Source organism: Sorghum bicolor, chromosome 5 (genome assembly GCF_000003195.3).
Source record: "Sorghum bicolor cultivar BTx623 chromosome 5, Sorghum_bicolor_NCBIv3, whole genome shotgun sequence".
Classification (NCBI taxonomy): Eukaryota; Viridiplantae; Streptophyta; class Magnoliopsida; order Poales; family Poaceae; genus Sorghum; species Sorghum bicolor.
In genome coordinates, this window is record NC_012874.2 from 69,785,606 (window position 1) to 69,857,190 (window position 71,585).

The 71,585-nt window shown below is 43.2% G+C and overlaps 5 protein-coding genes and 3 long non-coding RNA genes across 9 annotated transcripts; 3 read left to right on the forward strand and 5 right to left on the reverse strand.

Annotated features, from left to right (window-relative positions):
* Positions 8,800-9,402, forward strand: LOC8082090 (DNA-directed RNA polymerases II, IV and V subunit 9B). The gene is made up of 3 exons (XM_002449928.2): positions 8,800-8,828; positions 8,987-9,224; positions 9,322-9,402. Exons 1-3 carry the CDS (start codon positions 8,800-8,802, stop codon positions 9,400-9,402), a joined length of 348 nt encoding a protein of 115 aa, XP_002449973.2.
* On the reverse strand, positions 19,788-20,453 carry LOC110435354. Its single transcript, XR_002453002.1, has 2 exons — positions 20,041-20,453; positions 19,788-19,955 (listed from the first exon to the last, which is right to left on the reverse strand). It is a non-coding gene; the product is annotated as an uncharacterized LOC110435354 (long non-coding RNA).
* Positions 21,734-22,399, reverse strand: LOC110435353. The gene is made up of 2 exons (XR_002453001.1): positions 21,987-22,399; positions 21,734-21,901 (listed from the first exon to the last, which is right to left on the reverse strand). It is a non-coding gene; the product is annotated as an uncharacterized LOC110435353 (long non-coding RNA).
* LOC110435258 lies at positions 24,609-25,297 on the reverse strand. The gene is made up of 2 exons (XR_002452872.1): positions 24,865-25,297; positions 24,609-24,785 (listed from the first exon to the last, which is right to left on the reverse strand). It is a non-coding gene; the product is annotated as an uncharacterized LOC110435258 (long non-coding RNA).
* LOC8070218 (putative disease resistance protein RGA1) lies at positions 26,645-37,302 on the reverse strand. 2 transcript variants are annotated; one of them, XR_002453243.1, is made up of 7 exons: positions 37,183-37,302; positions 35,129-35,268; positions 31,719-31,932; positions 27,854-31,616; positions 27,631-27,719; positions 27,375-27,506; positions 26,645-27,140 (listed from the first exon to the last, which is right to left on the reverse strand). XR_002453243.1 is itself a non-coding variant. In XM_021461147.1 (6 exons), the coding sequence occupies exons 4-5, from the start codon at positions 31,536-31,538 to the stop codon at positions 27,637-27,639; spliced, it is 3,768 nt and encodes a 1,255-aa protein (XP_021316822.1). In that variant the 5' UTR covers positions 31,539-31,616; positions 31,719-31,932; positions 35,129-35,268; positions 37,183-37,302; the 3' UTR covers positions 27,294-27,506; positions 27,631-27,636. The 2 variants fall into 2 exon arrangements, 1 of the variants encoding a protein (XP_021316822.1); XM_021461147.1 differs by lacking the exon at positions 26,645-27,140 and having other exon boundaries at positions 27,294-27,506.
* On the forward strand, positions 32,371-33,398 carry LOC8082091. The gene is made up of 2 exons (XM_021462176.1): positions 32,371-32,381; positions 32,510-33,398. The coding sequence occupies exons 1-2, from the start codon at positions 32,371-32,373 to the stop codon at positions 33,141-33,143; spliced, it is 645 nt and encodes a 214-aa protein (XP_021317851.1). The 3' UTR covers positions 33,144-33,398.
* Positions 61,609-62,751, forward strand: LOC8082093 (BTB/POZ and MATH domain-containing protein 1). Its single transcript, XM_002449930.1, has one exon. The coding sequence runs from the start codon at positions 61,609-61,611 to the stop codon at positions 62,749-62,751; it is 1,143 nt and encodes a 380-aa protein (XP_002449975.1).
* Positions 65,548-69,609, reverse strand: LOC8070220. Its single transcript, XM_021462177.1, has 2 exons — positions 68,051-69,609; positions 65,548-67,717 (listed from the first exon to the last, which is right to left on the reverse strand). The coding sequence occupies exons 1-2, from the start codon at positions 69,607-69,609 to the stop codon at positions 65,548-65,550; spliced, it is 3,729 nt and encodes a 1,242-aa protein (XP_021317852.1).

Genomic DNA, 71,585 nt, shown 5'->3' on the forward strand with positions numbered 1-71,585 from the left:
AAGATAAATAGATAGGTCCAAGAATTGTATTATAATTTTTTTAAATTATGGACTAAGATGTTTAATGATATATCTCTAAAACAGTTAATAGCGGAGCTATATCAAACTATAGCGTAATAAAGTAGCTAATTTGTATATGAATACAGATAGCAGCATCCTATCTCACCGCTATAGCGGGAGATTTTAAAACAATCATTGTAATATATAGGATATATAAGATAAATAACCGAATACTTTTACAGTAGTAAAAGAACCGAAACTTCCAGCTTCTAGTGGTTAGAAAGGACGCGACAGGCTAGAGAGCTCGACTGAGTGCAATGTGACCAGAAGTCCAGAACGTCTCTCTCCAGCGACATCTCTTCTACGAGGTTCCTCAGGAGTTCGGACCTCAGAGTCTCAGACCCGGCACGACAGGGTCAGGTGAGTTTTTTTTTTGATGAAACTGGAAGGGCCGTGGCCCCTACAGGTGATTAAATTAATAGAAAAAAGTTCACACTTTACAGAAGCAGGAAGAAAGCCAAAACAAAGGCCTAAGTTTAACTAGGGAACAAAGAAGGAAACAAAGAATAAAAGAAAGGAAAGCCAAATCAGATGAATGTCTGAATCCATGCTTCGAGCTGCAGAGATAGCCCTTGCTTAACTCTATGCTTTAGCAGAAGCAATTCTTTTGTGAAGATGATCTTTGCTTGCGGGATAGAAGGCTGAATTCCTTCAAAGATGAGCCTGTTTCTCGAAGTCCAAATTGTCCAACTAATTAAGATTATGGCCGGCATAAAGAACCTTGATTGAATCTGCGCTTTTAGAGCTTCCACCACTTGAGGGAAGTCCACATTATCTGGGGTTTGAACCTGAAGAAATTGCCAACACTGCCTCGCGAAGGGGCATTGCAGGAATAAATGGCTGCAGGTTTCCTCATGATTATCTACACAAAAGACACAACTGTACGACTGCAATTCCATATTCCTCCTCCTTAAGATGTTTCTCGTGCTGAGCCTGTCTGAGATTAATAACCAGAAAAACACTCTGTGCTTTGGTTGACAGCAGTTGGTCCAGGTCCATTTGTATGCAATATGCACCTCATGGTGTCCAATAAGTAATCTATACATTTTGTTGGAGCTAAACTTTTCCCCCCACTGATATGTCCATGTATCAAGTTGATTAATTCCCAAGAAATCCTGCAGACTCTGCATTATTTGTTGTAACTGCAAATGCGCTTGATCTGAAAGTGGCAGATGGAAGAGTCCTGAGTTGTCCTGTGTTTCTCGAAATTGTTGAACTGAAATCTTTTTATTTTTTGCAAAGGAAAACAGTTCTGGAGCTATCATCTGCAAACATTGTCCCGATCTATTCCATTTGTCCTGCCAAAATAAGATACTCATGCCATCTTTTAACAGAGGAGTTGCATTGTCCTTAAAGTACTGAATGTTTTTAAGGATACTTCTCCACCAAAAAGAGCCCCTTGTGGATGAACCAGGTAGCCTCCCCCTACTATAATACTTTTCCCAAACCATTTGCACCCAAGGTATATCCCTTCTGTTATAAAACTTGTCTAGACTTTTCAGAAGCAATGCTCTATTCTGTGTTTCAATATCTATGATGCCTAGGCCTCCCTCTTTTTTGGGTTTAGAAACCATCTTCCAAGCAGCCTTAGGTGGCCTTCTTGCATTTGCCTCATTTCCATTCCAGAGACAGTGCTTCCTGAAACTATCAATCCTTTTAATTACCCCCTTAGGCAATTGAAGTGTGCACATATAAAAGGTTGGCAATGCAGTCATGACTGCATTGGTGATCTCTAGCTTTCCAGCTTGAGTAAGCAGACTAGAGATGGAGCCTAGTCTCCTCTGACACTTATTAATCAAGGGTAAGAAATCATCCACTCTAGGTTTGGTAATGGACAGAGGAAGTCCTAGGTAAGTGAAAGGAAAAGCTCCTTTAGAGCATCCAAAAGTCTTTGATAAAAAATCTAGCTTCTCATCAGTGATATTTATTGGTAGCATCATTGATTTTCCAAAATTAACCTTGAGGCCAGTAGCTTCAGAGAAGGTGTTAATAACCGATTTAAGAAAGAGTAACTGCCTGGTATCCCCTTCAACCACAATTAGGGTGTCGTCTGCATACTGAATAATAGGATAATCTTTGTTTGTCTCCAGTGGGATTGGTAAATTCAACAAGCCCATCTCCTTTCCCCTGTTGATGAGAGACTGCAAGAAATCAGCTGCCAGGACAAAAAGGAGTGGTGATAGGGGGTCCCCTTGCCTCACACCTCTTTTACAGTGAATAGTTTTTCCAGGACAACCATTAAGAAGTACTGCTGAAGTTGCTGAAGAAAAAATTAACTGCATCCATTTTAGCCATTTCTGCCCAAAGCCCTTGTCCCTTAGGATGGTAAGAATTGCTTGATGCTCCATCTTGTCAAAGACTTTTTCAAAATCCAGTTTTAGAACTATGATCTGCTTTTTAGAGTGATGACACAAATGCAGGTACTCATAGGCCCAGGCCATGCAATCCTGTATAGTCCTATTCTTGATAAATCCATATTGATTCTTATGAACTAGCTTGGTGATTACAGGTTGCAGCCTATTTGCCAGAATCTTTGTGATTAACTTGACAGAGGTGTTAAGAAGAGAGATTGGCCTGTAATCATTGACTGTTATTGGTTGTTGAACTTTGGGGATCAAGGTAATATAGGAATTGTTGATACTATTCAGGCACACCTCAGTGTTGTAAAAGGATTGACACAAGTTGTACATATCCTCTCTAATCACTTCCCATGAGGCCTTTAAAAACTCATTAGTGAACCCATCAGGACCAGGTGATTTGTCATTGGGTAGGGATCTAATTATTTGATCAATCTCTTCATTGATGAAAGGAGTTTCTAGAACATTCAGATCTTCACATCTCTCTAGAAAGTCTGATGGTGTAACCCCAAATCTTATATGATCAGATTGCCCCAACCTTTGTTTGAATTCCTCCCAAAGCAGCTGCTCTTTATCTTTGTGACTTATGATAAGTGTCCCATCTGATTTTTGAAGCTGCTTTATGGAATTGGCTCTTAATCTGATTGTAGCATGAGCATGGAAAAACTTAGTAGTTGCATCTCCCAACTGAACCCATTTTATGCTTCCTCTCTGACGCCAGTAAATCCTTTGAAACTCCAGCAAAGAGGATAACTTCTTTCTTAAAACCAACCTAAAGTTCCATTCTTCTAGAGAGAGATCTCTGCATTCCTCTAGAATATCCAGAAACTGAATCAATGGTTTGATTCCAGAGATCACTGACTTAAGACTGGCTCTTGAAGCTTGTTTTTGTTTGAAAGCTTTCCTCAGTCGTTTGAACTTGTTGGTGATTGCCTTTGCTTGATCTGCCTGATGACTTGGTGGCCCCCAAGTTTGCTGAAGAATATTAGTGAAATCTGGCAGCTTAATCCAATAATTTTCCATTCTGAAAGCTTTTGGTTTAGGAATATTGGTCGAGATGGTTACTAATAGTGGGCAGTGGTCTGAAGGTGTCCTATCCAAAATAGTGGCAGAAGTATCTGGGTATTTTAAAGTCCAAGCATTAGAAGTGAAAACCCAATCAATTTTCTGAAGTAAAGGACTCGGCTGCATATTGGACCAAGTATACTTTCTGCCTTGTAGAACAATCTCATTCAAGGCTAGAGCGCTAATCGCGTCATTAAACATGAACATTTCATTCAGATCTCCTCCTTCCTTGTTTCTGTCTTGTGACTTTCTCATTAAATTAAAATCTCCTACTATGATCCATTCTAAATCATCAGGCATCTGAATATGCTTGAGCCAGTCAGTGAAGTTCTTTTTCCCTTCTATTGTGCATGGACCATATAGATTGGTGACTATACAGTTATCATCGCTAACTGTTGATGTCAAATTAATGGACAATCCATATTGGTTAGAGAAACTTAGTTCCCCAATGAAGCTTCTACTCTTCCATGCAGTTACCAGCCCCCCCGAAGCACCAATCGAAGGAATAAATTCAAAGCAATCAAAATCGGGCATGCATATGTTTCTGAGGAAGGCCAGATCACAAGTTTCTTTTTTTGTTTCTTGTAAGCAAAAGACATCACATCCAGAATCTGTTATTTTCTCTTTTATAGCATCCCATTTTTCACTCCCATTTATTCCCCTGACATTCCAACTAAGCAACTTCCAGCTTCTATTGATAACTTGATTCATGGGCGAAGATGATAGCGACAGTATCCATGCTGTTCCTCCAGGGAGCAGCTTCCCTTATGGGGTCTGACCACAAGATCAGTTTACCATGAAGAGTTAGGAATAACTCAGATAAGTGATAACACATCACATTAACCATCATCTGAAAGCAAAAAGATGTCCAAGAAGGAACAAGCATGCTAAAGCATGTAGCTAGAAGTTTATAGGTGACGAAGCATGAAGGTAACAAACAGTTCACCACAAATCCTTGTAGAACAAACCGACTACTAGAAAATTTAACTGTTCTAGATTCAAACACCAAATTCTTAAGACAAAAGATGGAGCCCAACAGCCCCCGAGCTCTCTACTGCCCCTCCGAACTGACTTAATTCTCCTTTTCATCATGTTTCTTCTGATTCTTGGCATCATCTCGATCAGACTTGAGAGCACCACCACCAGACTCATCAGTACTGTCGTCACTCTTCTTCCTCTTTGGGCCCGGAGCTGCCCTCTTTTGGTCCCTTCTTGTTGCCAATTCTACCTCCAGCTCTTCCTCCTCCATCCTACAGATCCTGGCGCCCAACCTCTTAATCTCCATCTGCGAGAGGGTAGGAGGGTCAGGTGTGCACTGTAGGCATCTTTTGTCAGAACAAACACTCCTTTTGAAACCTCCTGTTACCTGTTTAAGTCTGTCACTCCTTCTCAGAGAGGTTTCGACCAGGGGACATGTCCTTTTCTCCTTGCCCTTCTTTGAAGGTGTCTCCAAATCTTGAGGGTCCAGCAAGATCATTTTGTCCTTGCCCTTCTTGGAAAGGGACTCCAGCTGTTGGAGGTTCGACATGGGCTCCTTTCCCATCCCCAGAAGACCTTTATTTTCAGAGGAACAGAATAATCGCTTAGGACAGTCATCAGGAATATGGAAATCAACTACCCCATCAGATTGGTTAAGACAGGATAGAGCATCAGAAGTAACAAAATTTTTTGCCCACTCAAACATTTCTGGGTTCATCAGCATGGAAGTAAAGAAGGTTGACCAACCCGAAGGAATAGCTACAGCTCTGGATTGGCTATTACCTTTTTCAAAGTGCGCAGCCCAGAGCCTGGTAGCTTCAGCATCTCTGTGTCTTTGTATCCAGACAGGGTCGTGTTCAGGGGCCTGAATGAAAGCCATGCCCACTTGCAAGCGTTGAGGTTGTTGCTGCTGATTGTTTTGCTCCTGGGCTTGATCTGCATGTGTTCCATTGTCTACTGCCATGACGCCTTGGGGGATCAGATGTCGGCCCACAACATCATCAGATTCTTGAGGAATTAGTTGGGCCTGGATATGCATGGCTGCCTCCCTAGACGACCGATGATCCTGAATAATGACAGGTTCAACAGTTGGGCCTTGCTGAGCTTCAGGGACCTGCAGCCCATCCAATTGAACTTGATCCTCATGCTGAACTTGCTTCTCCATCAAGAGCAAATGTTCATCAACTACATCCTCTGCCTGAGCTATCTCTAATTCTGGCTGAGCTCCCTCTAGCACCACTTCCTGAATGACATTAACATTTTCCTCTGCCTGAGCTATCCCCACCTCTGGCTGATCTCCCTCTAGCCCTACTCCTAGAACTATAAAGACATTCTCTGCAGGTAATTCCATCAATGCCCCTGCCTCATTAAGTTGTGCCCCTTCCTGGTTGGCTATTTCCTCAGGTTCCATCAAGTACTCTTCTTCCACTTGTAAAACAGGAAACACTTGGGGCATTTGGATCTGAACATTATCCTGTTGTTGCTCTATTTGTTGCACATGAACTGGTTGGGGCTGTTGGGCCTGTTGGATCTGGAGCACTATCTCCTCATTAACCCCTACTGGAGGATCAATGATCATTTCTAGAGGGTCATCATCCGGCAGTTGATTCAGATCTTGTTGCACTGCCACATGCTGCTGGTTAAGATCAACTTGGGGCTGCCACACATCCCAACCTTGGTTATCCTGACCCTGAGCCTGATCATTCTGATTTTGTACCCAGTCTCCCCACCCTGGCATCTGCTGCTCTTGGTGCTGCAGATTCTCTTCCTGCTGATGCCACTGACCAAAAGCCTGATGGTGATCATTCTGAATGTTCTGTTGTCCCTGCTCTTGTCCTTGATTAATGTTCTGTTGTCCCTGCTCGTGTCCTTGATAAAGGTCAGCATGTTCTGCAACAGGCGCGAGAACGTGTTGCCCCAGACCAAAGAAGTCAAAGAGAGGAGGTCCCCCATCATTTGGAGGTTGAGGAACCGCCTCTTCCTGAGGGGCTTCTTGTCCTAGGATCTCATTTTGCAGAATCTCGATTTGCACTGACCAAGAGTGTCCATTATAACCAGGACTCTGGGCAAAGACAGAGAAGTGTGGGATATCTTCCAGATCCACTACCCTAACTTTAACTAGAAGCCTTGTCAGAACCTTTTCATCTTCAATGGTTGTTTCTTTGTACCAATTAATCACCCTAGCATACGGTCCCAAGACTGCATCAATACAATCGTCCTCCCAGTAGTCCTCAGGCAAACCCAATAGCATCAGCAGACATTCATGGTTAAAAACCATACTTCTCCAGTTTCGGCCCTGATCATGCCTGACAAAAGTAAACTGAGACCCCCCATACTCATGAGGACTCTGAAGCACCATCCTGTCCCTATCAAACTCGCTTTCAAACCTAACAAAAGCTTGCCCCAGAGGACATCGTTGAACCTCTCTGACTCTAACTCTTTTACTAGCACAACATTCTCTGATGACCTCCTCAACCGTGGGGAAGTGCAGGACATTACCCGGAATTGGAGAGATGGTGACGATTGCGAGGTCCTCATTCCTTGCACGCGGTTTTCTTGGCGCCATGGTTCTCACCATCATCGGTCTGTTCGGAATGTCAAGGATGTTAAACCCCGGTGGCTTGAAAGGTTGTGGATCGGCCCTTTGGTACGCCATCTCTTTGCGGCGCGAATGGCACTGATGAGAGCTATCGGTAGTGGAAGACAATGTCCGTTGAATAGACAAGTGAGTGATTACTGGGGTTTTCTCCTTGGGGTTTCTGAAGGAAGGAACTGGAGTATTGGCTTCGGAAGCTGAAGCGTCATGAGTAAATGCAGTCTGGTTGTTTAGCGCAGTAAAGGAAAAATCACGGTGTTGATCCCTCGGCCATGACGGATGCCTTGCGGTCACTGTTTGCTGGGCCTGCGAGCCACCGGTCCCAATTGTCAGCCAGGCTTGTTCCTCCACCCGTTCTGCGATTGGCTCAGGTTGCGGCAAAGGTTGATCGGCTGCCTTTGCTGCTGTGATCCGAGCCCCAAAGACCATGATGCTCCGTGGGCTGGTCGGCCCAATATCCCTTAAGTCTTGGCCGGCGGCCTGCACGAAGCTTGTGGTCACTCGCTTCTCCCTCCTAATCTCATTAGCCCTTCTACCTTTTTCCCTCCAAAACCGGAAGCTTCTGCACCTCTTGGCCAGATGCCCCTCTCGCTTACATGCATAGCATCTCACCAGAGATTTGCACGCCTCACGAGTGTGTCCCTTAGTCAAACATCTAGGACAAATCCCAGGAGACAGGGCGTAGGGAAGATTTTGCGCAGGTTCAGTTGGATTTGATGGTCCTGCCCCCAGAAGATTCAAATTCAAATTAGTACTATTGCTGCCAGAGCCAAGAACTTGGCCAATGAACGACCCTTTTCCTTTCTCACGACCAAGAACTGTATTTCTAAAATGCTTCCCACTGATGCAATTAAGCGGAACGGCATTGGCCCCGGTTAGTGGCACCGAGCGCACTACATCAGCATAAGACTGGGCAGGAACAACAGTAGCCTGACGTCTTATCAAGATCCAAGAATTATCCTCCTCCTGGCAGAAACTGGTCCATTCTTGACGCCAATTTGGACCTCCATTTCCCCAAAGATGGAAGAAAACCTTATACTCCAGACATTCAAAAGCCCTGAGTTTAACTATATGAAAGCCCACCAATTTGGAAGCAACCGAAAACCGGAAAACACGATCATCGAGCTGCAGAACATCAAAGTCCAGAGCCAAACCACCAATCGTGGCTTGAAGAATCGCAGCAACCATTGCACAAGAAAGCTTGAACTTGCAGCGACCAAAGGAAGCAACAAGGAAGAAAGGGAAATGCTTGGAAACAGGCGAAACAGTAGTACCAAACTTATGTCTGATAACCTGTTGCACACCCAAGCCAGGACGGAGGTTGAGGCAGGAAAGCTCCATGCCGGCGAGGGTGGCTGAGAAGGCGGGGAAGGAGGGATGATGGGCGTTCTTACCAAGGCTCCTGGAATCACCACGCAGAGCAGCAAATCCGGGTCTTCATCACGAGCAAGTAGGTGGAAAGGGCGTCCGCGGCGTGCGCTTCACCATGGCCAGGGTCAGGTGAGTTAGAGTAAGATTCTGCGAATTATTAATTTTGTATATTAGTAAATGCCTAATTGCCTACTGCAAATACTTGCTCCTTCATTAGACATCTCTATATCTCTGCTTATATCAGAGACTGAATAAAAGCATCAGTGCTTCACATTGCCTCTGCCTCTTGGAATCAGTTACAGGTCACTGAAGCAGTGAGAGCAGCAGGGGAGCTCACAGGCAGCAGGAGCAGCAGCAGCAGCAGCAGCAGCCATGAGCACCATGAGGTTCTGCCGTGAATGGTGAGCTCAGCTCATGATCGATTGATTAGCATATGCTCATCCGGTTACTCCCTTTCTTGAGTAGGAGTAGTACTTTACATACTTTGCCCAAGAGGAGGCGATTGATTGATGAACAGAAGAGGCTTTCTGTTCCTTTGATGCAATGCAATGCAATGCAGCAACAACATACTGTATCCAAAGGAGGACAGGGCGAACAAGGTGCTTCTCTACGCCTGCAGGAACTGCGAGCATCAGGAGGTGGCGGACAGCAACTGCGTGTACCGGAACGTGGTGGACCACGACGCCGGCGAGCTCACGCAGGTGCTGTCCGAGGACGTGGCCTCCGACCCCACGCTGCCACGCACCAAGTCCGTCCGTTGCGCCGCCTGCGGCCATGGCGAGGCCGTCTTCTTCCAGGTTAGAGGATCATCATGGGCTCATGCATGAATCTTCAGTGATCGGTTCAGTGACCTCGAAGAACATGAGTGCTGATGCATGGGCGGGGGCGGTGCAGGCGACGACGAGAGGCGAGGACGGCATGGCGCTCTTCTTCGTTTGCTGCAACCCCAGCTGCGGCCACCGATGGAGGGACTGACCTCATCTGCATGCTCGTGTGCGGCGCGCCGGCGCCGTTTCTCGTCTCTAGTTGTCCAATGATGTAATGTAAAAATTGTTTATGCAACAGTGTGTCTGGGACTTTGTCAAGCTGCATTGCTAATGGACAGGGGAGCCATTTTGGCTCTTTGGATCGAACTCTAATATAATAAAGTAAAGGACCATGTTTATATTGGATTAATTGGGTTTGGTCCATATTTAGTCTAGTGATTAATCAAAGAATTACAAAGGCACTTAATTAGTACTAAGTGGGAGTGAGATTGGTGTCTAAGGAAAAATCCACCAGAAAAAGTGCTTAACTTAAATAGGAAGCTAGTGTATGTTTCTATAGGCGAGTTGAGATGGAGAGTTTTGGGAGCCACAAGCACTTGTGCCGCCTTGCCACGCCCTTGGCCTTCGCCATCGCCATGGCTATGGTGAGATGAGCTAGATGTGATCAATAGACAAATGGTCAAGACAATTGTTGTAAGGACGCAAGAGGTAAATTCATGGGCCTAAAAGGTCAAATAAGCAAAATGTGGGCTTAATACCGGTGGGCGGTGGAAGTACATGTGGCAGTTTACCTTTCTATCTCTAATCCGTCTAGGTTTATTCCACATGTTTGCAGACAATAGAGCTACTTAAGAGCTATGTCTATTCTTACTACTACAGAACTATCAACCACTCTACCAGCCACAATCGTCGGTTTCTAATGAATCCACAATGATACTCTTCACGGTCATGTCTTTAGCTGATTTTTTTTTTTTAAAATGATAGGGTCGGCAACTTAGAAATTTGTTTCTATCGAGCCGACAACGATAATCCTTTACTGTTAGGTTATTAGCTGAAAAATCAAAAAATGATGGATTGTATTCTAGAAATTTTAGAACAAATCATCGAAGAAACCAAATAACTCATATAACCTCACTTAACTATGAGAAGATCTCGTGTTTACTACATTTTAAGGGTTGACACTTATGGTAGTTATATGTATGATGGTTGGTATTTTAAAGAAACTAGTTGAATTCCCCGCGCGTTGCTGTAGGATTTTCTTAAAAATAAATCATTATACATAGTATTACTATATGATATACAGTATATTATGTATGTATACATGTATATGAATTTGAACTTGCATATATTTTATTGTATTAGATTTAGTAAAAAATTGCTAAATTAATAGAAGAAAAACTAATATTTGGTTGCATTGTAGAGGAATTGGTGATGAAACAAATAGTATATGTACATGACTTGTATGTTAATAGATTAAAGATTTAAAGTATTTCACATGAGATAGATGACATGGTCATTTTTTGTAATTAATATGGGATGACATGGACTTAGTGGGGAATGATGTGGACACATTGCATGAAGAGATAGAACATTTAATGGATTACTTAGTGGGGAATGATGTAGATATCTTGCATGAAGAGAGAATTCATCCAGTGTGGTGTAGTTTTATAAGAGTATATGATTACTACTCCGTACTCATAAAAAAAGTCATTTTGTATAAGGTTTGAGTCAAACATTAAGAATATAAATCACGAATAAGAATAAATTTTAAACTGTTAAGTTTAGAAATGTTTAGAAATGTAAAAACCATATAAATATATTTGTCTTGAAAAACACGTTTATAAAAAGTATACATATTAAATATTTTTATAAAAACAAGGAGTCAAAGTTAGCCTTTAAAAAACGTGTCGCTATCCTAAACGACTTGCTTTGAGTACGGAGAGAGTACCTCATCTAAAATATTTTATATTTTAAAATAAAACTTAATAAATATTTAAATATCTCATATATTTTAGGTCGGAATCCTCGTTATCAGAAAGACAGAAATGAAAACAAGGCCCACCACTGACGTACTTGTCCAGATAGTCCGACTAGTCAAACGCCTGCAGCAGCACACGCACACCTGCAAACAGCGAACCCAAACCCCTTGGCTTCGGCCTTGTTTAGTTCCCAGAAAATTTTGTAAAATTTTTCACATTCTCTGTCACATCGAATCTTTAGACTCATACATGAAATATTAAATATAGACGAAAATAAAAACTAATTGCACGGTTTGGTCGGAATTGATGAGACGAATCTTTTGAGCCTAGTTAGTCTATAGTTGGACAATATTTGTCAAATACAAACGAAAGTGCTACAGTGTCGATTTTTTATTTTTGGGAACTAAACAAGGCCTTCGCCAGTGGGGTTTTCTCCGCCACCGCCAGTGGGGTTTCCCCGCCGCCTCCGCCGACCAGGGAAGCGGCGACGATTCGAGACCGCGCAGGGGAAACCGACCGCGTGTCCGCGTCGGCGATGGCCGCCGCCGAGACCGCGACGGTCTTCCTGGAGACGAGCCTCGGCACCCGCCTCGTCGTCTCCTTCCCCGCCCGCACCACCACCGTCGCCGACCTCAAGCGTGCGTGCCTCTTCATCTTCCTCCCCCTTTCTCCTCACTCTCCCCATTTAGAAGAAAAAAAATCCGCCTTTTCCTCCTCGCTTCTTGTTTTACGACGATTCCGTTGCAAATCGATCTCTTTACCTCTGCATTCCTCCTGATTTATGCGGCATCGCTGGGAAAAAAAAAGCTGAACAAATACCCTGAACCCCAAATTGAACATGCAGGCCAAGTGAGCACGGACCACGCCGCAGGTTTCCCCCGCACCGGGCCGATTGTCGTCACTTCCTTGCAGGTATGGTGTCGGAATGGCAATGCACGTGTCAAAGGATTAATCTGTAGCCGCCAATTTCGCTTGGGTTGCCTTGTTGATGAAATTTGGGCGAATGAACCCCGTTGTGGAAAGTTTCGTTTCTGATGGCTTCAATCCATTGGCACTGTTTCATTTCGCAGATTGAGCTCGATGGTTCCTGGTTTCAGCTCACTGATTCGGTGGTCGTGGAAGCTGCTTTCGAGTGGATCAAGGGGCCAAGGCGCCTCCTGGTTGAGGCTCACGAGCTTCGTCCTCACCCACCTGCTTGCAAGGATGCCAAGTGTGGAACTGCTGATGCTGAACCAAATGCCGGCCATCCAGTCACCTCTGAGGACTCCTCGCAGTACATGTTACCTCCTGCAGAGGCACCAGGAGGTGGTAATCATGCCTCAGGCAATGGTGTCAGTGACACCCCACAGCTGAAGAACCAGCAGGATGAAGTTGTTGAGCTTGCTTCATGTCAGCGCGAAGGTGGAATTACTTTGCCTCAAGAAAGTTCAGATGTTGATTTAGCCATAGGCGACAGCGGCACTGGCACCCCTCTGGCAAACCAGGAGGACAAACCTCAGGAATGTCTTGAGCATGTCTCTCGTCAGCTCGAAGATGGAAGTGCCATGTCTCAAAATTCTGATTTAGCTACAGGTGACAGTGACACCTCACTGACAAACCAAGAGAACAAACTTCAGGGATGTGTTGAGCATGCCTCTGTTCAGCTCAAAGATGGAATCACCATGCCTCAAGAAAGTTCACATTTCGATTTAGCCACAGGCACCAATAACACCCCACTGCCAAACCCAGAGGGCAAACTTCAGGGATGTGCTGAGCATGCTTCTGTTCAGCTCGAAGATGGAATCACCATGCCTCAAGAAAGTTCACATTTTGATTCAGCAACAGGCACCAATAACAGCCCACTGCCAAACCAGGAGGACAGACTTCAGGGATGTGCTGAGCATGCCTCTGTTCAGCTCGAAGATGGAATCACCATGCCTCAAGAAAGTTCGCATTTGGATTCAGCAACAGGCACCAATAACAGCCGACTGCCAAACCAGGAGGACAAACTTCGGGAATGTGCTGAGCATGCTTCTGGTCACCTCGAAGATGGAACTACCATGCCTCAGGAAAGTTCAGATTTTGATTTAGCAGCAGGAGGCAGTGACACTCTACCAATGGGCCAACAGGACAAATTTCATGATGGCGCCGAGCATGCCTCAGGATACAGTGAAGGTAGAACTACCATTCCTCAAGAAAGTTCAGATCTTGGTGTAGCAGAAGACAAAGAGAATGGTTGTGCTGGGGAACAACAAAAATACATTATCATGGAGCCAAGAGGCAAGAAACGGTTTAGGGAGGAAGATGAAGCTGACAGAAGCATCAATGTGAACTGTGATGGCAATCTTCCCCCTTTTGTTAGCCCCACACCTAAGTTTGTGTCTGAGAAAAAGAGCAGTATGATTGAACAAGAAAATTTGGGCAGTGCCCCCTTGCTGTATAATTTGGAAGATTCCTCACATGGTTTATTGGAAAAGCCCTCTGGTGGCCAGAAGGAACAATGGACATCTGGTGTGTGCAGTCAGGGAAGCATAAAAAATGGATCAGCTATTGCACCTTGTGCTGAGTCCATGGCAAAAGATAAGTCTTCAGACAAAGGAGTGACGACACAGAGAGGTGACAAGGAGGAACCTCAGACAGCTGGGTGGACAGGTAAAAACAGCTGCAACATAACAGATGTTCCACATTATGTTGAGTCCATGAATGAAGGCAATAAGAGGCCAGCTTCCAATGGCCATTTTCTCAACAAATGGGAAAATGAAGGGTCCACATCATCTGTGACCAAAGAACATGAGCCTTCTTTCAGAAGGAGGCACCACCGGGTTGCTGTGCGTAAAGTGGCTATGAGCAGGGCAATGAAGCTATATCCTATCAGGTAAATATGCTCTTTCTCGAGATACCATGTGCTTATGGCTATACACCAATTGTTTACCACTGTAGATAGGTAGAATCTCTTTTGCTTCTGCCCTGTAAATGATCTTAAAAGGTAGCAAAATATTTTTCAAATTCTTGTACCTGAGCGTTCAGCATGCAGCAAGACTAAATTTGGTTTAGGCGTCTTACTCCCATCTGGGAGTCCTAGAATGCTTGAAATTATCATGCGCTGGATTATAATTTAATGTTTGGTATAGGTGTCCTGATCATGTTTTGATAGCTGTATCCAAACTCAATGGCTAGAAGCTTAGTTCCAGGTGGAGTAACTAATTTAATAAAGGGAAGGGACAGGGCATGCTATATGTGATAAAATTACCTTTTGAACTTTGAAGTAAAACTATGCAAGATTTCTTTGTTAAACTTGCACAAAAAGCTGGAATGAGGCAACAAGGATGGTATATTGGTGTGGTGAAGAATTCATTGAATTCTTAGCTAATGTGTTGTGGTTGTGGAAAGCGAGATGTTAGTTTAGTGATGTTATCTAAATGGTTAGTGTTAGGAAAAGTTAGTCCTAGACTTCTAGTCTGTTGCCTATTTCCTACTTTCTTAATTTACCTAGATGATATAAATGTAGCCGAGCTAGTCTTTGTTTAGGGATCAAGAAAAATTAGATCAAAGTTCTCTAAAGGATCAGCATGGTCTGAGCCTCCTGCCACAGGGACAAACCTGTTAGTGACAAAGGTGACTGTCAGAATTATCTTCGACCAAACCACCAATACTGATCTGGTATGTAATAAAATTGTGTGCAATATTGCAATAAGAACCTTAATCAGTTTTTTTGCTGCTAAATTTGGGTATAGGGTATGGCTAGTTTGGGAATAAACCTCTTGAAAATATTTGGAAATTTAGAGAAGTGGAAATGCCATGTAAACTTCTTCTGTGTTAGGAAGCAAGGTTTACATGTATATTAGCATTATCGTTTTGCAAATTAAAGGATCCTTTTTGTCCCAAAACATTAGTAGTAATACTAACAAATTCTGATTATTTGGCTGTTAGTTCGAATTATGCTTATCAGACTGGGCCACCAAATGCAAAAAAATAGAGGGTCCAGAAATTATACAGGCAAGAGATGACAGTCAAGTTTAGCTTGTGCGTTGCTAACAAAGGGGATCCTATTGGATAAAAAGCAGTCATAGATTGAACAGAACCTTAAAGTAGCAGTAAAATCTGTTTTGCTTCTGTGAATCCTTCTACTATTTGTAACTGCTAGTATATTTTTTTAGAAAATACTGCTTCACCTATAATGTGAGCATCCCCCAAGAGGGAGGTGGTGTTGGGCAAATATCTGTTATGAAAAGCTGATGAAATAGGTCAAGCTGCCAGAGCAGGAGCAGCCTAACAAAAAAATTTCAAGATTGAGAGGCTGTTTGCAGTATTAAACATTGGTGAACTAGCTAGGGGTTTGTCACGTTGGTGAGGAAGTGACTGGATTGGGCAGCTACAGGTGGTCTCTGGCCAGTGGCCACTCCTTGGCTAGTTTCCTGTCTGTGGTGTGTGGAAGTGTACATAAAGCTGGAAATGGTACGGCGAGGCATTCATTGAAGTCTTCGCTAATGTGTGTGTAGTAGGGTAATGAAACCTTAACAGAATTATTGTTGCCAAATTTCAGTGTGGCTAGTTTGGGCACAGAAACCTCTAGATAAGCAAGCAAAGCTGCATTGGAAATAAACATAGATAATTGTGTCAGGAAGGTTTACATGTACAGTAGCATTATCCTTTTCCAACTAAAAAAAATCAAAGGGTTTTGATGAGGATTGTATTTTGTTTTCTTTTTTTAAGATCAAGTGCTTGAGGTGGTTCTGAATTTTGTGAAGGTGTCATATTGGAAACGGGAGTCGTTCCTCTTGCATTGTCAATTGTCATTTCAAAATCTCTAATCATGTTTCAGTGCCCCAGTGATCAAAGTGGATGACTACTTTGAGGAATCAGGATCGAGAACTAGTTTCAGTAGCTCTTTTGAGGTTCAGGAAGTGGAGGAACCGGATCAGCTTCTTGACATTATTTATTTGCTGGATCTTTGTTTTGTTTCCAAGTTTCGGAAATATTTAATGAGTTTTCTTATTTGTACAGGTTTTAATTTGATCGCACATGGACGATGTGCATAAGAACATGTTGCTGAGGAAGCTGTAGAACAGACAGAATGGAAAATGCTTTTGAGTACAACTTCAGTAGAACCATTTATCTAAACCCTCCATCGAATTTCTGAGCTTTTCATCCAAGTGACTTTTGACTTTTGGATCCGGATCTATACTGAAGTTGGGTGTACATGAAAAACAAAGGTCTGACCTGAGTAACTACATACTAGTATCTAGCTCTCCAGTAGTTTGTCTGCAGACTCACATGTCACCGATTATTTGGTTTTGTTCGAAAAAAAATTTCAAGTAAATATGCATGTCGTATGGTCACATCAATCAATTTGTATTTTGTCGCAGTACAACACCGGCCCATTAGTTGTTAGATAAGGCCCAACTGCTTAAGCCAGTCACTATGTGGAGTGAAGCCCAGAGAACAGAGGTAAACCTATACTAGTACTAGCGTGCTAAAGTTCGTATACACCAAAGCCCACCAAGGCTCGTTTTTTACTTGTGTCAAAGAAAAAAAAAGAGATTTCCTTTACGAGCATTTTCCTTTCTCGGATTTCCCCTCCTAATTTCACTAAAAAAATTTTTCCCCTCCTTGCGATGATTTCCATCCCTAATCCTAATCTAATGTTAAGTTGTAGCATACATATTTTTTCATTAAAAATTAAATAAAAATACAAATAAGACGAACCAAATTGAGAGAAAATGTCCACTAAAGCATTATTAGAAGGAAAAAAAGCAGGATATATACAAAATTAAAAGGAAAAGGAAACAAAACGTCGTGTCACAACTAGGCCAGATTGCATGCCAGTAGGCTAGCCCTTCAGGTAACATGCGTCCGGTCCGAATCTAACCCGTTTTGAATCTTTTAGATACTAAGGCCGCATTTAGTTCACCCTTAAAATTTAAATTTTTTTAAAATTTTTCGTCACATCGAATCTTATGACACATGCATGAAGCATTAAATATAGATAAAATAAATAACTAATTGTAATTTGCTAGACAAATATTTTAAGCCTAATTAGTACATGATAGGATAAATAATTACCACATAAACAAGGCCTAACTTGAAATTTTAGCCAACCATGCGTCCACCCCTCCAGTCCCGGTATAGCTCTAGCCGCTCATAGGCCATGCAGGCTACTGCCCCTAGCTGCCGACCGCTTGTGCGCATACTCCGCCCCGACCAAGCCCCTCTCGCCGCAGGCCATGTTCGATTCACTCCCCGATGGCCATGCTAAAGCCGCTCAATGCCGGTCGCCCATAGAGATAGAGCCCGCTAGTCGGTGCTTTTTTTTTCATCAGGTGGGAAGGACTATTGGAGAAGACAGATAGGCCCATGGAAGAGAGAATGAGGACTGAATGATTGGCTAAATTTTTATCTGGCACAAAAACTAGGAGAAATCTATATGCATGTATGGTGTTGGTAATGCAGAACATGATGATATAATATATGTATAGATTTATTAGCATAATTATAGAGATTGTATCCATAATGGATGATATGTCTTGCCGACGTGGATATCATAATTCTTGTGTTAGTGAACTTTAATTGTAAATCATAGTGAACTGCTGAGGTGGACACCTTATATGTCAAGAGAAATTGCTAGTGACAGTATAGTGGACTGCTGAGGTGGATGTCTTGTATGTCAAGAGAAATAGCTAGTAGGATTTTATTTTGTAAGAGTTATAGATGTTGTATTGGGTGTGATGCATATATAGTTTCTTTATGTAGTGTCTTTATGATATAAAAACTAGGTTTCTGCATTAGACTGCCACGCAACGACATCACATGTCCACATGGATCAATACCGGTATATTATTGTTCAATGAAAGATCAGATACATTTAGGAGTATGTATGTATCTCCTCTCTAGTTTCTTATCACGGTCACGCATGCCCTCCATGAGCAATAGCATGAGTCTGCTTACACCCGTGAGACCTGCTATCATTAGGGAAAACATGGTTTAATACCTTATTATCGCACATGCATACTACAAACAGTAGTACAATATATATACGTGCAATAAAAACTATATGTAATTTTTTCACCAGATCAAATAATGCCGGGGTAGGACCAAGCGGTGGGCACTTTCTTTGAAGGTCTCGGATCTTGGATGGGTCATATTTCTGCTTGTCTTTGTCTGTAAGAAGACTGACGATGCAGTCCAACCATTTTTTATCGGTTGCTGCCTGCTTCTCTAACGCCATCCGACAGCAGGCCTCAAGGATCCAACCAGGAGGTGCCCCCTTCTCGATGACTATGGCACAGACATGAAGGAGTCGGTCCTTCTCTTGCCGGGTACAAACACTACCACTCACAGAACCTACTAGACAAACTGCCGCAGCCACGACCAGGAGGAGCAATGCTGCTTTCCCAGCTGTCATCTTGGTGCTTTCTCTGTAGTTGAACGAACGAGCAAAGCCAAAGCAAGAAAAGCTTGATGTTATATGAACTTGAGAGTAGGTGTGTCATGTATATATATAATATAGGAATGAGACTTCAATGTAATGCATGCTATGGATGATATTAGTGTTTCAAATCTTCTAATCTCAAATAACGAGATAGGATGCTCTAATCTATGGGTACGATATGCTATCATTTATTATACTGGTGTTGAGTGTCTATTTGTATTCAGAGAACTTTGAAGCAGGATATGCTCCAATTAATACCTTGATGTTCTATGCATGAACTTCAGTATATGTGTAATTCTCGATCTCTATGTAGGAATGAATGGAAAGCAAGGATTTACTAGTATAGTGTATATGAGACATTAATGGTAGGGATGATGTTTCAAATCTTTAATCTGAAATAATGAGATATGGATGCTCTAATACATGTAGGATATGATATCATTTATTATAAAGAATTGATTCCTAGTGGTGTTGATTGTCTATTTATGTTAAAGATATCCTTTCGTTTAAAAGAATACATCAAAACATATCTGAATTAATATGTAGGAACAACCATTGTAGCACCAAACAAGAGCATGAAGATTCACACAAAAATATGGATGGATAGAGGATGATATCATTTATGTAAGTGTACAATTTGAACTTAAAACAAAAAATTCTTGCGAAGAGAGACAAGAAAGATAAATTAGCACTACTTGAATAGCTCTGACCTGCGGGTGCATGTCTGATGCACTACCCGCTACTATTCAAGTGTTTATTGCTCTTTCTTTTCTCTGCTTGAACAAGTCCTTTACTTTGATCAATCTCAAATTAGGCGCGAATTGAATCAGTGGTGATAGATTTTCACTGCTGGTGTTTTATAAGACTAGTAGTGTAGATACCAAGATAAAACTAATTGTGTAGTAATCTCTATCTGTACCTAATATTAAAGAGCGGAGAGTTTCTTTAATTTCAACCAAATTTCTATTTCCAAAATGCCCATGCGCTCTCCATGTTCCGTATGTGACCTAGACTCATAACCATATTCGTGCAAGTTAGAATTGTAAGATATATTAGGTTTCGTTACAGCTCACTCATAACCATATTTGTGCGAGTTAGAATTTTAAGATGTATTAGGTTTCGTTACAACGCACTCGCATGTTTGCTAGCGAGTGAAAAAGAAAGGCATGTAGACAACCTAAGAAAGACACAACGACACTTGGATCAAGCCCGAACAACATATTATATTATTCCATGAAATCAATACATATGTCGCAACATATCACAACCAGATTGATTTTACTCGAGTAGATAACTACCAGATGTATATATCTCCTCTCCAATTTTTTGTCATGCCCTTCAGGAGCAATAGCATGCGTCACTTTACACCGCGACCTATCAGGGAAAGCATATGAGTCACTTCTTATCATGCATATTACAAGTAAAACATACATGCAACTATAGTAAATCTAATTTTTACCAGATTAAGTGCGGCCTAAGGAGCAAGTGAGCAATGTTTTCTAAGGTTTCGGATCTTATACTCGTTGTATTGTTTCTTGTCTTTGTCTGTAAGAAGACCGAAGATGCAGCCCATGTCTATGACTCTCACATACTTACAGCACGGGCTATTTTTGGATGGGTAACCAATTTTTCCTTTCTTGATGCTTCCATTACATGATACAAGGAGGCTGTCCTTCTGAGTGTTGGTACAAGCCGCCGCTGTACCACTCACAGAACCTAGACAAACTACCACAGCAAAGGCCAGGAGGAGCAATGTTCCTTTCCCTGGTGCCATCTTGGCGCTAGCTTGGGATAGATATATGATGACCAGCTAACTAGTTGATTGAACGATCAAAGCCAAAGCAAGTTTGATGTTCTATGAACTTGAGTGTTTGTGTCATATGTGATTCTCTATATCGTATATATGTACACTTATGAACGAAAGGAAAGCTAGGGTACGATCAACTACTAGTATTATAGTATATCAGACTTAAATGCTAGGGGTGACAACCTAGTTGAATGGACGATCAAAGACCAAGCTTGATGTTATGAACATGAGTATATAGAAGGAAAGCTAGGGTCAGCTACTAGTATAGTATATAAGACTTTAATGGCAAGGGTGTTTTAGTCTTTAGTACAAAATAATGAGATCTTATGGATGCTCCAATATATGGGCAGGATATTATCATTTATTATAAAGAATTGACTAATGATGTCGATTCATATCTGTATTTGTATTCGTATCTGTATATATCTATATCTATATCTATATCTATATCTATATCTATATCTATATCTATATCTATATCTATATCTATATCTATATCTATATCTATATCTATATCTATATCTATATCTATATCTATATCTATATCTATATCTATATCTATATCTATATCTATATCTATATCTATTATAAAGATAACCCACTAGCAATTTGTCTTGCCATGCAAAGTATGCACATCAACAAGGAGCTTGACGTTCTATGAACTTGAGAGTATGTGTGTCATGTGTGCTTCTCTCTCTCTCTCTATATATATATATATATATCAAATAATGAGATATGGATGCTCCAATCTTTGGGTACGATATGCTATCATTTATTATACTGGTGTTGAGTGTCTATTTATATTTAAAAAACTTTGAAGCAGGATATGCTCCAATTAATACCTTGATGCTCTATGCATGAACTTGAGTATATGTGTTCTCTATGTAGTAAGAATCGAAAGCAAGGATCAACTACTAGTATAGTGTATATGAGACATTAATGCTAGGGGTGATGTTTCAAATGTTTAATCTGAAATAATGAGATATGGATGCTCCAATACATGAGTAGGATATGATATCATTTATTATAAAGAATTGATTCCTAGTGGTGTTGATTTTCTATTTATGTTAAAGATATCCTTTCGTTCAAAAGAATATATCAAAACATATCTGAATTAATATGTAGGAACAACCATGGTAGCAGCAAACAAGATCATGAAGATTCACACAAAAATATGGATGGACAGAGGATGATACCATTTATGTAAGTGTAAAATTTGAACTTCAACAAAAAAAATACTTGCAAAGAGAGACAAGAAAGATAAATTAGCACTACTTGAATAGCTGTGACCTGTAGGTGCATGTTTGATGCAACCCGCTACTAAGACACAACGACACTTGGATCAAGCCCGAACAACATATTATATTATTCCATGAAATCAATACATATGTCGCAACATATCACAACCAGATTGATTTTACTCGAGTAGATAACTACCAGATGTATATATCTCCTCTCCAATTTTTTGTCATGCCCTTCAGGAGCAATAGCATGCGTCACTTTACACCGCGACCTATCAGGGAAAGCATATGAGTCACTTCTTATCATGCATATTACAAGTAAAACATACATGCAACTATAGTAAATCTAATTTTTACCAGATTAAGTGCGGCCTAAGGAGCAAGTGAGCAATGTTTTCTAAGGTTTCGGATCTTATACTCGTTGTATTGTTTCTTGTCTTTGTCTGTAAGAAGACCGAAGATGCAGCCCATGTCTATGACTCTCACATACTTACAGCACGGGCTATTTTTGGATGGGTAACCAATTTTTCCTTTCTTGATGCTTCCATTACATGATACAAGGAGGCTGTCCTTCTGAGTGTTGGTACAAGCCGCCGCTGTACCACTCACAGAACCTAGACAAACTACCACAGCAAAGGCCAGGAGGAGCAATGTTCCTTTCCCTGGTGCCATCTTGGCGCTAGCTTGGGATAGATATATGATGACCAGCTAACTAGTTGATTGAACGATCAAAGCCAAAGCAAGTTTGATGTTCTATGAACTTGAGTGTTTGTGTCATATGTGATTCTCTATATCGTATATATGTACACTTATGAACGAAAGGAAAGCTAGGGTACGATCAACTACTAGTATTATAGTATATCAGACTTAAATGCTAGGGGTGACAACCTAGTTGAATGGACGATCAAAGACCAAGCTTGATGTTATGAACATGAGTATATAGAAGGAAAGCTAGGGTCAGCTACTAGTATAGTATATAAGACTTTAATGGCAAGGGTGTTTTAGTCTTTAGTACAAAATAATGAGATCTTATGGATGCTCCAATATATGGGCAGGATATTATCATTTATTATAAAGAATTGACTAATGATGTCGATTCATATCTGTATTTGTATTCGTATCTGTATATATCTATATCTATATCTATATCTATATCTATATCTATATCTATATCTATATCTATATCTATATCTATATCTATATCTATATCTATATCTATATCTATATCTATATCTATATCTATATCTATATCTATATCTATATCTATATCTATATCTATATCTATATCTATATCTATTATAAAGATAACCCACTAGCAATTTGTCTTGCCATGCAAAGTATGCACATCAACAAGGAGCTTGACGTTCTATGAACTTGAGAGTATGTGTGTCATGTGTGCTTCTCTCTCTCTCTCTATATATATATATATATATCAAATAATGAGATATGGATGCTCCAATCTTTGGGTACGATATGCTATCATTTATTATACTGGTGTTGAGTGTCTATTTATATTTAAAAAACTTTGAAGCAGGATATGCTCCAATTAATACCTTGATGCTCTATGCATGAACTTGAGTATATGTGTTCTCTATGTAGTAAGAATCGAAAGCAAGGATCAACTACTAGTATAGTGTATATGAGACATTAATGCTAGGGGTGATGTTTCAAATGTTTAATCTGAAATAATGAGATATGGATGCTCCAATACATGAGTAGGATATGATATCATTTATTATAAAGAATTGATTCCTAGTGGTGTTGATTTTCTATTTATGTTAAAGATATCCTTTCGTTCAAAAGAATATATCAAAACATATCTGAATTAATATGTAGGAACAACCATGGTAGCAGCAAACAAGATCATGAAGATTCACACAAAAATATGGATGGACAGAGGATGATACCATTTATGTAAGTGTAAAATTTGAACTTCAACAAAAAAAATACTTGCAAAGAGAGACAAGAAAGATAAATTAGCACTACTTGAATAGCTGTGACCTGTAGGTGCATGTTTGATGCAACCCGCTACTATATATTCAAGTGTTTATTGCTCTTTCTTTTCTCTGCTTGCACAATAGTTCTTTACTTTGATCAATCTCAAATTAGGCGGGAGTTGGGCCAACAGCCAAGCGCGCAAGAGCCCAATCCACATGTTCCGACGGATGGCTAGACCCAAATATCAATTTTTATTGACGGGTCGTCCAACGGTAAAACAAAATAAGAACACCAACAACGAGAAAACAAGAAAAAAATGATCCACACCATCCGCTAGAAATCTTTGTCGTCCTACCTTCCAACAATATTTTGTATTTTTAGTGACCTACATCTAAAGATCTGCATTTGAGATCACCTGTGCCTATTGGTTAAAGTTGCAGTTCAATCGTTTCTTTTACTCTTGATTACAACCATGCTCAAACACCTCCATTGCACCAGGAGAGAGGAAGGGTGGGCCAAGATGAGGGAGAGAGGGAGAAAGATTGTGGAGGCCCTATATTGAGAGCGAGGATGAGAGAGGTAGGGTTTCTAGTTTTGTACCCAAGTTTGTTAGTTTTCACCATCGGTCAAGTTTGTTAGTTTTCACCATCGGTTCAAGCGACAAACCAGTGGTGAAAATGTCTTTCACCGCCATTCTATTTTGAATTAGTAGTGATAATTTTCACTGCTGGTTTTAATAAGACTAGTAGTGTAAATACCAAGACGAAACTAATTGTGTAGTAATATCTATCTCTACCTAATATTAATGAGCGGAGAGTTTCTCTAATTTCAACCAAACTTCTATTTCCAAAATGTCCATGCGCTCTCCATGTTCCGTATGTGACCTAGACTCAACCATATTCATATGAGTAGAACAACCTGTGTCTAGCGATGGTATGGAATGCGATTTTAAGATGTATTAGGTTTCATTACAGCACACTCGCATGTTTGCTAGCGAGTGAAAAGAAAGACATGTAGACAACCTAAGAAAGACACAACGACTTTTGGATCAAGCTGGACAACACATTATATTATTCCATGAAATCAATACATATGTCACAACATATCACAACTAGATTGATTTTACTGGAGTAGATAACTACCAGATGTATATATCTCCTCTCCAACTTTTTATTATGCCCTTCAGGAGCAATAGCATGCGTCGCTTTACACCGTGACCTGTTAGGGAAAGCATGAGTCATTCATATTACAAGTAAGTACAAACATACATGCAACTATAGTAAATACTAATTTTTACCAGATCAAGTGCCGCCGAAGGAGCAAGTGAGCAGTCTTTCCTAAGGTTTCGAATCTTATATTCGTTGTATTGTTTCTTCTCTTTGTCTGTAAGAAGACTGACGATGCAGATCGTGTCTATGTTTCTCACATACTTACAACACATGCTTTTTTTGGATAGGGGATCAGATTTTCCCTTCTTGATGCTTCCATTACATAATACTAGGACGCTGTCCTTTTGAGCCTTGGTACATGACGCCGCTGTACCACTCACACAACCTACACAAATTACCATAGCCAAGACCAGGAGGAGCAATGTTCCTTTCCCTGGTGCCATCATGGTGCTAGTTTGGGATAGATATGATAACCAGCTGACTAGTTGATTGAACGAGCAAAGCCAAGCACCTTTGATGTTCTATGAACTTGAGTGTGTGTGTGTCATGTGTGCTTCTCTATATATCGTATATATATATATACACTTATGAACGAAAGGAAAGCTTGCTAAGGTCAATTACTAGTATAGTATATCAGACTTTAATGCTAGGGGTGACCAGCTAGTTGAATGGACGAGCAAAGACCAAGCTTGATGTTATATGAACATGAGTACATATGTAGCTAGGGTCAGCTACTAGTATAGTATATAAGACTTTAATGGCAGGGATGTTTTAATCTTTAGTCCAAAGTAATATAAGATCTTATGGATGCTCCAACATATAGGCAGGATATTATCATTTATTATAAAGAATTGATTTCTAGTGACGATGAGGGTATATCTATATCTATATCTATATCTATATCTATATCTATATCTATATCTATATCTATATCTATATCTATATCTATATCTATATCTATATCTATATCTATATCTATATCTATATCTATATCTATATCTATATCTATATCTATATCTATATCTATATCTATATCTATGGTAATGAAAAGAGTACTTCCACTAAGTCTAGCACGAGTAAGGAACACAAACTGGCATAAGGTGGAAGAGAACGTTTTGAGAAGAAATTGAGTAGCTGGAGAGGCAAACACTTATCGACCGGGGGAAGACTAACCTTGATTAATTTGGTTCTAAGTAGTCTACCCATGTATATAATGTCATTCTTTGCAATCCCAAAAGGAGTGCTAAAGAAGTTAGATTATTTTAGATCTAAGTTTTTTTAGCAAAGTGACAACCAAGAAGGAAGTATCGCCTTGCCAAGTGGAGTATACTTTATCAACCTAAGGATCAGAGGGTTAGGAATTCATGATTTGGAGCTGAAGAACACTGCACTCCTAAGCAAATGGTTGTTTAAGTTATTAACAACTGATGGGATTTGGCAAGAAATAATCTGAAACAAGTACTTGGGCTCCAAGCTGCTATCCCAAGTCTATTGGGACAATGGAGATTCACATTTTTTGGCCAGTCTCATGAAGGTCAAGCAAGATTTCCTTGGCTCCTTTATAATTAAAGATGGCTCGTTCTGGGTGGACAAGAGGCCTAGAAATTCACCTTCGAGTGAACAGTATCATTGTCTATATAACATCGTTAGACACAAACAACAAACACTAGCAGAGGTTTTTAGTTCTACGCCGATAAATTTCTCATGGAGACGTGACGATTGGCCCTAAATTAACAATTTGGAATGATCTATTGTCTCGCATTGCTAATCTCAGGCTCACTCAAAAACAAGATGTGTTTCACTAGAATTTGAACCCGAAAAGCCAACTCTTGCTAAAGTCACATTATTTGGCTTTGATCCATCAAGATGTCCCAAACTTTTTTTGCGAGCAAAGATGTCCCAAACTTTAATAAATTGATTTCAATAACAAAGGCCCCATTGAAGATAAAGATTTTTATGTGGTACTTTTGAAGGGGAGTTATCTTAACAAAAGATAACTTAGCAAAACATAAATGGCAAGGCAGTAAGAATTGTTGCTTTTGTCATAAAAATAAGACAATTAAGCACCTTTTCTTTGAATGCCGATTTACACGGGTCATTTGGGGTTGCATACAAGTTGCGCTGAATCTCTCCCAGCCTCGTAGTATTCCTCATCTCTTTGGGAGTTGGCTTCCTATGCGTCGCCAGCTCTTCCCATGCAGCTTACATGATTTATCTGTAGGATGGACTGATTGCAGTCAAATATAGAAATAAATCTGCTAAATATATAACTTGAACCATGGCCCCCCAGGCGTCCCTGCAAGGCTCACGTTAGAATCCGGATCATACTTCAACACTAGTCATCACCATCCTCTACATCAACCACCACCTCAGCAGCCTGTGCAGCACCCCCCCGGCTGAGCATCTGGTTCAGAAACAGAACACCAAGCAGGCAGCCAACACAAAAAAATGTCAGTTCATCAGAAAAGGCAGTCAGGTATTATGGCTGCTTGATTTCATAGTTGTCACAAATCAAACATTCAGTTTATGCCATGGTTGCTCACCAATCCTTCTTATTCTTACAATGGCATCAACTTTCTACACACACCCTGACAAATTATGCGGACAAAAAACATGTCTTCGGAGATGAGGAACAGACCTGCATCTGCGATGGAAAGAAGGTCCAGCCAGCCGACACACTTCCATCAGATGTTATGCAGACTTTCAGTCCTTCATCCTCTGACACTAGTGACCTATAGTTTTTTCCCTTGCTGGATGAGGTGGCCTGAAACTACATAATAGCAGAAATGATCAAAGGTAAACTTTCCAACCATAATGAACAGTACTTGTCAAACCCCGAGGTCTTGTAGCTGCCTCTCCAAAACTCAGATTTCAAAATCACAATGGCTGCATACCTGTTTTCAGTTAATGTGTCGCCAGATTGCCCAATCTCGACACCAAGGTACAGCATAATGCCATGTTTTTGGTTCCCTTAGTTTAGGCCCTGGAAATGGAAAATAATGTGTCTAAGATAAAACAATAGATACATCTTTATCTGAATAGGGCTAAAAACAATATATAGCTGAATAAACCACATTTGAGAAGGCAATGAAGAAAAGAAAAATAAAACCTACATACCTTCAAATGGGTTTCTTGAATGAGCATGGGATACATCTTTATCTTCGAGGCCGTCAAGCCTCTGTTGGTGGCATGAGTAAAGCTGCTTCATATCTATGGCCGGGCAATATTTGATCCTAAGTTCACGAAGTGAAAGGTAACTCCCATGATTACCAGGTAAGACTGCAAGGCGGTTACAACTCTCAATTCTCAGTATCTGTAATAATGGCAGGTCTCCTATTGACTCAAGAGACTGCAACTTGTTGCAGTGATCAATTTGTAATTCCTCGAGTGCATCTAGGCTCCCTGACACATAACAGAGCTCCCCACAAATTTGGATCCTTAATTCCTTTAGGGTTGGTGGTAAATCTGGAAGTTCTACCAGGTTGCCACAATCAATTATGATTAGATTCTCAAGTGCATCCAAGTGCCCTGACACAGAACGAAGCGCCACACAGATGCCGACCTGTAAATCCTTGAGGGATGGTGGCAGGTTTGGAAGTGTCACAAGGTTGGCGCAGCGAGCAATACATATAGCTTCTAGGCATGTATGAGATCGTGATGTAGATGTCTCAGAATTCTTGTCGTCTCTCCAAATGTGCTCAAGTCTGGGGCAGTCACATACATCAATACATCGAGACAGGGGAAGCATGAAAAGCTCTTTCAGACTGTCACAATTGAATATGTTTATCATGTCTAGATACGGCAGGACTTGATTTGTTGTTGTTTGTATAGGTTCAGCATTTTTCTCCAGTGTGGCCCCTATTAGGTTGCTACAGTTAGAGATCCCCAAATTCTTCAAAGAAGCCATGCTTTGGAAGATTTCCTCTGGCCAGTAGACCAGAAAGTCACATCCGGTAATTTCCAAACAAACAACCATTCTAAAGCATTTCCATGCATCAGAGGAGAAGAAAAATTGACAGCCCTGCAAAATAAGTTCTGCCAGAGACGATTCATGATCCTGATTGACCTGTGGTGGTGTCTCTTCTGTGTCACGGACGCACAATTGTAGCTTGGACAGTGAGGACATGTGCCTTGATACTACTGCTGAGGACAGAAGCACCTTGTCTTCATCCAGCCTCATAACCTTGAGCTTTGGTGCTTCAGGCAGACTAGTCAACTTAGGACAGTTTTCAATATCAAGCTCCTCAAGTACAGGAAATGCCAGTTCATCTTCTTTGCCTTCTGTTGCCACCCATCTCTCCAAACTCTCCAAATCGTGTAACTGGAGTTCCTTTAGTGCTGGAAATGGCATGGATGACATATCACTGCACAGGCTTTGCAATTTGTTCAGCTTTTCTAAATGAAGAACTTCAAGAGCTTTGAAATGGCTGAACCAAGGAAATTCCTCACACAACATACAACCAAGCAGACGGAGCTCAGTCAAGTGCTGCAACTGACTGTGATCTGTTATCCACAATGGTAACCTGTTGCCTTTGTAGTTAACTATCCTTAGCATCTGCAGACCACCATGAGGTTTAAGAGCATGCAACACCTTCTGATGGCAATCTTGCACTGGTTTCTCTTGACCTTCACTATTCCATTCAAGTGATAGATGTGTGAGTTTCTCTTTATTTTGAAGACTGGCTGATTTTGCAAGTGCTTCCGTTGCATTTTCCAGACAATTTAGCTCTAACTCGCCACCAAGGTTTAAGTTTTGTAGTTCTCTGATAGTACTGCAGCCCGGGCAAGCACCAACAACAAAATATGTTATAGTCTGTAGAGAAGTGATCTGTCCCAGTCCTGGAGGCATGCACGTCAATGACTTGCATCCATTAGTATAGAGGTGTCGGAGGCTTGCCATATACTTCATATCCTTTGGGAGCTGGCGAAGTTGTTCGCAATGAGAAAGGTTCAACGTTTGTAGATTATACAGTATGCTTAAATCTTCAGGAAATTCCTTCAGTTGCAGATTTCCTGATAGATTAAGATACCTTAGGTGCTGCAATTGCCTCATTTCAACTCTACATAGCTCCATGTGAGGAAGGTGCAGTGCTCGCAGTGAGGTGTACTTTGATATATGTCTAAAGGAGCCATAGTCTGTACAGAATAATGTCCGGAGAGAAGGAGATTCTTTCTTCAAAAAATCATTGGATTCATGTGACCAGAACAAGTGCCGAGTAATAGGATTTTGCAACAATTTCTTCATGCTTGGCTCATCAACTATAGTGGCACATTCTTTCCCCGCAACAGAAAGAGCAATGTCATGCATGAGATCATGTATTTTGCATATGGTTCCGGTACGAAGCTGCAACCTTTCTCCGTAATCAAACGGACTTTTTTGCTTCAATTCTCCAAAAAATGACCTCCAAGTAAGCTCCTTGAAAACTTCTTCTCCTGCAGTCTCAGGATGTTCATCTTCCCGGACAGGTATCAAGTCATGTGCCATCCAAAGCTCTATCAACAGTTCCACAGCAATTTCGTAGTTTTTGGGAAATATAGCACATAATGCAAAGCATTGCTTCATATGTGATGGCAGGTCTTCAAAACTGAGCTTCAGCATCGGTAAGATCCCAGTTCTTTCGTTACAAATGTTACTTTTGGTAGATATGTCCTTCCATTCTTTCAAACTTTTTCTGGTACTCAACATAGAGCCAAAGACTTTGGCAACCAAAGGAGAACCAGCACATCGGTCGACAATCGTATCAAGAATGCCAACCAGCTCATCACTATAGGGATTTTCTAAACTGAATGCTCTACTTTGTACTATTTCTTTCAAATGCTTGTTACTCAGTTTTTCAAGATTGTAGGATTCAGATGCTCCAATGGCCATAATTCGAGCTACTTCCTTATCACGTGTTGTTGCCAATACTGTACTGCCCTTATCACCTTGCTTGAGGCAAGTCAACAATTTTTCCCACTTTGCCTCATCCCGATTCCATACATCATCTAGCACAATTAGGTACCTCTTTCCATTTGTTAGTTTCTGGAGATTCTTCAATGCATTTTCACTACCTTGATCATTTTCATTGGTCTGGCAAATTCTACTTGCAATATTAGCAATGTCAAAACTATCTGACACAGAACACCATCTCTGGAGCTGAAAGTGCTTCTGAATTGCTGGGTCATTATAGACAAGTTGGATAAATGTTGTCTTGCCCAGCCCACCCATCCCAACAATTGGTAATACCAATAGGTCCATTTTGCTAGCTTCATGAAGCAGTATCCCCACAATTTTGTTCTTCTCTTTGTCCCTAGATCTGCTGACAATATCCTTGTCAGAGTCAACCAAAATAGAATCTGAAATCCGCCATGGCTTTGATGCTGGAGCTTGCTGCAGGTGACTAAAGCCAAATGCATTCATTTCGGTCACCAGGACCTCGATGGTCTGCACAATCTTGCGTAGCTTCTTGCCCATCCTGTAGCGAAATACAATAGGATTGCGATCCACAACCTCCATGCTGAGCTTGCTGTGGTGCCCCTTCTTCTTGGCTTGTCGCCGAAGTGCCTCGTAATTGAACTCATCAAAGACGTCATTGGCCTCATAGGCTACTGTCCTAAGATCTTTCAGCCAAGCTGCTACTCCGGGTCTGAAACCTCCTTTCTCCTCTGCATCCTGAATTATGTCCAAGATTGCCGGCAGCTTGCGCTCCAGGATCTTACGCTGCTTCTCCATACCTTGCATCACCTTGAACTGGTCCATCAGGTAGTTGCATGCCTTATTCTTCACCATGGAGAGCAGTGGCCCGACCACTAGCTCGGCCATTGTTGGTCGCACACGACGGATGATAAGTCCTAATAGTATCTTCTTATGTCCGTACGCCAAAGACAAGCCCACACTCTCCTGCACATGACCAACAGAACTACTTATAGTTAGTCTCACTGCAAGTAACGAGCAATTACTTGTAAAAAAATAGTGGCCAGTGAAAGAAGCGGATGGACTTACCAAAATCTGGCTTCAAGTAACTTTGCAGCGGCACTAGTTGGGTTGCCTGCTCAATGACTGAAAGTTGTGAACTTGTGCTCCACCACAAATGAGCTTGCCACCTCCATCTCTTCAGCTTGATCCTATTCTGATGGCAACAAGAACATTCTCCTTGTACGTAAAAATTGGTCTGATTCTCTTGGTTACAAGAGATGAAGCCAGATTGATTCCTTATCTAAAAAATAAAAAAAATATGGGAAAACAGAAGTGGATGGACAGAAAAAGACTAATATACCGAACACACCAATGGAACACACCAAAATGTTTCTGTTTTAGCTTCAAGCAAACAGACAAGAAAGAATGTCTGACATATTTATGTTCTGAAGTAATGAAACTAATGAAAACTGAGTACATATAAACTAACTTAAATAAATCCTAGTAGATGATTCCACTATTCATAAGGGCACTGAATATCAATTAGCTGGCAAACTGATCAATTGAAGTACGGTGCAATATAAGAACAATGAGATGCACGCTGCAACAGATTACATCAAACAGACATGGGAGAACCTAATTTTTTACAATTTGGCCATTATTTTTAAAGAAAATTCTCTTTTAAACTTCTGAAAAATTTAAACTCAGTTTTGGACCCAAGGGGTCGACGCCGTGCTTCATGGCGTCGAGGTTAGACATCACGGCATCGAGCTCCATGGCCAGGCCCAGCGCTGCGTGGCGGTTTACGTGGAAAAAAAATCCTCATCGGAAAAAAAAGCTCGACGCCACAGATCATGGCGTCGAGCTCGATGCCGCAGATCACGGCGCCGAGCTGTTCAATCCAAAAACGCCGACGCCATCCTCCTCCCTGCCTACCGCGCCCACCTCGCAAACCGCCGTTGCTCGCCCGCCCGCCGCGCTCGCTGTTCCTCGCCCGGCCGCGCCGCGCCGCGCCCGCCGTGCCTCGCCCGCCCGGCGCGCCGCGCTCGCCCCGCCGCGCCGTGCCCGCCCGCCGCTTTCTATACAGGAGGGCAGCTTCTTCCATCATCAGCATTCCGACACCAGCTCGGCGGCGGCTCGCCTTTGCCGTGGTTCCTCGCCGCTGCCGGGGACGAGGAAGAGGAGGAGGAGAAGATGGACATGCTGTGGGAGGACTTCAACGAGGAGCTCGCGAGCGTGCCGCCGCTGTGCCCGCTAAGCCCTGTGATCAACAAGGGATCAGCGCTGGCGATGAAGGAGGCGGCCGGCTGGCTCGGTTACGACGGCGACATGATCGTCGTCGACCTGGAGAAGCACGTCAACGACAAGCATCCCCGCCGCCCACATCCACAGGATGACGGCAGGGTGGTCCGTCGCCGGAAGTGGAGCCTGAGGCTGATGCTCAGGCTGCTCAAGAAGCTGTTCCTGGTCAAGAAGTCCAGGAACCCGAGGACTGCACCTGCACCCATCTGATCTGATCCTCCAAGAAATCAATGGCGGATGAGATGAGTGATACAAAACAGAGTAGTAGTGCGTGTGAGCGTATAGTGCTCTATACAAGTTTTTTTTTTGAAGTTTTTTTACTTGACGTTTCTCTCTCACCAGCTTGTTTGTTTTCCCTCCTCAAAGTCGTCGTGTTTTTCTTGCCATCGATAGTACTGTCCTACTCCTAACTACCTGTGTTTTGACTCTGAATTCTATACATTGTTACTTTTGTTAGCATTTGAATTCCTCATACGTTTGTTCTTTTAATGGTCGAAATGCAGCAGCATTTGATCCATGTTCATCAACCAGAGGACGTTGAATCAAAACTGTGCACGGAAAATTTGACATCCCAGCGCATTCTTTTTGGGAACATGGAGAGGAAGTAGGCAAATCAGATTGAACAGCTCGCCTTGTGCTTACTTGGATTGAACAGCTCGGCGCCGTGATGTGCGGCGTCAAGCTCGACGCCGTGATCTGTGGCGTCGAGCTCGGCGCCATGATCCACGGCGTCGAGCTTTTTTTTCGACGAGGATTTTTTTTTGCCACGTAAACCGCCACGCAGACGCCACGCTGGGCCAGGGCATGGAGCTCGACGCCGTGATCCACGGCGTCGAGACGTCTAACCTCGACGCCATGAAGCATGGCGTCGACCCTCCGGGTCCAAAACTGAGTTTAAGTTTTACAGAGGTCCAAAAGAGAATTTTTTTAAAAAAAAAGATCAAATTGTAAAAAATTGGGCATGGGAGAACATGAAAAAAAAATGACACCACATACTATTTCATACGTGATTTCTATATGTGCATCAATGAAATTATGGTTTCATGTGTCATAATAGTTCATGGTTCCATCAAATTATATGATGTACCAAGTTTTTGTATGCACCAGGAATGCCATGCTTATGTCCGGTATGCAATTGATGCAAATAACATGTCAATCACATGATATATTACCATAGATTCCATGCTAGCCGGTGATGCTAACAACAAGCAATTCTTTAGAGTTGCATCTCCAGATAAAAAAGTATAATTATTTTGTGTATTTCATAAAAATTACAAAATCTTACAATAATCAAGGTAATAAGCATTTGGCAAAAGTGGAAACACCTAGTATTCTAGGGTCAAGCATTAAATTGTCTTAACACTTAAGTTACACAGAGGAAACGCCATTAGTAACCTTGTTATCAGTTTTATTATACACCAAACCAGGAAAAAAGCTAAAAAGCAGGTAAGTGCAGGTAGAAAAAAATTCCTGATGCTCTTTGCATCCAATTAGAATCTTCATTAGATGAGAGCAATGTATATTAAATAGGGTGCCACATAAGTAAAATTGCTGACTTGGCAGGGTCATTAAATGAAGAAAAATTGCTGACTTGGCAGGGTCATTAAATGAAGGAGTTTCATTAGATGAGATGTAACCCGGTTTCTCAAAAAAAATAAAAAAAATGCAGGAGTCTAGATGTTAGCAGCCATGTTTCAGTGACCGTCTTATTCCCAAATGGAAAAAGTCTATTTTTCCTCTCAACTTTCACAAAAGTCTCCTTTTCCACCCTCAACTCCAAAACCAGGCAAATCATCTTCCTCAACTTTTTAAACCATGTATTTTTCTGTCTAGCAAGAGAGATATGCTGCCTACGACATACATACAAATGACATATGTATATTGCAACATATATAAAGAGAACTAGTATATATATATATATATATATATATATATATATATATATATATATATATATATATATATATATATATATATAGTGTTATTTATTCTCCTCAATGAACTACGCACACAAATCAAGCTTTATTTCCCTGCTTCAAAATTTATAGGACAAATATATAGATTGGATGTAGTAAGCACCTTTATTTTTTAGAATTACATAGTACAACCAAGATGTAAGCACCTAAGAATGATGTCACGACAAATTAACCGAGCAGAAACAAATATGGGCAAACGAAAGAATCATATGGACTAACCAAGATCAATATTTGGATGGCTTCAAGTAATTTTGCAGCGGCACTAGCCGATGGATGTGAGCTTGTGTTCTACAACCAAAGTGCCTGTCACCTCATCACTTCAGCTCGGTCCTTTTTCTGGTGTGAGCAACTACATTCTCCTGCGTGTAACCAAGAGAGTAACTAGTGAATTAGTCTCACCAGTCACCACAAAGGACGAGTGATTCGAAAAATTTGGCAAACCAAAGAAGCAGATGGATGGGCCAAGACCAATATATGGAACAAACCAAAATGTAGCCGTCTTAAGTTCATGGAGAATAGACACGAAACATTCTTTCTATATTCTAAATACTGATAAAGAAAACTAAAAACTTACACAAATTTTGAATGACAATTTGATGAAAACTTGGCAGATTCATTTAGACGTCACTTATTCAGGTATGCTTTTTTCCTCGAACACGCTTAGCATGTCTGCATATGTTTCATTAAGAGGGAGTTTCAGGTATTCAGGTATGTTTACTGTTGGGCTTTATCTGTGCATAAATGTGTAAAGGCCCATGGCCTATATATGTACCATGTATATATATGTAACCTTAAGCAAAGACTAGAATCAAGAGTTCCAGAAATTTCATCAAATATCGACATGGTGTCAGAGCCAGCGCTGGAGGCGACCCCCTGCTTCACCTGGTCAGCGTGACAGCAGCCAGTGGCCTGTTGAGAAGAGCAGCAAGGCAGGAGCGGCAGGTGAAGCAGAGGGCAGCAGCAATAACCTTGCTGGGCAGAGACATCAGGCGAGGCTACGGCGACGGAGCACGAGAGGAAGGGTGCGGCCGAGCGTGCGTATAGAAGAAGAGCGCTGCGTTCCTGGCTGAAGGTTGGTGACAGCGGCTAACAACGCAGAGAGGGAACTCACGGCTGGCTTCCAGCAGAGAGAAATCGAAGGGATTTTTGCGGTGCAGGGCAGTGAGATGCTGAGGTGAAGGACGCGGTGGACGTGAAGAGGACGGGCGACCTAGGTGCTGTGACGGCGGTGAGGGCCTTCAGGTGGCGCGGAAGGCGGAGGCTGCTGACGACGAGTCTCTGCTGCCAGCACAGGTCTGTGTGGCTCGAGACTTCTGACGAAAAGGAGAGCTCATGGAGCAGGTTCGTGTGCTTTGTTTTGCTGCTGTTTGAGATCGGGAGTAAAAAGGAGGATTGGACCAGCTGGGGATTTTTTTTTTTGCAATCAGGTTGGTACCCGTTTTTCATTAAGAGAAAAGTAAACAGAGGTACAAAACCCGAGTACGAAAACAGATGAAGGCGAGCAGCCTTAGCACCAACAAGAGAGACCTAAGACTAATGGGTTGACAACAAGAGATTACAGAATAGCATCGTTTTGCGACGTAAGCGCCAGTAGGGCCACCAGCTAGGGATTGAAGGGAGGTGGTGTCAATTTCGCCACCGGTGGAGAGGCAATCACTCAATAGTTGCTAGCTTTAAGGCCCTGTTTGGGAGCTATTGTGAGGGGGGCTTTATCTTTGCATTAGTGTGTAAGGCCCATGGCCTATGTACCATGTATATTAGTATATGTAACCCTTGCAACTCTTTTTCTTTCTTATTAATATATAATGCCAGGTAACCGGATCTTAAAAAAAAAGTATATGTAACCTTAATCAAAGACTAGAATCAAGAGTTCCAGAAATTTCCCTAAATATTGATATTTATTTACAAACAGATCAACGCAGAAGTTACCTAAAAACTAAATCAAACAAGTACTTGGCGATTATTCCACCATTCTAAATGGTACCAGATATCAATTAGGTTAAAAAACTGATCAATTTTTAGCATGGCTGCCCTACACACGACCAATCAAGATGCACACTGCAACAGGTTGCATAAAAAAAGACTGACCCATACACAATTGATGAAAACAACAGGAATCAGGTAAATGAAAATTATATCTTGGGTTGTATTCAGGACAAAACTAATGTTATAGCAGTAGTAGAATCTATATTCTTGTTTTGAAGACCGATCAAATTAGTCGGACCATCAAATATCATAGGAAAAAGAGATATTGAGCTGCGACGTTGTCATACCTGGAGAAAACATGCACCACGCAGTAGCTGCAGCACGCGGGAGAAGAGAGCAGAACAGAGTTGCAGCCACACCATGCATCCAACAGCAGCAGAGTTGATGAGGAGCAGCAACAAGTTATGTATATAAAGGACTTCAGAACTATATTCGGAGGACGGACGGGCGACGGGAGCCACGGATTTCGCGAGATGACCTTTTATATATAATAAAGGACTTCAGAACTATTCGGGAATATGTGGGCCTGTTAATATTAAACAAGTTATGTCTACCACGCTTCGAATCAAAACGAGCTTTCTTCCACATGTGTGCAACTTATGTCCGCTGCCAACGAACAGAAAAAGGAAGGAGACAAGCATGCTTCCATGGTGTGCTTAGCTGCTGAAAAAGAAATGGTTCTAATAGGAGCATGGGAGCACATGATATGTTCCTAAAGAAACCGTACCGATGCAAACAATTTCTAAAAAGAGAAACTCAGAATTCTACAATTGCTTTCGTAGTCTACAATCAGAAGAAACTGATTTTGCCATTTCTTAGAAATAAAAAATTGTTTTTCTGAGAAATTCTTCGAATGTTAAATTGGGCTTCATTGTCCAATAGATAAGAAGCAACTTATCTAATGGGACAAGACTTAGGCCCCCGTTTGGTTTCTCTTGCTAAATTTTAGCTAGCTAATTTTAGTTACTCTTGGGTGACTAATGGAACTAAACTATTTTAGCTCCTTTTAGTCACTGTGTTTGGAGCTTTAGCTACTAAAGTGACTAAAATTTAGCTAGCTAAAATTTAGCAAAAGGAACCAAACAGGGCCTTACTATGGTTTGTGGGCCGCATGTGCGTGATTGTGGGTTGCTTTCAGGTACATCTCTTTTTGGAAAAAAAATTAGTGGAAAATGATCTATTGATCAATGACCAATCCTGTGCAGTGGCCAGTGTGCCTACACCAACATACAATTCTAGCACCAACGGGCCCACCAGTGAGCTTCTATAAACATGAGCTTCTATAAACAAGGAGAGCTCTCAGTGGTGGAACCAGGGGGCTAGCAGGGGCAGTGCCCCCCCCCTCCCCCTCCCCTCCGAAGCCCAGGCATTCCTTTAAATACCTATATAAATATTAATATTTATAGTACAAGAAATATTAATTTTACTTTTTTTTTCAAATGTGATGATTTTGGTAAGAAATAGTATAATACTTTTTAATTTTTTTTAAACATATAATTATGTATATTTTGTCACACTAAAAAATACAGAGCTTTACTTGGAGAGGATCAGATTGCTGATCTGATATTAGCTGTCGGCAGATTCTAGAGATAGCAGACACTAATTGTCGCTCCCGTAAGAGCTTAAGCTACCTAGAAAATTTCAAAATATTGTGGTGCAACTAATTACCATTCCTGTAAAAGTTCTAGCATTAGAGTGCAGAAATTGACTTAATTCAGTTCATATTCTACTATCTCTAAAACCATCCTCTATTTCTCTAAAATATTCAAAGATATTAAACCTGATAATCATGGCATTTTACGACAACCTCTGTTAACTGCCGGCCATTTTACGAGACAGATGGATTTGTGACTGTCTCGGTTAATAAAAGGACACCAGCGCATTGCTTCACAAAATTATTTGTGTATAGTGCTAGTAGCTCAAATTACCACTAGTGGATCCAAATAGACCTGCTAATTAATCGTTGCAGTGCTACTAATTATTAGTTCTATTAGCATATTTAAAGTTGCTAATAGGTGATAATGGTTCATATGCATCATCATCTCACTATACAACCACCTTTTAGCAGATATACCCAAACAGCCAGTGCTAAAAATTAACAGCTATTAGCTTTTAATGTTAATGGATCCAAACATGTCCTATACTATGACAAGCTACATGTATCTAAAAAAATCATTTTTAGCATGGCATGAATAATTCCATCACTATGTGCAGTGCTACCCTGAACGCGCCGCTGGGGCCACCGGAGCTCCGACCCGTCACGGTCAGTATGGAATAGATCGGCGGACGGCGGCATATGAATGGAACACGTAACATACCAAAGCGATCTTTGGTTTGAGCCGTGTCTAACCAAAATTGTCTCATTTAATTTTCTACTAGTGTGATCACTGTAATAAGGTATTAAGCCGCGGTTAAAAACTATTGGATCGTTTCCACAACGAGCTAAAATGGGTGAAGACAGTAATAATTAACTCCCGATCCTGAAATAGGTACAATTGTTATTACGTCTTTTGTCAAATAATAAATTTATTAAATTTATTAAAAAGTATCAATATATACTATATATATGTATTCAATAATAACAAATCTAATGATATATATTTAGTATCATAGATATTGTTTTTTATATAACCTGGCTAAATTCAGACATGTTTTGCTCATTACTTTATTATTAGTCTGCTAGCAGAGTTGCAGTCTTTTTAGGAGAAAGAGAGGTACTATCATATGTGCGTGTCTACGATTCAACAGTAAATGTACTAGTATATTGTCCGTGCTAACGCTACGGCGATATTTAGAAAAAAATTACAAAACTAAAATAAATAATAAAATTAAAAAACAAACCTACCCACTAACAAAAAAGTCTATATGAAAATTACAGTACTTTATTTGGGAATATATATTTGATTTTAACAAATGCTATGTAGAAAAGTTGAGAAACACAGCTGATCTATAAATGCTCATCATTTGTTTTATAACCTTGGTAACGAGTCCATAAAAAATGAGATACTTATACCTTCCTTACTGGACAAACAAACAAGAAAAACAAAATTGTAGAGATCGATTAAAGAAATAATAAAAAAAAATCCCAAACAAGTATCATGCATCTTCTACAGCACCGCACTTGAGATACATATGGATTAGAGTACGTTCTCCACTGCCACCCTTCCAAGTCCACACGTGCATGCACCCACCGTTCAAGCTCCAGTGACCCAGCTCTGCACAAGCCGTTAACAAGGCAACCATGGTCACTGCGTCATTCTTGACACGCGCCTTTCTCATCCTCCAGAACAGGTCCACCGCCTTTGCTGCCCTCCCAGCATTCGCGCACCCATCAATCATGGTCGTCCATGCCACCGCGTCCCTCCTAGGCATCTCGCCAAAAAACCACAGCGCGGCATCCACCTCGCCGCACTGAACGTATGCGGCGAGCATGCAGTTTCACACGGCCACCGCCCTGGTTAACATTTCTTCGAACACCTTACGGGCGTCCTCGAGCTGGTGGGCCGCCGCGTACACGCCAACAAGGCTGGTCATCACGTGCCCACTCTCACCGGTCGGGGCGAGCATCCTGCTCGCGAGCGCGCGGGCGTGGAGGGCGCGGCTGTGGGGGAGCGCTCCGACGCCCGTGGGGGCGATAGCAGCGAGGAGGGTGGAGAAAGAGAATACGTTGGGCCGCAGCCCGTGGCTGCCCACGAGGCGGGAGAAGAACGCGAGCAGGGCACCGAGCGTGGCTCCTGACACGGCGGCGGCGCGGAGGAGGTTGGCGAGGGTGGGGGACGCCGGGGAGTGGGGTACGGACAGGAGGAAGAGCGACTCTGCGCGGGGGAGGTCGGCGGCGGCGGCGGCGAGGGAGACGAGCTTCGCGAGCTCAAGTATTCATGGGGGTTTCTTTATTTGTGCGATCGGAAGAATCGATCCCGCGACGCAGCTGACGGAGGTTTGATTTGACGTGAGGCTGAGGGTGTGTAAGGTCGTGATCATACTTCTAATCTGGGCCGTTAAATCTGTATGACATGTGTTGTGAGTCGTTGATCTTGCAGGTAGGATTTGCCTGGAGAAGATTTCAATTATAGTATAGATAAGAACGGAAAAAAGTATAAAAATAGTAAGGATGATTTAGAAATAGTTCTGCAGTTCTAATATAAAATTGTTTTTTATATTTTAGGAGTGAGATTTTCAAAACTATTAAACGAACCAAACAAATATACTCCCAATTATTTTTAAACACTTGGAAAACTTATTGATTTATCAATTATTTTTTTAGGAACTATTGGAGGTGCTCTTAGGTGCTCCATTCAAGCATACATGTGCATGAAAAATTTTAAAATTAACAAAGGTTTGTACAAGGAGAATGAAAAACGAGAAAATAATGATATAATTGGTTGCCTACATTGTTTACTGGATCCGAAACCTGCATCAATTGCGTCCTGATATTCTCTTTTATGTTTCTCTCCTTGTAGATTTTTTTTCATCCTTAAATTTTGTATAAAGATGGATACGTGCATCATCTATCCACTGATATATTATTTTTTATGATCTTTTTAAAATAGGAGCATGGGAGGATTGGGAGCACATGATATGTTCCCGAAGAAACCATACCGACGCAAACAATTTCTAAATAGAAACTCAGAATTCTACAATTGGTTTCGTAGTCTACAATCAAAAGAAACTGATTTTTCCATTTCTTAGATACAAGAAATAGTTTTTATAGAAAATCCTATCTATGTCAAATTGGGCTTCAATGTCTAATAGATAAGAAGCAACTTATCTGATGGGACCAGGCAGTTGTTGTGGGCTCCCTGTGCATATATGGTTGTGGGTCACTTTCACGTACATCTCTTTTTTGAAAAAAGAATTGGTGAAAAAGGATCCATTGATCAATAACCTATCCTAGTGCAGTGTGCCTATGGCAAAATACAGTTGTAGCATTTTTACGAGATCACAACTTCACACATTTTCCATTAAGTAGGAGAGCCAATGGAACTCACTCCAATGATTCAAGATCAACAAATTTCTCAATACCATGTTGATGTTATATGACTTGTACAACACCTGTTGTTGGCTCTTCAAAGAAGATGTACAATATAAACAAGGATCTTGTAATGCAACATCTTATAGAATCAATTGCTTCTTGGCAATGAAAGAGCAACAACAACCCCACATGAAAGAAGTGCCAGTTAGAAAAGTGAGTCATTTCTGTTGACTATAAAGTATACACTAGTGAAGAAATTCAAATAGAGAGTAATCCCATCTCATTTGGATAAGCCATGTGAAGAAACTCACTCATCCAAAATGGCAAGGGGCTATGGAGGATGAGATGAAAGAGATAAGTACCCAACAGTGTTTGGGACTTAGAAGAAATTCCTAAAATGGAGCCAAAACAGTAGGCTGTAATAGGTCTACAAGATAAAGTGTGACTCCAAAGGGAATATAGAAAGATATAGTGCGACTTATGGCGAAAGTATTCATAGAAAGAGAAGAAATACACTCCAATGAGTGTTAGGGGCACATTATGATTAAGAGTTATGTGAGATGAATGTAAAGATGACATTCCTTAATGGGGATTTGTGTCAAAAAGTATACATGACACAACCGAATGGTTTTGTCATGGAAGTAAAGAACATAAGGGATTATGCCTAAACAAATCATTTAAGGACTAGAGCAAGTCTCTAGAAAGTGATATTTAAAGATGAAGAGTCAATTAGAAAGTTTGGGTTTTAAAGAGAATGAGAAGGACAATAGAATTAATGCAAAGTCTAAGAATGGGAAACCGATTTTCCTGATCCTATATGTGGATGACATCTTACTTACTAGTAGTGATGTTGGTCTATAGTATTCGATGTATTCTCCTCAAGTTTCAATAAAAATAATCTCGGTAAAGTGTCTTTCGTTCTAGGAACTAGAACTTATCGAGATAAAAGAAAAGGGGTATTACAAATGTTGCAAGTACATGCTTAGAAGAGATTATGAAGAAATAAAGCATGCAGATATGTAAAGCTACGCCTGATCCTATGGTCAAGGATAAGAGCTTTGAGAACTTTAGTGTTCCAAGAATCGACGTAAGAAAGAATAGATGGACGTCCAATATGCTTCAGCTGTTGGAAGCTTAATGAGTGTATGAATAAAATCTTACCCTGACATAGTTCATGTATCTACGGTGTTTTGGCAAAAGTCTAGTCCAGATATACATCACTAGAATGGACTTGAGAATGTTGTGCGATAGTGCAAAGATTTATAGGCCTCATGGTGAGTAAGAAAGAACAAGTACTCTCAAATAGTTGTGGGTATAAATATTAAATTTTGGTGAGATGTTTAGTGAATGCCACATAGTAGCTAACACGCGCAGTTAGAGTTTTATTGTGGAAAAGCTCCAAAGAAACAGTCGTGGTGTCATCAATGATTTATACTCACAATATAGCTTATTATGAGGCTTAAAAGGTAGGCGAAATAGTTAACAAAACCTATACCTGAAATTGATAATGGTTGTAAACAACAATAACCATTTAAGTATTTTACTTCTATGACAATGGGCCAAATGTGCTGCCAAACACATTGACACAAAGTTATATGTTGTGGAGGAGATAGTCCGGAATCATGTTGAAAGTATTGAACATATAAGTAACTAACGAGTGCTTGCGGATCCGCTTATCAAGGGCTTACCACCCAGTGTGTTTAGAGAACATACAATCAACATGAGTTTATGGGAAAAGCCTATGTTTTTCGGACAATAAAGGGCCTAAAGTTAAAGAATCTATTTCAGAACAAAGATGTGTATTGTAGCTGTGAAATCTATTGGCGATTGAACGTGGCGATGAAACATGCTTCATGCACCGATATGTGATGGAATGAGAAAAGAAATAAATGTTAAGTTTAAAGTGTAAAGTTTAAGTGATAAGTTGAGATCAAGGGGGAGAATGTTAGGTTGATCTCCACCGGCCCAAGTCCAACGATTGGGCCGGACCTTTGACCGCGCCTTGATCGGGAGTGTCCAGCCTAATGACATGGCTGGTGGGCCCCCGTCACGTAGCACATATAAGAGAGGAAGTGGGGGTTGGGGCTCTCTTCACGAGGTTGACTGCCGCCACACCCCACTATCCAAACCCTAATCCGATCTCGAGGGTAGTGCTGGGAGTGACGGAAAGCGCGCCATTGGACTACACTGCCACCTCCCCATCGAGGTCCTCACTGGTGGTACTGCAACTTCTACAACGACGCGAGGGGATTTGGATAGGAACAGCTAAAGGTAACAATGAGTGATTTCCCCTCAGATTAAGTTACTCACCCACTAATCTACACTCTAATGATCCATAAGAATCTAACACTATGGACTATATATGCACGCTAATCAATTCAGTTTCAACCGAACACATTTTTTCCTATTCCCACTTCAACTTTCCACTAACGCCAACTTAAATTAATACTCCACCATCGTTGCTTAGCCATCTCCACTTCTGTAGTGAATGACATGCCAACTAGAATATATATAATAAACTTCTCAACGCCGTCCTATTTACCTTGATCTCCTCTAACGCAGTCTCTTCTTCGGATCCCCGTGGTGGACCTATTAGCACTAAAAATTAGCTAATAGCTAATAACTACTATTTTTTTGCTAGCTATTGTTTAGTAGGAGCATGTTTATTAGCACCTAACCTACTAATAGTTGGTAATAGGTGGTGAGATAGTGCGTTGAAGGTACATATAATAGCACCTAACCTGCTAATAGAACTAATAAGTAGCATGCCTATTTTTTTCGAAACCGTGCGTTGACACGTGTTGTTTTAAGGGAAAATAGGAGTTTGAATACATACACGTTAAGCACCATGGCGAGATGCTAAAGGCTTGACGGCCAAACACACTAACACAAAACACCGGCTTTAGCGGTGGAGCTTGATCGGTGTACTAAGAGGTAGAACTATTCTGCTAAAAGAGAGGGAGACACTCTAGCTGACAAAGTCAACGAGCGGCGAGAGGAACCGGTACCCCGCGGCAATCCACGATTCCATCTCTTCCTGGATGCGCTTAGAAGCAAGGAGCACGTATGTGAGACGCCGTCGAACATCCGTCGGTTGCGCTCCTTCCATGTAACACCCAAAATTCGAATTTCAATTAATAGGATTTAATTGGATTTAATTATGTATTTTTGGTGAGCATTTAAATTTAGCACTTAAATAAATTTTCGGAAAAATAAAATTTATCATAAGTTTAGAAACATGTTGTGCATTCATGCTGGAGCATAGTATTTTTTTTGTGATTTGCTGTTTCTGTTATATCTTTATTTGTTTTGCTCAAAACTCTTTTGGAAAAAGGATTTAGAAAATGAAATAAAAAAAAAAGAAGAAAGAGAGCCACCTGCTCTCGGCCTGGACGCAACCGGCCGAGGCCCAGACTCCCACCCCCTGGTTTTCCCTTTTCTTCCCCCTCCACAGCTCACCTAGCCGGCCCAAGCTGCGGCCCAAGCCGAACAGGCCGCGCGCGCCGCATCCCCTCCTCCTCTCCTCTTGTTGGCTGACAGCCGGGCCCGCTCCTGTCCCCGCTGACATTCCGCCCCCGCACGTCAGCTTCCCAATCCCCTTTCCTTCTTCTTCCCCGCAGAGACGCGAGCTGGGAAGCTTCCTCTCCGAATCCGACCCGAAAATCCGCGATTTCTTTGCCTTATTCGTGGATTCAAACCCCTATAAAGGACCCAAGGACTCGCCCGCGCCTGTTTTTCCCATCCACGCGAAGTAAAACAGCCCTAGCCGCTGCAGCCGCCTAACCGAGATCCCGCCGTGTTGCGCCGTCACGAGCCGGGCTCCCTACTCCTTTTCTGGCCGAACCGAGCCCCTGGGTGAGTTCGCGTGAAGCTTCTCTGCGTCCCGGTGTTTTTCTTTCTTGAAACGGTGCTCGGAAACGAGAAGTCCGCGGGCGCCGGCAAGCTCAGACGCTCCGGCCATGGCGCCACCGCGCCGGGGCTGGCTCCCTGGTGGCCGGCCGCCGCCGAGGTCCCCTGCTGGTTTTTGAGCCGTCCGATCAAGATCCAAGGGCCCAAAACAGATCGTACCCCTTCGCTGCACTTTTTGTTTAAGAGCCCTTGAGTTTTCCTTTATCTAACCCGCAGTCCATCGCGCATTTCAGGAATACGCTTTGTTAACTTTGAAAACGTACTCTGTCGGTTTGGAAGGGAATACGTTTTCTGAAAATTACAGCTTTGCCACTGAACTTAGATTGCTTATAAAATATTCATTTTAACTCCGTTTTTGTCCATTCAAATTTCGTTAGATTCGTATTTCCGAGCTCTACATGTTAGAATTATTTATTCTCTGTTTTGAAACTTTTTATTTCTGCAGTAGCATTTAATTAATTATTACTCTATAGGAAATCTTAGAAAATTCATATCTTACTCGTTTTAATTCCGATTTTCGTGAACTTTACGTTTGTGTGATCGTAACGCTGCGTAAAATATTTTGATAAACTTTTATATTTGTTTTACCACTGTTTGGTGTATTGTTCTAATTATATCTTGTTTGCTTCGTGTATGATTGTCTACATTGGATTGCGTGTTGTTGATTGATGATTGTGATTAGACGGTGAGCTGTACGTTGGTGCTCAAGACCAAGCTTTTGAAGACCAGCAGGCTCAGAAGAGCTTTGAGCAAGGAAAGTATAACTTGGGATTATCCTTGCTACCTATTCACTTATAATTACACATATATATCATATGCATGCTATCACCTTGTCGACCTTAGCAAAATCATAGATGATTGTTACCTGGATTCCTTGTTACCTACTTGATATGCATTTGGTGTAGATGTGCTAGTGCTTGATATAATCCATGATCTTGTAAGATGATTAATAGATATGCAATGAACATAAAAGAATGACAAATAACTGTATGAGATCTTGTCTGTAAGTGATCACCGGGACAACAGTGCAACCATGAGGGCTATAATGGCTCTGGCTTTAGCTCAGTATGAAGAACTTTTCTAGCTTGTTAGCGGTTACCCGAAAGGGCGGAGGGGCTGAACCGTTTTGGGTATAGTGCGAGCCCCTGTCCCTATGTGTATAGGCTGCGCGTCATTGTGCCATTCGGAAGGGGGGTATCTATATCTGCGCGCAAAGGAAACCTTGCGGCCCTAACATGTTAGACGAACTTTTGAAAGGCTTCATAGTGATCCCTGCCGACCTTCCTTGGTAGTGGGTTAAGAGGTCGACGGGCCTCGGGCGAAAGGGTAAATCATGACTCATGGGTAAAGATGTACAACCTCTGCAGAGTGTAAAACTGGTATACTAGCCGTGCTCACGGTTATGAGCGGCCTTGGGGGTTCTTGCTGCGCCGACGATGAGCTTATTAAGTTGTTATGTTCATTTGATTATCGTTTATGCTATGAATTAATTATGCTTACACTTGATCATGGAATTAAAGGAATATTTATGTTACCTTGACAATTGCTCATTAATTATGAACATGCTATCCAACATTAAAAGCTAAATGCAGTCAAACCAGTGTCAGCTATTTGAGCCTCATGAACCCCTGGTTATACTTGTTGAGTACGATATGTGCTCACTCTTGCAATTTCCCAACACCTCAGGAAATGATAATGAAGATGACTGGAATGAGGATTCTCGTTACGAGTACTAGGTTTGGAGTCAACCAGTCAACAGTGTCCCTGTGTGGAGCCTCCGTCGGGAGCGTTGTTTACTTTATGCTATCATTTTGCATGAGACTATGTGATATAATATATTCCGCTATGTAATAAACACTGCAATGGTACATTTGAGATTTGTCTACTTATGTGTGCGACTATTCCTGGGGCACATATGAGTCTCTTATGCATCCTATTTTGTTCTTAAAATATGGGTGTGACAAATTGGTATCAAAGCTTTGTTGACTGTAGGACGCAAACCTAGTTAGCAAATGGTCGAAAATTTAGGTCCTTATTTTACTTACTTCATGCTTCCCACTATGGTCTTGTTATTTGCTAAAAGTTATGCTTCTCTATCTTGCTCTATTGTGAAATTATTGCATCCATCTGATCTATGTCTAAAAACTTTTTTTGTAGATGCCGCCCCGTACCCGTAATGCTGCACGCATAGCTGCTGTGGAGTACCGTGCCATGTTCAACCTAGGAGGACAACATGTGGATGGAGTTCCTGAGCTGGAAGATGAGGAATCAAGGGTGGAAGCTCAGGAGGAAGTGCCTGAGGATGAGGAGATGCAAGATCTACCTCCACCACAGTCTGCTAATGCAAGGATGGGATGGACCACTGAGCTGTGGATTCCAGAAGCAGATCCCAAGGCCTTCTTCCATGAGAATTTGGTGTTAACATTGAAACACCATTACCCGGATTTGCAAGCCACACTGGAGTATAACTGCACTGAGCACAAACACCCGCTGAGGAGATCGCTTTGGGTTGCAGAGCTGATAGTCAAGACACTGGATGCCACCAAGGGGATTCGAAAGGTGGAATCAAAACACATCGCTCGAATCAGCCGGGACACGATGAGAGAGAGCATGGCAGATGCAGCTTACCAGGCCTTGATCTTTTACCGTGGTAGACGCTTTGAGGATGTTCAGTACAATGCAACATACCACTATCCTCGCTTTGTACCAGAGAAGATGACTTGGGCCATAGAAGTTGCAGATGCTTCACAACCAAAGCTTCAAGCACAAGTGGAGTTGACTTATGAGCTGACACTCAAGGTGATAGAGTTGGAGAATGAACTACACCGTGAGAGGAAGCTGCTGGAGAAAGAGCAAAGGGAAGCGGATGACCTTCGAGCGGAGTTAGTCCGCCCCAAACTTCATAAGAGGCTGCATGTTGAACCCATCTTGAAGGATGCTGCACCCGAGGAATAGAAAAGAACCCATATGTAATAGGAACGTTAGTAGTTTACGAGTTATTTCGAGTCTTTTGCTATTGTGGTGTGAACTTGGTGTGCTTGCTGATTTGTTATTATGAATATGTGTGATTTGGATTTTTGTAATGAGTGCTGGGACCTTGTGGGCATGTCCACAAGTTCCCTAGTTAAGAACCTTAAGTAAGAACATGAATAAATAGTGGGTTGGGGTCATAGCCTGTTTCTGTCTTTTGCTGTTTTCTGGAGCAGTCTGCAATGATTCTGGAATAAATTAAATTCTGCTCGTGCAATGTTCATCAAATTTTTCTGGGAAAAAGTAGACTTTCATATATTTCCAATGCCGCAAGAATGACCATATTATCTATTATGAGCTGTGAGATATGACTGTTTAAAGTTGAGGTTTCTGCGCAGTCTGGAATTCTGGAACAGTTTCGGTTGTACACAGTTTTTGATTAACCTAACGTTGGAATCTGGTAAAATGATCTAAATGAAAGTTGTAGACAATTTCTTTATCTTTCCAACGGTGTACAGCATGTATCCTTTTGAATTCTGGAACTCGATATATGACTGATTTTCTGAACTGCTGATGTTGGATGTGACCCAGAAAATTTCAGATTCCGTTAACTCTTGTAATTGTCATGTTGGACATTACTAAGATGTGTTTATATACCTTGGAATGCAGATGGCAGCAAGGGGAAGAGGCAGAGGTAGAGGCCGTGGCAATGGCAATGACAATGGTGGCAATGCTCCAATCACCGTGGAGGAGCTCATGCAAACCCAAAACCAGATGATGCACGTTTTCATGCAGCACCTGCAGCAACAACCTCCACCAACACCACCACCTGTTCATGTGAGGGACAAGCGTGGAGAGTTTATGAAGGGGAGACCTCCGGTATTTACACACTCAGCTGATCCCATGGAGGCAGATGATTGGTTACGTGCTGTGGAGAGGCAGCTAAACATAGCACAGTGCAATGACTTGGAGAAGGTGTTGTATGCTTCTGGACAGCTTCAAGGTGCAGCTCAGACATGGTGGGAGTCGCATCAAGCTGCTCGTCCCAACAATGCTCCTCCTGTCACATGGCTGGAATTCTGTAGGGACTTCAGAGCTCGACACAAAAATGAGGGAATGATGGAGCTCAAACAGGAAGAATTCAGATCACTCCGGATGGGCTCCATGACAGTGGCAGAATATCATGACACGTTTGAACAGTTGGCTCGCTATGCCCCGAATGAAGTCAGGGAAGATGCTGATAAGCAGCGCTTGTTCATGAAAGGCTTGTACTATGAACTCAGGTTGCAGCTGGCTGGAAACACCTATCCTACCTTCCAGGCACTTGTGAATCGTGCCATTGTGCTTGATAATATGCGTAAGAGTCAGGATAAGAAGAGAAGGATGTTGGCACAAGGATCTGGGAGCAACAACCTTCAGCGTTTCAGTGCTCATCAAGGCCATCAGCAGAGGTTCCAGGGATCAGTTAGTCAGTGGAACCGCAACCAGCAACCACAGCGTTTCCAGAATCAGTCACAGAGTGGGAACCAACGTCCTCCATTCCAACAACGTAACTACAATCAACAGCAGCATGGTCAGCAGACACCTCGCTCAGGGAACTCAAATGCCAACTCCACAAAAAGAAGTGCTTCTAACATTCCTACCAGGTGTTTCCGTTGTGGGAAAGAGGGACACATGTCATATGATTGCCCGGAGAAGCTCAACAAGCCGAACAACAACCAGAAGTCTGCTGCTTATGCGGCAACAGTGAATAATGTGGCTACAGAGACAGTTCAGGAGGGACCAGAGATCATGATGGGTACGTTCAGCATCAACTCTATCCCTGCTACAGTTTTATTTGATTCTGGAGCTTCGCATACATTCATATCACAAGCATTTGTTAGAGTTCATAGCCTTCCATTAGTTGCAATGAAAACTCCTATGCTAGTTAATTCACCGGGTGGGACTATACCAGTTTCTTTATGTTGCCCCTCAGCAAGTCTTTCTTTAAGGGGGGTAGATTTTCCTATCAGTCCCATGGTTATGAGAACTTCAGGCATAGATGTGATCTTGGGTTTGGATTGGATGAAGCAACATGAGACAAATATTAATTGCAAAGAGAGAGTAGTGGCTCTGACAACATCAAAGGGAGAAAGAATCAGTGTTGATGTAACAATGCAAGCACCACTCACAGCTAAAGTGAACCAACTGAATGATGATGTTGATCCTCAGAATCTGGTAGTGGATGAGTTTCCGGATGTCTTTCCAGATGAATTGCCAGGTATGCCACCTGACCGAGACATTGAATTTATTATTGAATTACTACCTGGTACTGCACCCATAGCTAAAAGACCATATAGAATGGGGGTTAAAGAACTAGAAGAACTTAAGAAACAAATTAAAGAATTGCAAGATAAAGGGTTCATTCGTCCTAGTTCATCACCATGGGGTGCACCAGTTATCTTTGTTGATAAGAAGGATGGTAGTCAGAGGATGTGTGTTGATTATCGGTCACTTAATGAGGTCACTATCAAGAATAAATATCCATTGCCTAGGATTGATGACTTATTTGATCAGCTAAGAGGTGCTTGTGTGTTCTCTAAGATTGATTTGCGTTCTGGTTATCATCAATTGAAGATTCGGAATTCAGATATACCAAAGACAGCTTTCACAACAAGGTATGGGTTATATGAGTATACAGTTATGTCTTTTGGTTTGACCAATGCACCAGCTTACTTTATGTACATGATGAATAAAGTATTTATGGAGTATCTTGATAAGTTTGTGGTGGTCTTTATTGATGATATTCTGGTATTCTCTAAAACCAAGGAAGAACATGTTGAACATCTGAGATTGGTCTTACAGAAACTTAGAGAACATAAGTTGTATGCTAAGCGTAGTAAATGTGAGTTTTGGTTGGAGGAAGTTTCTTTTCTTGGTCATGTTGTCTCTAATGGTGGTATTGCAGTGGATCCTAGTAAGGTGAAAGATGTGTTGAATTGGAAACCACCTACAGATGTAAGTGAAATTCGCAGTTTTCTTGGTTTAGCTGGTTACTATCGTAGATTCATTGAAGGGTTCTCAAAACTTGCAAAGCCTATGACTGCTCTATTAGAGAAGAATGCTAAGTTTGTGTGGTCTGATAAGTGTCAAGCTAGTTTTGAGGAGTTCAAGAAGAGATTGACCACTGCACCTGTGTTGGTTTTGCCAGATCTGAGTAAGAGTTTCTCTATCTATTGTGATGCTTCTCGTCTGGGTTTGGGTTGTGTTCTTATGCAAGAAGGTAGAGTTGTTGCTTATGCATCTAGGCAGTTGAGGAAACATGAACTGAATTATCCTACTCATGATCTAGAGTTAGCAGCTGTGGTTCATGCATTGAAAATTTGGAGACACTATTTGATTGGGCATAAGAGTGACATATATACTGATCATAAGAGTTTGAAGTACATCTTCACCCAGACAGATCTGAATTTGAGGCAACGAAGATGGTTGGAACTGATAAAGGATTATGATTTGGAAGTGCATTATCATCCTGGGAAGGCGAACGTCGTAGCTGATGCACTTAGCAGAAAGAAATATGCTAATGAGCTTCGGGCGACACCTGAATCTGAGGAGTTGTGTGCTGAATTTGCATATTTGAACTTGGGAATTGTAGTAAATGCTATGGAAATTGAGATCACTCCTACCCTAGAGGAAGAGATATTGAAAGGACAGTTGGAAGATGAGAAACTAAAGGAGATAGCACAGAATGTGGTACTAGGCAAAGCACCAGGATTCAGAATAGATGACAATGGTGTATTGTGGTTTGGAAAAAGGATATGTGTTCCAGAAGCGAAGGCTATACGAGATATGATTCTGAGAGAGGCTCATGAGTCAGCATATTCCATTCACCCTGGAAGTACTAAGATGTATCTAGATCTGAGACAGAAGTACTGGTGGTATGGTTTAAAGAGAGATGTAGCTGAGTATGTTGCTTTGTGTGATACTTGCCAGCGAGTGAAAGCTGAACATCAAAGGCCAGCAGGACTGTTGCAACCAATGAAGATTCCGGAATGGAAGTGGGAAGAAGTGGGTATGGATTTTATAGTGGGATTACCACGTACACAAAGAGGGTATGACTCAATATGGGTGATAGTAGATCGTTTAACCAAGGTTGCTCATTTCATACCTGTCAAAACTTCATATAGTGGAGACCGACTGGCAGAGTTATACATGGAAAGAATTGTTTGTTTGCATGGAGTACCTAAGAAGATTGTGTCAGATAGGGGTACTCAATTCACGTCTCACTTTTGGAAAGCAGTGCATGATTCATTGGGAACAAAGTTGAATTTCAGTACAGCATATCATCCACAGACAGATGGACAGACTGAGAGGATCAATCAGATATTAGAGGATATGTTGAGAGCTTGTGCTTTGCAGTATGGGACCAGTTGGGATAAGAGTTTGCCATATGCAGAATTCTCCTACAACAACAGCTATCAACAGAGTCTTAAGATGGCACCGTTCGAGGCACTGTATGGTCGTAAGTGCAGGACACCTTTGTTTTGGAATCAGACAGGGGAAACACAGGTGTTTGGTACAGATGTGCTTAGACATGCAGAGCAACAGGTGCGGACTATTCGGGATAATTTGAGAGTTGCTCAGTCTCGTCAGAAAAGCTATGCAGACACACGTAGGAGAGAGCTGGTTTTTCAAGCAGGTGATTATGTCTACCTGAAACTGTCACCAATGAAGAGCGTGAAGAGGTTTAATATGAAGGGAAAGCTAGCTCCAAGGTATGTTGGTCCGTTTAAAGTTTTGGAAAGGCGTGGAGAGGTAGCATATCAGTTAGAATTGCCTGAAAGCTTATCTGGTGTGCATGATGTGTTCCATGTGTCACAACTTAAGAAGTGTTTGCGTGTACCTGAGGAACAAATACCATTAGAAGAGCTTTCTGTTAAAGGTGATCTCACTTATGAAGAGTATCCGGTCAGAATTTTGGAGACAGCTGAGAGAGTCACCAGAAGTCGGGTCATTAGGATGTGCAAAGTGCAGTGGAATCGGTATTCGGAAGCAGAGGCAACTTGGGAAAGAGAGGATGACCTGAGGAAATCATACTCATACTTGTTTGAGTAAGCACCTTTCAATCTCGAGGACGAGATTCTTTTAAGGAGGGTAGAGTTTGTAACACCCAAAATTCGAATTTCAATTAATAGGATTTAATTGGATTTAATTATGTATTTTTGGTGAGCATTTAAATTTAGCACTTAAATAAATTTTCGGAAAAATAAAATTTATCATAAGTTTAGAAACATGTTGTGCATTCATGCTGGAGCATAGTATTTTTTTTGTGATTTGCTGTTTCTGTTATATCTTTATTTGTTTTGCTCAAAACTCTTTTGGAAAAAGGATTTAGAAAATGAAATAAAAAAAAAGAAGAAAGAGAGCCACCTGCTCTCGGCCTGGACGCAACCGGCCGAGGCCCAGACTCCCACCCCCTGGTTTTCCCTTTTCTTCCCCCTCCACAGCTCACCTAGCCGGCCCAAGCTGCGGCCCAAGCCGAACAGGCCGCGCGCGCCGCATCCCCTCCTCCTCTCCTCTTGTTGGCTGACAGCCGGGCCCGCTCCTGTCCCCGCTGACATTCCGCCCCCGCACGTCAGCTTCCCAATCCCCTTTCCTTCTTCTTCCCCGCAGAGACGCGAGCTGGGAAGCTTCCTCTCCGAATCCGACCCGAAAATCCGCGATTTCTTTGCCTTATTCGTGGATTCAAACCCCTATAAAGGACCCAAGGACTCGCCCGCGCCTGTTTTTCCCATCCACGTGAAGTAAAACAGCCCTAGCCGCTGCAGCCGCCTAACCGAGATCCCGCCGTGTTGCGCCGTCACGAGCCGGGCTCCCTACTCCTTTTCTGGCCGAACCGAGCCCCTGGGTGAGTTCGCGTGAAGCTTCTCCGCGTCCCGGTGTTTTTCTTTCTTGAAACGGTGCTCGGAAACGAGAAGTCCGCGGGCGCCGGCAAGCTCAGACGCTCCGGCCATGGCGCCACCGCGCCGGGGCTGGCTCCCTGGTGGCCGGCCGCCGCCGAGGTCCCCTGCTGGTTTTTGAGCCGTCCGATCAAGATCCAAGGGCCCAAAACAGATCGTACCCCTTCGCTGCACTTTTTGTTTAAGAGCCCTTGAGTTTTTCTTTATCTAACCCGCAGTCCATCGCGCATTTCAGGAATACGCTTTGTTAACTTTGAAAACGTACTCTGTCGGTTTGGAAGGGAATACGTTTTCTGAAAATTACAGCTTTGCCACTGAACTTAGATTGCTTATAAAATATTCATTTTAACTCCGTTTTTGTCCATTCAAATTTCGTTAGATTCGTATTTCCGAGCTCTACATGTTAGAATTATTTATTCTCTGTTTTGAAACTTTTTATTTCTGCAGTAGCATTTAATTAATTATTACTCTATAGGAAATCTTAGAAAATTCATATCTTACTCGTTTTAATTCCGATTTTCGTGAACTTTACGTTTGTGTGATCGTAACGCTGCGTAAAATATTTTGATAAACTTTTATATTTGTTTTACCACTGTTTGGTGTATTGTTCTAATTATATCTTGTTTGCTTCGTGTATGATTGTCTACATTGGATTGCGTGTTGTTGATTGATGATTGGGATTAGACGGTGAGCTGTACGTTGGTGCTCAAGACCAAGCTTTTGAAGACCAGCAGGCTCAGGAGAGCTTTGAGCAAGGCAAGTATAACTTGGGATTATCCTTGCTACCTATTCACTTATAATTACACATATATATCATATGCATGCTATCACCTTGTCGACCTTAGCAAAATCATAGATGATTGTTACCTGGATTCCTTGTTACCTACTTGATATGCATTTGGTGTAGATGTGCTAGTGCTTGATATAATCCATGATCTTGTAAGATGATTAATAGATATGCAATGAACATAAAAGAATGATAAATAACTGTATGAGATCTTGTCTGTAAGTGATCACCGGGACAACAGTGCAACCATGAGGGCTATAATGGCTCTGGCTTTAGCTCAGTATGAAGAACTTTTCTAGCTTGTTAGCGGTTACCCGAAAGGGCGGAGGGGCTGAACCGTTTTGGGTATAGTGCGAGCCCCTGTCCCTATGTGTATAGGCTGCGCGTCATTGTGCCATTCGGAAGGGGGGTATCTATATCTGCGCGCAAAGGAAACCTTGCGGCCCTAACATGTTAGACGAACTTTTGAAAGGCTTCATAGTGATCCCTGCCGACCTTCCTTGGTAGTGGGTTAAGAGGTCGACGGGCCTCGGGCGAAAGGGTAAATCATGACTCATGGGTAAAGATGTACAACCTCTGCAGAGTGTAAAACTGGTATACTAGCCGTGCTCACGGTTATGAGCGGCCTTGGGGGTTCTTGCTGCGCCGACGATGAGCTTATTAAGTTGTTATGTTCATTTGATTATCGTTTATGCTATGAATTAATTATGCTTACACTTGATCATGGAATTAAAGGAATATTTATGTTACCTTGACAATTGCTCATTAATTATGAACATGCTATCCACCATTAAAAGCTAAATGCAGTCAAACCAGTGTCAGCTATTTGAGCCTCATGAACCCCTGGTTATACTTGTTGAGTACGATATGTGCTCACTCTTGCAATTTCCCAACACCTCAGGAAATGATAATGAAGATGACTGGAATGAGGATTCTCGTTACGAGTACTAGGTTTGGAGTCAACCAGTCAACAGTGTCCCTGTGTGGAGCCTCCGTCGGGAGCGTTGTTTACTTTATGCTATCATTTTGCATGAGACTATGTGATATAATATATTCCGCTATGTAATAAACACTGCAATGGTACATTTGAGATTTGTCTACTTATGTGTGCGACTATTCCTGGGGCACATATGAGTCTCTTATGCATCCTATTTTGTTCTTAAAATATGGGTGTGACAGATCTCCCAGGTGACCAAAAGAACAATGGAGTCGAATGGCTTGCGTACGTCGGCATGTATGACGTTCCTTGTCTCCAGCCACCAATCCGCGAGTGTGTCGTCCACGTCCGGAGCATGTTGCTGGAGGTTTGCGATGCTCAATAGGCGGAACCATACCTCCCTGCTGTAGACGCAAACAAGGAGAAGGTGGTTGGATGTCTCGTCCTGCTGTCCACACAATGCACATGACGCCGTCTGCTGGAGTCCATGGCATGCCCTTCTAGCTGTTGTCCATAACCATCCATGAAGAGCCACCCAGAAGAAGAACTTGACCTTGGGCGGCGCCTTGGTCTGCCACAGCGCCTAGAAGTGTGGTCGAGCCCGCAAAGAAGGCGCGGTATGCAGAAGAGCTGGAATACTGCCCATTGGAGGTCCATTTCCATGTGAACTTGTCGGCGATGCCCGACGTGAGAGTCACCGCGCGTAGCTTCTCGTCCACCTGGACAATTTCCAGCATGATCTGCTGTGTCCTGGAACCAGTGATGTCCCGTACCCATCGGTCGCCTTCCATCGCTGCGCGCACGGGGCGTTTCCGACTGCGCACGCTGACCCTGGCGAATAGACGCGGCGCGGATCTCACGAGCGGTCCGTCCGGGAGCCAAGAGTCTATCCAGAACATAGCTCATTCGTCATTGCCAACCTGCACAGCACAGTGACTGAGGCATTGAACATTGCCTCAACGCACTTCTCTTTACGACACGGGACAAGGGCCCAAGGTGCATCCACGTCTGAACGCCACAGCCACTCCCACCTTAGCCTCAACGCAAATCCTAGGAATCTGAGATCAGGGAGTCCAAGGCCACCAACTTCGCGTGGGGAACATACCACCGGCCATGCGACACGGCAGCGATCTCCCGACACCTTGTCCGTGCCCGCCCATACGAACGCACGGCGCCTTCTATCGATCTCTGAAATTGCCCATGGAGATAGTGTGCAGATGATGGAGACGTGTACGGGGATCGCCGACAAGGTTGTCTGGGCGAGGACAGTCCGGCCGGCCGAGGTGAGGAGTGCGCCCTTCCACCCTAGGATCCTTGCAGCAACGGAGTCAACAAGTGCTTGCTCGCTATCCCTTGGTAACCGCGTGACCAAGAGCGGCGCTCCCAGGTATTTTAGGGGGAAGTTCTGCAGGCGGCAAGGGAACACTTGAAGCACTTCCTGAATTTGCTCGTCCGAACAGCGAATAGGCGTGATGGAGCACTTGTCAAAATTTGTGGAAAATCCAGATGTCCCCGCGAATAGCTGTAGAATCTGCCAGATGTAGGAGAAATCCAGCGTGTGCTGGGCGATGAAGATGACGAGGTCGTCCGCATAAACCGACGTCCGGACGTTGCCTGGTAGAGGGTGTAGCTGACCTCGTCTGTCCGCCTCATTGATAAGGGCGTTGAGGACTTCCATGACAATGATGAATAGGGATGGAGACCCCGCACTTGAGCGCATCGATCGGGCCTTCGCCTCCGTAGAGTGGTTACAACTCTACCCATTCCACCACCTACGGAGCCTCTCTTCCAATTGCTCGGACCACTCTCCGTTGTTACTCGTGTTGAACTCCAACCCTTGGGCGGTCCCACGATTCTGCTTCGAGCAGTTCTGGACGTGCGTCGGAGGCTTCGTCGACATGATACAAACGGCTTGGGGGCAGCCAAACCCAAACGTCAACGCTTGCAAGAACCTAGACATCAAGTTGCGCGGCCTCGCACGCTTCCTTCGAAGCTGGTCACGCCTCCAGGGTAGGCAATGTCACGGCTCAGCTAGCGGGTCATCATCCACGCGTTCGATGTCGCTCAAGAGTCTTGGCGGTTGTCTGCGGGGGAGCTGGAGCTCCACCGGGAGCTCAAGGCGCATGTCCTTGGCCTCGCCTCTCTGACAAGGACCATGGCACGATAAAGAGCCCGCACCCGGCACCTTCGTGATGGCGACGCATGCACCAAATACTTTCATTTGCAAGCGTGTCACCGCCGACGGAAGAACTATATGCTAGTGATCCAGCACGAGGGCCAGACGTTCACTGAGGATGAAGCTAAGGTGGGCGCCGTGTACAATTACTACAACGACATCCTCGGGACGCCATTTACGCGCACCCACAGGATCAACCTCGCCCAGCTCTCCCTGCCGCAGCTGGACCTTTCCGCGCTAGCCGAGCCATTCACGATGCAAGAGGTGGCACGCGCGGTCATAGAGTCCCCGTCCGATAGAGGCCCCGGCCCGGATGGGTTCGGCGTGGGCTTCATCAAGGCGGTCTGGGCTACGGTGGCCGCGGACGTCATGCGTGCTTTCTCGGTGTTCTGGAACATGGACTTCCGGAACTTCAACTGTCTCAACGAAGCGATCATGGTCTTGTTGCATAAAACCCAAACCCCGGAGACGCTTCGCGACTACCGGCCAATCAGCCTAATCCACACGATCGGCAAGCTCTTCGCTAAGACCCTCGCCATGCGTCTTCAACCTTACATGTGCGACCTCATCAGCATCAACCAGACGGCGTTCATCAAGGGCAGACGCATCCACGAAAACTTCAGAACAGTGCAACTTGCTTGCCGTTGGTTGCACGGCCGCAAAGTTCCAATGATATTGCTAAAGGTGGATCTGGCGAAGGCGTTCGACACGGTGTGCTGGCCATTCTTGCTGGAGGTCTTGGAACACATGGGCTTTCCATGGCGATGGCGCGACTGGATCTCCTACATGCTCTCCACGGCCTCGACCAAGGTATTGATCAATGGTCGCCCGGGACATCGCATCTACCACGCGAGGGGACTATGATAGGGGGTAGCATACCTATTTAAATCCATTAGTACAGATTTTTGCTATTAATTTTTAGTGCTAGGAGATCCAAACATGTCCTAGCTTTGCTTGGCAAGATGTCACAGGATCGACAATAAAAAAAAGTTAAATCAAGCAGCCCTGCGGTGCTGTTATCTTCAGACTGGGACCACTATATATTCAAGGGTAATCAGTTAAATATCCACTATTTTGGACAAAAGATTTTGTAAAATTGTGTATACATGTATGTATGTGTACTGGAAAAAAAAGTCAAAATCTGGCCCAAAACATGCATTCTCTAACTCATTTCCATCTCTACCCTGTCGTCGAACAAGGCCAATGACAGATGGCCCAAGTTGACTCCGACCTGGCTTTAACTCCATGTTTTTTTTTTTGGGAAATAATCTTTCTTTTGCTTCACTACAGTTAGTTGAGCAATCGAACCTGGGTTAGTTAGAATTATGCCATTCTAAATTCAATGTCATTTTGTACAATTCATCAACCACCTCAAATATGCCATTTTGTACACGTGTGGGCTTCCTAGGCCATATTTTTGTATAGTCCAAATTGCCCTTGATATTTTTTCTTCTCTATCCCACTTGCAAATGGCCACTCTCACGCGCTAGCTTGCTCAGCCACCCAGCACGGTGGCGTGGCAGTGCAACCGCCTAGCACGTGCTCGGTGGCGCATCCTCAACCGTATGGTGCAGCAGCGTGGCCGGCTCACAAGCTTGCTCGCTCAATGAGGAGCCACGGCCATCCATGGTGGTTGCATGGGTCGTCCGTCAGTGCTCACCTAGATTGAACAGCGTGGGCCTGAAATTTAGTGATACTATGATAAAAGGGGCAAGAAAGAGTATTTTGAACAAAGGCTGCTTGCTTCCCTCCACTTGAGGGATTGTGAGGAGATTTTAAGGGATGAAGAAAGGGTATAGAGAAAGGAGATCCACCAGAACAATTTTTTTTACTTCATTCACCTTTTTTTAGATAAAGGATAGTTTATATCCGGCTTCATCTACCAACAAGTAGAATCAGACCAATTATTACAATTGAACATCTGTTCAGCGCGCTATTTCCAAAGTTTACACAATTTACTTTGGAAAAAAAAAGAAACATGAAGTAAAGATTTGACTAAGAGAGACCAATAAACCTATTTGACAACCAATCATTTGAGCTAAAAAAAATGCAAGGCTGACGACTCAATTCACCTATATGACAACTTTTAAGGAAAGAGGATTATTTTTCTCAATTTAATGGAATTGCTCTAACCTCCCCAATCAGCTCTACAACGTCCCCTAAGACATCATCCTCACTGATTAACCTCTGAGGATAACCCATCCTCATGCACGGCAGGAGCTCAAAAGTCTGCTGGGACGCCTTATGCTCCATCGCAACACAAGGCATGATTGTCGGGGTGGAGGTGGAGGGGTGCACACGAGCGAGCAATGGACCTACTGCTCTGGCGGCACCGAGGTGGAGACGAAGGTGCCAAGGAGCGGTGCCCCTAGGCTAGCTGGGCCACCCTCCCCACTGGTTGTGTGGCAATGGGTTTGTGCCCCAAGGGTGACAGGGGAGAAGGGGATAACATATGGGTCTGTTTTTTTTTTCGAAGGACGGCAAAAAGCTTTTGCTAGATTTTTATTAGATGAGGGAAAGAAAAAACACACATGGGCCTGTTTGCAAGTGAGACATAGAGAATATCAAGGGCAATTTCATTATGCTAAGAATACGACAGTCTGTAATGGCCCAGGTGCCCACAGCCCGCAGGGTGTACAAAATGATATATTTAAGGTTTGTTTTTGAAACTATATATTTCTGGTTTTTGACTAATTGTAATGACAATGGCTCTATTAGATGAAAAATAGTGATATTTCACATAAATGTTGAATTTATAATGACACGGTTCTAATTAACCCAAGATTAAATCAGGACAACCGTAGATGCATATTCTCGTGCATGCAAAGAAGATTGAGTTTCTGCTCAGATGGACCCACTGTAAGTGAGAAAGAACGTGACCCGGCCTCCAGCATGCATATTGTTTGGGGCTTTTGGGCCGACGCCATCTGCACGCTGGGTGGAAAAGACAAGGTCACAAGGGCACGGCAAAACCCTACCTGCGCGCCGCCGTCCATCTCGCTGCTTGCAAATAAGCCACGGCCATGGCGGCATCGATGGTGCCAGCTGAAACAAGGAAGATAACTTGGAGGTGCAGCCCAGATGTGGATCGGTGCTCGCACATGTTTGAGATCCACGGGTACACACTCCAGGCGGAGGGCCTCGGCGTCGGCAAAACCGTCGTCCGCTCGGCTACCTTCGCCGTCGGCGGCTACGACTGGAGCATCTCCTACTACCCCGACGGGTACTACGGGCAAGAATCGAGTGGGTACGCCTCCGTCTACATCGACTTCATGAGCAACAAAACCTGCCCTGCAGGGACTAAGGTGAGTGGGCACTTCCGCTTCCGTCTCTTCAACCCGGCCACCGGTGAGTTCAGGATCATGCTGGGTGGTTACCTCCCCTTTAAGCACACCGTGAACCCTAACGGAAGCCATGCCTGGGGCTCTGCCAAGTTCATCGACAGGAGATGGCTGCAGACATCGCCGTACCTATGCCACGATCGCCTCACCATCGTGTGCGATCTTAGCGTTTTGGTGGGCAGTCGGGTGTCAGGACCTGAATCCACCGAGACATGTGAGAATGAGATTATTATCGAGGTGCCACCATCGAACTTGTCAGAAAATCTTGAGAAGCTGCTGGACATGAAGGAGGGGGCGGACGTGACATTCAAGGTTAAAGGAGTGGTCTTCCATGCCCACAAGGTTGTGCTTGCAGCCAGGTCGCCGGTGTTCAAGGCAGAGCTTTATGGGCTCATTGGTGAGAGGAAGACCTGCAGGCATGGCCACATAGCCATCCAAGATATGGAGCCCGGTGTTTTCAAGGCATTGCTTCACTTCATCTACACCGACTCACTACCAGCTGCCAACGGTGATTGTGATCTTGATGATGAGGGAGTAGTTAAACATTTGCTCGTGGCTGCAGATAGATATGCCATGGACAGGATGAGGTTGATGTGTGAGAGCATGCTTTGCAAGAGACTTGATGTTGACAATGTTGCTGCTATTTTAGCTCTAGCCGATCAGCATTATTGTTGCAAGCTAAAAGATGCCTGCGTTAGCTTTATGAGCTCACCGAAAAGGATTAAGGATGTTATGGCAACTCAAGGATATGACCACCTCAAAAAAGCATGCCCTTCTATTGTTATGAATCTATTGGAGGAGTCTGTTAAGTCTTCAGTATGCTGAGTACGGTCACCATTGGCGAATTAGCTCAGTTTGGAACTAGTGAATAACTTTTGACTTCCCTTGTTTTACAAGACAGGCTTGCCTCTAAGATATTTTTATTTTTACCGCTATGAGAACTTTTCTCGCTATAACATGTTATAGCGCCGCTAAATTGCATTTGTTATGACAACTTTCGCCGCTATTACTTGCTATAGTGCCGCTATGACAAATCTTCTCAGTCTGACTCCCAAAAGACTAGTTTATCAGTTATCATTTGCTACTAATTTGGTATTTTAGACAATTAAGATTTAATGAACCATGTTGTGTTGTTATATTGTTATTTAGTAATGTTACCTATATTTATGGAAACATATTTGTATTCATCGAAATTCATATTTGCCATATTTTTTCATTAATTATTAGTGTTTTCATGTATTTTTATAAAAACACTATCTATCATAACGTCACTATAGTTGCATAGCTTCTGAAAAAAGTTACCGCTATTTTAAACTTTAATTCCAACCATTCTCTCTCCTTGCCCGGTCATATCCAACATCCTAATCCATCCCACACTCAAAACTGACGTCCACTTCACGCGACTCGTGTGGTGATGCGCACTAGCTACTTTGTTGTGCGCCTGCATGCGACCGTGTGCGTGGCCGCCACAGGCGACTATGGCTCCACCCTATATATGTGCCGATTGGGGGAGCATGCCAGGAGGGGAGCCATTGCTGTAGAGAAGTGTCGCGGTATGCGTGACCGCCACAGGTGAGCATGGCCCCGTCATTTGCACTGTCCGGTCGGGGGAGTCCACAGCTGTCGCCTGGAAAGGAGCGTCGAGTTTGGAGAGGTGCCCCCCTGACAGAGCAGATGCAGCTTCCGTTGCTGTGTGAGGGATTGGTCCCTAAGGTAAGTTTTTGGGGGCATCATTCAGTTTTTGTTAAGATAGAGCTAGGGCCGGAAGATTTGAGGCATAGGAATATATATTTTTCCTATCATTAACAGATTAATTATGTGGATGATTGGATTTTCAAGGGACGAATTATGTGGCCATTGTCCTTAATTATACTGGTTCATATTATAATTTTCTATAAATACAATGTTTTTTTAGTATTATTGTAGCATTAGCACGGGCATATTACTAGTACTTAAGGAAGAGCATAGTTTGATTGGAAGAGACAAGTAAGAACTATCAATAAACTGGGTAATAGAACCTGTCCTGGTTCTCGCCTCCCACCCTCTCATGTGCTCTTTGGGATTCTATCTCTTCCTTCATCACTTGTTCCCGAGGGTACTACTAACACCATAATGGATTTGGACAAAGGAGACGATAGATGGCTATGCAAGGGTGTTGTTAGTTTGTAGGACCTTCTAGGTGTAGATTTAGTGGATATGTTCTTTCTATTCAGGGAAAAACAAGCCAGAGAGAGAGAGAGAGAGAGGCGAGTGCGAGAAGACCATTAGTGGGCTTGGCGGAGGAGGAAGAGTCCATGGCATCGGTGGTGAGGTCAGTGAAGAGAGTTGAGCATAGTGCAGGGTGGTGACATCCTGGTGGCGTGGTGGTGGCGCTGGAAGTGGCGTTTCCTATCGCTGTTAGCCTGTTAGTGCTACCCTCTTGATTGGACTAGGGGTTAGGATGTAGACGGGGAGAATGGCGGCTTTGGTGAACCTCGTAACTAAGCACCTTGGCTCCACCTTTCTCTTTATAGCACTGCATGACGAAGGCCCACCAACCATAATTGGGTTGGGCGCTCCGATTAGGGCTCAGATTAAAGCCCAAGTTGGCCGTTGGGTCAACTCAGTGGAGATCAACCTAATAGGTGTGTCTTCCATAAGATCGTGTATGACCATGAGAAGTAAGGCGCACGGAACACCATATATGGATATATCCATGAAAAAACACATAAAACTGTAATCAATTAGGTTATCAAAACTTGATATGAACTACATAATATCTATAACGCATAAAACTGTAATCAATTAGGTTATCAACCTAATAGGTTTATTTTTAATGCATATGTTTACCAAATCCATGATCTGATGACCTTGGTTTCAAACTGAAAATCACTATATTATATTTTGGTTACGCATGTGCGTGTCGCACGTGCATGTCTACTAGTCCATGAAAAGACACATAAGACTATAATCAATTAGGTTATCAAAACTTGATATGAACTACTCAATCCATCCCAAATTGTAAGTCGTTTGACTTTTTTAATATCAAGTTTGACCACTTGTCTTATTCAAAGTTTTGTACAAAATATTACTTTTTTGTTGTGTATTGGTTTATTAATAAAAGTTCTTCAAGAATGACTTAAATTTGACTATATTTGCACAAATTTTTTGAATAAGACGAGTGGTCAAACTTGAGGTAAAAAAAGTCAAACGACTTACAATTTGGGATGGAGGGAGTACATAATATCTACAACACCTATTATGTTAGAAAAGAAACAGTGAGAAAAACACATGAAATTTAATACACATAATTTTTTATTAGTCCCGCACATCCAAATTCTCCTGAGCACTAGACATAAGTACATAACCATGAACAACACAAAGTCACTACACAGTACGCACTCAGAACAACTGGTGCGCGCACACACACACACACAAGTAACCACTCACGCACACACATGGATAAATCTTCAGAGCAGTAAGTCCACAAGCACAAAGCGAATTAGCAAATGTACATATATAAATAGTCTCTCCTTCGGAGCGTCAGGATATAGGTATTGGTTGAACTGCAGTACCTGCAGCCGAAGCAGCGGTGGCGGCAGCAGCGGTAGTAGCAACATCAGCGTTGGCCTAGCAAGGTAGCTAGCTCATAGATCTGACAGAAAGTTTTGGGAGGTTTGAATTCTCATTGAGGTCCTGTTTAATCTTACTCAGGGTGTTGTCATCACAGTGGCCATTGAGATGAACCTCCTTTAGGTTGGATAACTTTTTGATTCCAGACAGAGTAATGTCCTTTCTGGTGAAACTCCAGTCTATCTTCTTGAGATTGGGAGCTGCATTCTCAGCAAAGTTCACGTCAGATATTCCCAAGTCCTCGATGACAAGGAGCTCCAATTTCCTGAATTCTCTCGTGCTGAAAGTGAGCTTCTGTTCGGCATATGACTGATGCAAGAGCCTGATGCAGCGCAAGTTGGCAAGCTCACCCAGCCTGTGTACATCTTCTCCTCTCAAGCTGGTACGGCACAGGGTTATCTTGGTAAGTCGATGAAGCTGTCTAACCCAAGTGGGCAGCTCACTTATCTTGCCGTTGATGTTGAGGCTTTCCAGAGATTTGGGTATCTCGGTTGTGTTGATGGTGAAAGCATGACCACCACCATCATTCGCTACTTCAGCTTTTCCCCGAGCATCACCCTCACTACGCTCTGCCGGATGAAGATGGACCGACAGTGAGCATAGGCTTTCATGCAGCATCCCGACAACCCGAAGCAAAGCTAAGATAGGTTGCTCGCCGCGGACAACCACACCCAGCTTCCTCAACTGCAGCTTCCGGCCAACATTTCTGAACTCATCCTCGTCATCCTTTGAGACCTCAACATGGGACAGCACCTGCATGTTTGTCATGCTACCGATACCGGTAGGCAGCTGCACTGCGGAAAATTGCTTGTCCGATGATCTGATGCCTTCAGACGAACTCTTCTCATGACCTGTAGCTCCAATGCGGCCAGCAAGGAGATGCATCAGCTTCGGGAGGGCGATGGTGTTTGCAGGGAATGACCTTATAGCGGTTTCCCTGATGTCAAGTGTCTCCAGGTACCGGAGCCTGTTGATTTCCTTGGGCAGCTCGGCTGCATCCGTGTTCCTTAGGCTGAGGTACTTGAGCTGGAAAATCTTGTTGCAGATCTTCTTGAGGCGCCGCTTCGTCAGTCCTTTGCAGCCTTCTAGGTCGAGCAACTTGACCAACCCCAGCTGATCGGAAGATGCCGGCAACGAGGTGAGGAAAGTTACCACTGCATCGTCTCCGGCGTCAGCGGCCGACGGGCGACTAGTAGTGTGTCGGCGTCGGCGGCGGCCATGGATCATGCCGAAGCAGGTGTTGGAATTGGCAGCAGACTGGTCCTCCATCAGTCGTTGCAGGACTACACTGCTGGTGGAAAGGTGGTGAGCCATGTTGGGTGGGAGATCCCTGCCGTCGGTGATGATAGCATCGCTGCTGGCCATCTTGGTGATGAAGGAGAGGACACGGGGATCCAGGGTGCAGGTCTTGACTTTGCCCGCCGGCCCAATGTCGGCAGGATCAAGGAGGCCTCGAGCGACGAGCGCGTCGAAGCAGCGGTCGGCTTCATCCACGGCAGCCAGCCCATCTCTGCCACTGACGAAGTTTTCAGCCGCCCACCGCCGGACTAGGCTTGTCCTCTTGAGCTTCATTATCCTCTCGCCTTTGCCTTCTTCGTCTTCTCGAGGAAAAATGGATAGGTTCAGGAGGCAGCTCTGGAACTGCCTTGGCAGGTCATCGTAGCAGAACTGTACCATGCGCCTGGCATTGCTCACACTGCTAGCATACCTCAGGCCAAACATCAACCTCTCCAGTTCGCCATCACTTCGATTGGGGTTGACATACAGGGCATGGAGGAACATCTTGGTGGCGAAGGAGTCCCAGAGGCATTTCTTGAGGATTGCACTGATATCGGCCGGAAGCTGGTCACTGCCGACCAGCTGAGCGGCCAGCTTGCCAATGCCAACAAGGTTGGAGCAGAAGTGTACATTGTACCGGGAGGAGGCACCTGTGACCAGGAAGAACCAGCTAGCCGTGTACCACCCATGAAACTGGGCCAGGTACCTTATCCTTGGGGTTATAATGACGGCACTGTCGCCGTGGTCCGGCAGCCCAGAGGTTATGTCCTGCCATGAGTTGTCGTCCTCGGCATCGGCGAGCACGATCAAGAACCTTTTGCCCTTGAGACAATTTGCGATCTCGGCCTTCAGCTTCTCCTCGCTCCAGTCCGTCGTCGGCTTCACATCTTGATGATCACCGCTGCCGGAAAGATCGGCGCCGGGATTGGCACCTGAACCCGAATCTGATTGCTGCTGCTGCTGCTTGTCTTGCTTCTGCTGCTGCTTCTTGTCTTGCTGCTGCTGCTTGTCTTGCTGCTGCTTCTGCTTCTGCTTGTCTTGTTTCTGCTGCTGCTGCTGCTGCTTGTCTTGCTGCTGCTTCTGCTGCTGCTTGTCTTGCTTCTGCTGCTGCTGCTGCTTGTCTTGCTGTTGCTGCTGCTGCTTGTCTTGCTGCTTGTCTTGCTGCTGCTGCTGCTGCTTGTCTTGCTGTTGTTGCTGCTGCTGCTGCTGAGGCTGCACTTGGTGGAGAATGGACAAGAGCATGTCCTTGAGATCCGGGTTTTGCTTGGCGTCCACCCACACCTTGGTGCTGAAATAGTTGCTCGCGCTTGGATGGTTGTAGACCTTCCTTGCGAGCTCTGTGGCATGAGTGTCTTCAGGTACCTCCTCTGGCCCATCGTCACCACCGCTCGTTTCCTCAACAGGCGGTGTTACAATGGCGATGACTTTGGGTACCGGCTTATCTTGTCTCTTCGAGAGGTACAACACGTGGCACAGCCAGAAGAAGCGTGCCACGACGTACCTCGCCTCAGCCCTGGCCACCTCCATCGGCTCTTTTGCATTCTTCATCATCTCCAGCAGGTTCTCATTTGCAGCTAGACCTGCGCTGCCATGTCGTCGAGATCGAGCCGACGACGACGAGCCATCGCCATCCTTCTCCTTCTCTTTCTCCTCCTGCTTGGAAATGCCTAAGAACCTCAGTATTGGCCCTCTCAGCGCGATGAACACATCCATCAGGTCATGTATAGCATCCCTCAAGTCATTTATAGGCTTGATCGGATCACTCCATGAAAATGAAAGGTTTGCCAATGCTTCGGTGTGCTCTAAGAACTTCTCGATTGGAGCATGCACTGCCCTGACCACATCCGCTAACAGCTCCTGTCCAACACCAGCTCTATCCTTGTCTTTCTCCTGAGGCATGTCAGCACGGCCCAGCAGCATGTCCAGCAGCCAGCTCGCCATCACCTTCACTTCCTGCTTGTCCACCTCCTGCATAGCTTCCCTGAGGTAGCCTGCGCCCTCCACCACGTTCTCCGGGTTGTCGCTGTCGGAGAGTCCCCGGACCAGCTTCATCACCTCCATCATCAGATCGTAGGCGTCGTTGGACCCGCCACCGCCGGTGAACAGCTTCTTTATCAGCTGGCCGGCGGTAACAAGCTGGTTCCGCCGGAGCCTGCCGCGTGGAACGGCCGGAGGCGCCCCCATCATCCACGCCACCAGCTCCTTGGCACGCTCGTCGTCGTCGAACAGCGCGCGGGCGCTGTCCAGGGCGGCGCGCTTCCGCGCGTCCTCGGCCTCCTGGTTGGCGATGGCAGCACGCCGACGAGCCACCGCAGTGCTGCTGGCTTCCACCACCTTGGGCACCGGCGTAACGACGCCGTACCTCTGGCGGCGCTCGCCCACCTCGAGCGCCCGGTCCTTGAGCTCCCGGATCTCCGTCGCGATGCGGTGGCGGGTGGGCAGCGTCCGCACCAGCTCCGGCACCCGGCCGAAGGATGCGAGCAGGCCGGCCCCCGCGGCGGGGTGGCTCGCGCCGAACGTGTGGACGTAGCGGTCGACGCAGCTCTGGGAGTCGAAGGCGAGCTCGTGGACCTGCCTCCTCCACGCCCGGACCTGGTTGCTGACGCCGCCGCCGCCGTGGCCGTCGTCGGTCGCGTCCTGGAGGAAGCCGTTCATGCTCTCCATCTCGCGCTTGATGAACTGCATGTCGCCGTGCACGTTGCGCAGCAGCTGCGCCTCCTCCACCAACACCGACGAGAGGCGGCCGAGGAGCGAGTCCACGGCGCTCTGGGCACTGCCGCCGACCATATCCATCTTGCTAGCTGCCTACGACCACCTGGACCTGGCTGCGACTGCGAACCAACTAGCTAGCAACACACAGCGACTGCAAACTAGATGACGATGGAATGGATGTCTGGAAGCATGTCGATCGAGCGTGCGTGGCTGGCTATATATAGGCCACACTGTTCACTGGACACTTCCTTGTTTCGGAGCCTCTCTCCATGCATGTTAACCCTTTGCTGTGCTGTAAAAGTATATTATATATATAGGTCCTACAAAATCTCATAAAAACCATTTTGTAGTCTATCTACTTAGCCTCACTATTTCTATAAAATGATCTAATTATAAATAGCATTAATATATTACCGTAATTGGACGCTCCAAAGGAGCCTTATATTAACCTGAATCTTCGCGATGTGCACGAGGAAAAAGGATGAAACATATAAATTCGAAGAGAGTATAAAGTTTGAATTTGCCAAGATCTTTGTGTTTCTCAATATATAGGATGTGTTTAGAATTCATCTTTCTGTTACAGCATGTCAGTTAATGTGGAAGCTTCAAAGGTGCCTTGATTATCATATATATATATCGCAAGGCAAGTATATACCAAGAATTAGATTCCAATTCAACCAAAAGGGGTTGTGCACTCATGCACGTATCGTACATGCTTTGTTGATATAAACAACGCAAGTCAAGTGTAGATTCCCAGAGAAAAAGGGATACTTTACTAAGCCAGAAGGGGACTGATGTGGTAGCTTGGAATTTATAGTTTGTCCCAATTTAGGATTCCTTTGGAATGTAGGACTTTCACAGGAATTCCATAGTTTCACAAAATTCAGTTCATTTTTCACAGGAAAACGTAGACACAGAGAAAAAAATCCCGTGTTTTGACAATTTTTTTATGATAATAGGAGGGGTTAACCCCTATATATTAATTAAAAAACAAAAGTGGTCTCAACCCCACAAGTTCAAGATAAAAAAAGGAAAGGAAAAAAAATCATAAGAGTTACACTAGGGACCCTAGCCATTGAACAATGGTCAAACCTGAAGCGGCTAACTTTTTGCAAGACGCCCATGATTATTAACAAGGATTTTGATTTACCAAATTAATAGAAACATGTTTGCATTTGTTAAAAGAACGTTTAGAATTTATATATCTTTTTGATACAGCCCATGTCAGTTAATGTGGAAGCTTCAAAAAGGATCCTCTTGATTATAATATCACAAGGCAACCAAGAATTAGATTCCAATTCAAACAAAAAAGGTTGTGCACATGCACGCTTTGCTGATTAAACAACGCAAGTCAAGTGTAGATTCCTAGGGTGCGTACACATGATTTTATATGGTTTGCTGATTAAACAGGCCGGGCAAGTCCCCTTTCAACATAGGTCGTTACTTTTAGTCATCAAATGAACTTGTTTGTTCGTCGATCCATTACTTACTTCCGTCCGGGTTCTGGTTATATATTGGTTCATCTCGTGAATAGGGGTGAAAATGGTTATTCAGTATTCATTTTGTCCGAATTCGTATTATGGTATATTTAAGCCTAAATATAGATATACATATTTGTATCTGTTTCTGGTATTGATGTTAAAATGAATAAATCCAAATATGTTTTTGTTGTTTCTCTCTATTCTAGATTCATATTAAAAAGAATCATGTCATATCTGACCGTATATATCCGCATCCGAGAAGATTATGCACATCATGGAACTGTTTAATAGTTAACTCAATTCTATGATAAATGATTAATGACTAAATTATATAAAATTTTGTATTAAATAATAGATATTAAGTTTATTTTAATATTGTCTTCATTACTAAGTAATGTTGGCCGATTCCGGAAATCATGGATCTAAACTAAGTTTGTTGCTAGCTTTATTTTTTTATTTATAGGATTCCTATGAAATATGATATATCAGTTAAATGTATGTAGATTATGAATACATGGACTTATGAAGTGTTCATATGACATAACAACACATCGTGCAAAGGTAGTGAAAGTATTT

Excerpts from the sequence above, each read along its gene's own strand:
- LOC8070220 (XM_021462177.1), bottom strand. The coding sequence starts at position 69,609 with ATGGATATGGTCGGCGGCAGTGCCCAGAGCGCCGTGGACTCGCTCCTC. Across the intron at positions 67,718-68,050 it reads GATCTCAAGGACATGCTCTT|CGGTGATCATCAAGATGTGA; the intron begins GTCCATTCTCCA and ends TCTTTCCGGCAG.
- LOC8082090 (XM_002449928.2), top strand. The coding sequence starts at position 8,800 with ATGAGCACCATGAGGTTCTGCCGTGAATG. Across the intron at positions 8,829-8,986 it reads ATGAGGTTCTGCCGTGAATG|CAACAACATACTGTATCCAA; the intron begins GTGAGCTCAGCT and ends AATGCAATGCAG. Across the intron at positions 9,225-9,321 it reads GCGAGGCCGTCTTCTTCCAG|GCGACGACGAGAGGCGAGGA; the intron begins GTTAGAGGATCA and ends GGGGCGGTGCAG.
- LOC8082093 (XM_002449930.1), top strand. The coding sequence starts at position 61,609 with ATGGCGGCATCGATGGTGCCAGCTGAAACAAGGAAGATAACTTGGAGG.
- LOC8070218 (XM_021461147.1), bottom strand. The coding sequence starts at position 31,538 with ATGGCCGAGCTAGTGGTCGGGCCACTGCTCTCCATGGTGAAGAATAAG. Across the intron at positions 27,720-27,853 it reads TTCAAGAAACCCATTTGAAG|GGCCTAAACTAAGGGAACCA; the intron begins GTATGTAGGTTT and ends TTCCATTTCCAG.